General features: G+C 46.3%; 20 protein-coding genes across 20 annotated transcripts in view; 10 read left to right on the forward strand and 10 right to left on the reverse strand.

Annotated features, from left to right (window-relative positions):
* Window positions 1–597: 597 nt before the first annotated feature.
* On the reverse strand, window positions 598–1865 carry GLAREA_08957 (uncharacterized protein; the record flags this gene model as incomplete). Its single annotated transcript, XM_008077918.1, has 3 exons — window positions 598–1254; window positions 1342–1620; window positions 1674–1865. 3 exons carry the CDS (start codon window positions 1863–1865, stop codon window positions 598–600), a joined length of 1128 nt encoding a protein of 375 aa, XP_008076109.1.
* Window positions 1866–2568: 703 nt separating this feature from the next.
* Window positions 2569–5775, reverse strand: GLAREA_08958 (uncharacterized protein; the record flags this gene model as incomplete). The annotated part of the gene is made up of 4 exons (XM_008077919.1): window positions 2569–5221; window positions 5284–5476; window positions 5528–5657; window positions 5719–5775. 4 exons carry the CDS (start codon window positions 5773–5775, stop codon window positions 2569–2571), a joined length of 3033 nt encoding a protein of 1010 aa, XP_008076110.1.
* A 1734-nt stretch (window positions 5776–7509) lies between these two features.
* On the forward strand, window positions 7510–10148 carry GLAREA_08959 (Aconitase iron-sulfur; the record flags this gene model as incomplete). Its single annotated transcript, XM_008077920.1, has 5 exons — window positions 7510–7551; window positions 7603–8163; window positions 8217–8527; window positions 8576–9080; window positions 9138–10148. The coding sequence occupies 5 exons, from the start codon at window positions 7510–7512 to the stop codon at window positions 10146–10148; spliced, it is 2430 nt and encodes an 809-aa protein (XP_008076111.1).
* Window positions 10149–11134: 986 nt separating this feature from the next.
* Window positions 11135–12239, forward strand: GLAREA_08960 (Putative isomerase YbhE; the record flags this gene model as incomplete). Its single annotated transcript, XM_008077921.1, has 3 exons — window positions 11135–11202; window positions 11255–11750; window positions 11799–12239. 3 exons carry the CDS (start codon window positions 11135–11137, stop codon window positions 12237–12239), a joined length of 1005 nt encoding a protein of 334 aa, XP_008076112.1.
* A 386-nt stretch (window positions 12240–12625) lies between these two features.
* GLAREA_08961 (ARM repeat-containing protein) lies at window positions 12626–15359 on the reverse strand (the record flags this gene model as incomplete). Its single annotated transcript, XM_008077922.1, has 7 exons — window positions 12626–13861; window positions 13914–14208; window positions 14255–14628; window positions 14681–14827; window positions 14883–14993; window positions 15044–15181; window positions 15237–15359. 7 exons carry the CDS (start codon window positions 15357–15359, stop codon window positions 12626–12628), a joined length of 2424 nt encoding a protein of 807 aa, XP_008076113.1.
* Window positions 15360–15767: 408 nt separating this feature from the next.
* Window positions 15768–17976, forward strand: GLAREA_08962 (uncharacterized protein; the record flags this gene model as incomplete). The annotated part of the gene is made up of 3 exons (XM_008077923.1): window positions 15768–15866; window positions 16403–16587; window positions 16647–17976. 3 exons carry the CDS (start codon window positions 15768–15770, stop codon window positions 17974–17976), a joined length of 1614 nt encoding a protein of 537 aa, XP_008076114.1.
* Window positions 17977–18723: 747 nt separating this feature from the next.
* On the reverse strand, window positions 18724–20301 carry GLAREA_08963 (uncharacterized protein; the record flags this gene model as incomplete). The annotated part of the gene is made up of 1 exon (XM_008077924.1): window positions 18724–20301. One exon carries the CDS (start codon window positions 20299–20301, stop codon window positions 18724–18726), a length of 1578 nt encoding a protein of 525 aa, XP_008076115.1.
* A 1712-nt stretch (window positions 20302–22013) lies between these two features.
* Window positions 22014–24846, forward strand: GLAREA_08964 (uncharacterized protein; the record flags this gene model as incomplete). The annotated part of the gene is made up of 5 exons (XM_008077925.1): window positions 22014–22111; window positions 22163–22400; window positions 22457–23156; window positions 23202–24429; window positions 24477–24846. The coding sequence occupies 5 exons, from the start codon at window positions 22014–22016 to the stop codon at window positions 24844–24846; spliced, it is 2634 nt and encodes an 877-aa protein (XP_008076116.1).
* Window positions 24847–26714: 1868 nt separating this feature from the next.
* GLAREA_08965 (Carbon-nitrogen hydrolase) lies at window positions 26715–29313 on the forward strand (the record flags this gene model as incomplete). Its single annotated transcript, XM_008077926.1, has 4 exons — window positions 26715–28265; window positions 28559–28965; window positions 29019–29054; window positions 29175–29313. The coding sequence occupies 4 exons, from the start codon at window positions 26715–26717 to the stop codon at window positions 29311–29313; spliced, it is 2133 nt and encodes a 710-aa protein (XP_008076117.1).
* A 3504-nt stretch (window positions 29314–32817) lies between these two features.
* On the reverse strand, window positions 32818–35214 carry GLAREA_08966 (C2H2 and C2HC zinc finger; the record flags this gene model as incomplete). The annotated part of the gene is made up of 3 exons (XM_008077927.1): window positions 32818–33346; window positions 33395–34546; window positions 34691–35214. 3 exons carry the CDS (start codon window positions 35212–35214, stop codon window positions 32818–32820), a joined length of 2205 nt encoding a protein of 734 aa, XP_008076118.1.
* A 10815-nt stretch (window positions 35215–46029) lies between these two features.
* On the forward strand, window positions 46030–47443 carry GLAREA_08967 ((Phosphotyrosine protein) phosphatases II; the record flags this gene model as incomplete). Its single annotated transcript, XM_008077928.1, has 5 exons — window positions 46030–46076; window positions 46235–46459; window positions 46625–46978; window positions 47082–47217; window positions 47324–47443. The coding sequence occupies 5 exons, from the start codon at window positions 46030–46032 to the stop codon at window positions 47441–47443; spliced, it is 882 nt and encodes a 293-aa protein (XP_008076119.1).
* Window positions 47444–51392: 3949 nt separating this feature from the next.
* GLAREA_08968 (uncharacterized protein) lies at window positions 51393–52045 on the reverse strand (the record flags this gene model as incomplete). Its single annotated transcript, XM_008077929.1, has 3 exons — window positions 51393–51566; window positions 51628–51882; window positions 51932–52045. 3 exons carry the CDS (start codon window positions 52043–52045, stop codon window positions 51393–51395), a joined length of 543 nt encoding a protein of 180 aa, XP_008076120.1.
* Window positions 52046–52485: 440 nt separating this feature from the next.
* GLAREA_08969 (L-aspartase-like protein) lies at window positions 52486–54058 on the forward strand (the record flags this gene model as incomplete). The annotated part of the gene is made up of 4 exons (XM_008077930.1): window positions 52486–52558; window positions 52615–53341; window positions 53392–53721; window positions 53770–54058. 4 exons carry the CDS (start codon window positions 52486–52488, stop codon window positions 54056–54058), a joined length of 1419 nt encoding a protein of 472 aa, XP_008076121.1.
* A 1186-nt stretch (window positions 54059–55244) lies between these two features.
* GLAREA_08970 (RING/U-box) lies at window positions 55245–58939 on the reverse strand (the record flags this gene model as incomplete). The annotated part of the gene is made up of 9 exons (XM_008077931.1): window positions 55245–56145; window positions 56198–56324; window positions 56375–56613; window positions 56665–56757; window positions 56806–57011; window positions 57060–57794; window positions 57843–58056; window positions 58106–58812; window positions 58874–58939. 9 exons carry the CDS (start codon window positions 58937–58939, stop codon window positions 55245–55247), a joined length of 3288 nt encoding a protein of 1095 aa, XP_008076122.1.
* A 710-nt stretch (window positions 58940–59649) lies between these two features.
* On the reverse strand, window positions 59650–60754 carry GLAREA_08971 (Chaperone J-domain-containing protein; the record flags this gene model as incomplete). Its single annotated transcript, XM_008077932.1, has 2 exons — window positions 59650–60191; window positions 60247–60754. 2 exons carry the CDS (start codon window positions 60752–60754, stop codon window positions 59650–59652), a joined length of 1050 nt encoding a protein of 349 aa, XP_008076123.1.
* Window positions 60755–61128: 374 nt separating this feature from the next.
* Window positions 61129–61616, forward strand: GLAREA_08972 (uncharacterized protein; the record flags this gene model as incomplete). The annotated part of the gene is made up of 2 exons (XM_008077933.1): window positions 61129–61198; window positions 61264–61616. 2 exons carry the CDS (start codon window positions 61129–61131, stop codon window positions 61614–61616), a joined length of 423 nt encoding a protein of 140 aa, XP_008076124.1.
* Window positions 61617–62150: 534 nt separating this feature from the next.
* Window positions 62151–64338, reverse strand: GLAREA_08973 (uncharacterized protein; the record flags this gene model as incomplete). Its single annotated transcript, XM_008077934.1, has 3 exons — window positions 62151–63284; window positions 63344–64159; window positions 64210–64338. The coding sequence occupies 3 exons, from the start codon at window positions 64336–64338 to the stop codon at window positions 62151–62153; spliced, it is 2079 nt and encodes a 692-aa protein (XP_008076125.1).
* Window positions 64339–65071: 733 nt separating this feature from the next.
* Window positions 65072–65909, forward strand: GLAREA_08974 (uncharacterized protein; the record flags this gene model as incomplete). Its single annotated transcript, XM_008077935.1, has 2 exons — window positions 65072–65137; window positions 65187–65909. The coding sequence occupies 2 exons, from the start codon at window positions 65072–65074 to the stop codon at window positions 65907–65909; spliced, it is 789 nt and encodes a 262-aa protein (XP_008076126.1).
* Window positions 65910–66178: 269 nt separating this feature from the next.
* GLAREA_08975 (uncharacterized protein) lies at window positions 66179–66950 on the reverse strand (the record flags this gene model as incomplete). The annotated part of the gene is made up of 2 exons (XM_008077936.1): window positions 66179–66527; window positions 66580–66950. 2 exons carry the CDS (start codon window positions 66948–66950, stop codon window positions 66179–66181), a joined length of 720 nt encoding a protein of 239 aa, XP_008076127.1.
* Window positions 66951–67427: 477 nt separating this feature from the next.
* Window positions 67428–67996, forward strand: part of GLAREA_08976 (uncharacterized protein) — a gene marked incomplete at both ends in the record, with an annotated part of 1692 nt that continues 1123 nt past the window's right edge. Inside the window, one exon of the mRNA XM_008077937.1 lies at window positions 67428–67996. This exon is cut by the window's right edge and continues 1123 nt beyond it. Within this exon, the coding sequence (XP_008076128.1) occupies window positions 67428–67996 (569 nt within the window).

Consider the following 67996-nt stretch of genomic DNA (forward strand, 5'->3'; position numbering starts at 1 on the left):
ACTATAGCTACGAGCTTCAGTAGCAATGTGTAGACATATTCTTGAGAAGGCTTTAGAAGTTAAGTCTCAATACATAGAAAAGCCCCCTTTCTTGTATCCTGTGAAATGATTTGTGGTCTATAACACTAAAAATAGCACAAGCCTTAAAGAAGTCAATTAAGCAGAATGCACTCTGATTTCGCGCAATATAGTGCATGCGTTCTTTTGTGTACAGGTCATGCTACTCCTTCCTCTGGTCACTGGGCGAAAGATGTAGACCATAACATAGAAAGAGCGAGTGGGGAAAACGAGGAGTGTACAATCCTAGATATGTTCAAGATGGACCTTTTACAACCCGTTTGACGTAGCTGGAGATGCGGTTGTGCTTAGAAACATAAATTCGAGATAGAGAGACAAAAGGCGCCTTACAACAGTGCATCGAAAACTGCGAAAAAGTTCTATTTCTATTTACACATGCAGTCTAAGCCCCCAGTTTACGCCATTCATGCACGAAATGGGACCATTCCGCACTTGGAATATTATGTACAGGTTTCGTTTTCATCAATCATCCACCACTCTTGGGCTATCTGTAATTCAAACTCGTAAGAGAAAAGCACCTCAAGACTGCACCTCAGCTTCAGTCCACCCACCCACTTTTCTTCCACCCTCCTTCCTTTTGACCCTACATCTCATGCCCACCTTATCATCCAAAATGAACCTCCAGATGACACCAATCCAACTTTCATGCCTGGGCAGATCATCATAGAATTCGTGTGCAATGGCATTCAACTTCCTCAACCTCGTCCATGGAACCGCTGGGAAGTCATGATGCTCATTGTGCAGACCAACGTTGTAGGTAAAGAAATTTAGTGAGCCATAATAAGAATATGTTTCGGGGATGAGCGTATTGGTGAGAGGGTCCTTAGCGGTCTCGGGTGGGTCGAAAACGTAGTGTTCAGCGATAAAGTGACCGGCGCAGGGGTGGAGAGAACCGGCGAGGAAGGACGAGAGAATTAGGTAGTAGAGACTGTGCATAGAACAAGTCTTAACCAGGAAGAGGTCGAAGAGAACTTGGATAGCAATATTGATGAAGTGGATCTCGGTGAACGGGACTTTGTAGATGAACATAGGCCGGAGAGCGTAAAAGAGTATTTGAAAGGTGCAGAAGAAGGCTTTTCCAGCGAGAGAATCGAAGAAGACAGCTTCCAGGGCTGTAGGAAGGTCGGTATCAAGACCGTCTACGCCAAGAGACTTGTGGTGTGTTAGGTGGTATGGCTATTTTTGCATTAGCTTATGTTCGCAGACCCATCTTATACCGCGTCTACGGGTGCAAGACCAACACTCGGGAAGATCAAAACGTACCCTGAAGGAAGCACTATATGGGATACCAATTGGCAGGTTTGCAAACACGGCCAAGGCTCTGTTCATCGCCGGACTCCTGAAGGCCAAATTGTGTGAAATCTCGTGAATAGCCAGGAACAAATTCTGGTTTGCCGTGGCACCCACCACGTATGCAGTTAGGAAGAACTTCCATGATAGGAACGGTGTGTTTTCTAGGAGATATGCGCATAGAAGTTGGATAGAGACAACGAGGGCTACGACGTATTTCGTGAGAGGTTCTGGCCCGCAGAGTTTCGTTACCTGGAAGTAAAGGGTCAATTGGAATCTAGAGTAAATGATAAATGAGAGATTACCTCGGGATGTGCCTTAATGATAGCTTGTCGACGTGTACGATGGGGCTCCTCTGTATATGTCCAGAAGAAGTCGTTCTCTTTGACCTCGAGAGGAGGGGCAGTCTCCTTTACTGGCGGTGTTCGTAAACGCTTCGTAGCTTCATCTTTGCTGTCTGGTCGAGACGTAGTGATCGTAGAGGTAGAGGCTGGCATATTGAACGATTGAGATGCCAGAATATTGGAGGTTTTAGGAAGATCGACCAAAGTTATATTATTCGGACTTCAACGTCCATCGCCAGTCAAACTTGCACCTGTTGAAATCAAGTCGGATTTCCAGAAGCTTGGAGCATCTCCCCATAATTATTAAAAGCAGCATGTTGAAAGCAGCATGGCAGGTCACGTACGGTAAACCGCATTCAATCACGTGACTGTTACCTTCCTCTCAACTTGCGGTGGACAACAGAAATGACAGAACCTCCTTACAATTCTGTGGACTTATTATATACTATAGAGTGGGTAAGTATCTTAAATTGGAACTCGTTCAAGACACACTTGAAAAGATCATATTATTTCGTCAATTGGCAAACCACTTATCATGCCCACCTGGAGCCCAGCTACTACTTACGGCGCCGCCTTTGCTGTAGATCTGTAGTGGGTGGCGATGATGAATTTAGGGGTCCCAACGGCGCGAGGGAACAAAGGGCCCCATTCATAAATACTTAGGTCTCACGTGGGTCTGTAAGGTTGCACAAATCTCTGGCCAGAAGCAATCTTTTAGTTGCGGCAAACGATGACCTATTTATCTCTACTTCTTGCAAATGTATAGGACCAACCCCCCTTGAATACCAACCACTTCTTCAAAACACACATCTGTAGTGATCTCAAGCTGAGGAGTGTCACTACCGTATGCGACCATTCAACGAAGCGATAAGCTATGATTGAGACGACTTTGTAAGATACTTTGCATACTGTCATCTTCCGGAAGCTGTGAGACTGGGGCTAGTCTTGACGACTTTTGGAGACTTGGCTGCTGCGAATGACCACGGCTAACATTGATAGCTTTTGAAAATGAGGACAGCGCTTCGATGTCAGAGGACTCGTTTGAGGGTTGGCGAAGGTGGATGTCGGATCGTGGCGGAAAGTTGCCATATGTAATGTTTCCGTCAAAAGTGCTTGCCGGCCGAGATGATCTCGGAATAGCTCTGACACATGTCTGTGAAGTGATGGGCTTGGTAGCCCATCGAGAGGCGCTTAAACCAGGGCCCAAAACTGTAGGCAATGCTACGAGATCTTCATCACTCTCAAGATTCAACTTTCTAAAGGATCTAGCAAGGTTTGAGACCTGTGTGTTTGTCGGAGCTTCAGTTTCTTCTGACACGTGATCAGGTGATATTTCAACAATCTCAACTGTCATTGTCCTGTCGTTTTTGGGAGAATCAGGTGTATCATTGGTAATCAAGTTGCTTCTTTTGGAGAAGGTATTCCAGCCTTGCACAGAGGTGACCGGTTGTTTGGTAGCAAGTGCGCGACTTATGGAGCCGTCGACAGATGGTGTTGAGATCGACTCGTTCACGCTTCTGCTCTCAGCAGTCTGAGCTTGCCCAAACATGTATGGCTGAGTTTTGCTAGCCGTGCTCGTTGCATTTTGGTGTTGGCCATAGTTGCTTTCACTTTGTATGCCTTGTGGTGGGCCTTGAAAGTTTCCAGAAGCTTGATTCGATCTTGGATGTGCCTGTGCTATTGGAACATTTGACCTGGGAATGGGATACCTGTTCGACATATCTTCTCGAGATAGTAACACCTTGTTGATCGTTGCAGCCCGGTTGCGTAGAATAAGGAGCTCGTCAATAGAGTAGGTGATGCGGATAGGTGGTTTCCCCTCTTCTTCTAGGACATTGGCCGTACTCTCTTCGACCCGGTGTTCTTTAACGCTCTTCTCAAGCTCAGTCGCTAGATCATTATCATCTGGGAACGACAGGCTCTGATTCAGGGTACCAATGGGAGGGTTAAGTGGGCTAGCTTGAGCAAAACATGGATCTCCTTCACCCTCTGCTGCTGCTTCAGCAGCCGAATTGTCTCGAAGGAGTAGTGCTTTAGCTAGGAGCTTCCACCCCATAACCTCAAGGTACTTCCGTTCTTCTGCTTCATTAAGCCTCGAGAATGTCTCTGACTGTCTGAAGTATTCACAAACGAGTTCTTCCGATGCTCTGAGATGCTTGTCAGAACGGAGTACCTCCTCTTTCCGGGCATCGCGGGCAATATTAGAGTCTTCGACCCTGTCAAATAAAGTGTCCAGGAAGGGCCCCTCATAGTATTTGGTTATACCTGCAAGTACCGCTAGCACAGTATAATCGTCGTTGAGGAAAGCAAGATCCCCAAGGGCTGATAGTTCCTGAAGATCTTGTGGCGAACTGTCTATGTTTGAATCTTCATCATCGAAGTCGATCAATGTTTCAAGAGATTTAAGCTCTCTGAGAGTCTGACTGCTGATCTTCAGCGGGGAGTAAGACTCAGGCGCTACCCCGGACGTGGAAGTCGAAACCGGCATCAGTCCATCCTGTTCATGCGAAGGAGGTGTGGCTTTGCTCGACAAAGGCGGGACCGTGTTGCTACACTCAGCACGTACCGGCCGGAGAGGATCTCTGGTCAATATACTATAACATGCAACAGCGTATTGTGGAAGTATGAACCTCACCGTCCAAATCAAATCTCTCACGATTGGTGAGACGTTGCAGAATGTTATGACACGAGGGTCATTTTCCATGATCTCTAAGAGCGAGTTCACCGCAATGCTTCCCTCAAATAGAATCTTGTTCTCAGCAGCCTTTTCTTCTATCTCAAGAACAACTGGATGCGATTTTGACAATTGATGAAGTCGGACGTTGACGTTCCAAGTTTTGGTATCATCACCTTTCTGAGCTGTTGCAGCGAATATCCTCAGAGTGTTCTTATCTGTGGTTGCTGGCCTGCAATCTTTGGTAGGAATGTTGTTCAAGATTGAATCCGTTTTAACGGCGGACTGGGTGACTGGAACACAAGCGTTATTCTCACCTTGAAGAATAGATTCTGCCCAGTCCGAAATATTTGTGTCACTTCTCAGGGGCGGCTCAACGGAATTCAGCGCTTCTGCCAGTGACCGAGACGTACTTGCAGCATCTAAGCATGGCTCAGAGGATACGGGTGCCCACTTTGAGGCCTTCAGCCCACCTCTAGTTGGGAGTGTTGAGCTCTGGGCCAATGTATCTGCCAATGTATTTGTTTGTGTAACATCCACTGCCTGCTGGGAAGTAGTATGCTGTGCAGCTGCAAAGAAGGATTCTGGATCAACAAGAGTGACAGGTCGTTGAAAGTTCATACTGGAGCTTTGACTTGCTCTTCCTTGACTTCTAGCTGTCGACCTGTTTGTCTGACGCGGGCTGGCAGTCGTCTGATGGCTACGACCCACAGATTCAGCGGCTACTACTCGGCTAGGCATTTGGCGGAGGCGTGCGACGGTATCCTCCATGCGGTCAGCTGCTCGACCTCTCCTACTATTCCCTCTGGGAGGAGGAGTGCGCATGTTTGAGGCTCTGTGTACCACCGTTAGCATTTAATTTGTGATAAGACGTTTCTAGAGCTGGTTGGATCTCACTCTGACATCCTTGAAGAAGTACCGGTATATCCACCCCGTCCGGCACGGCCAGTCCCTCGACCGCGACCTCCCCCTCTGTTCCCGTTTTGTCCTTGATCGTTTCCTGGTATACTTCTACGCATGCGATACAATTGTCCATCTGCGATGGAGTCTAGTAGATGTTCCTGTTCTGGAACATCATCGAAGACGGCATCTGTGGGACTGGGTTAGTCAATTCGATCATGAAGCTTTATAGAATTCTTACTTAGCCAAGGATTATCAGAAGTAGCTGCAGCTCTTTTTCTTTCCTCGAGAAGACTGCACATTGCTTGGTTGATAGGTCCTCCCCGATCCTCCAGAGGGAGAGTATCTTTCCTCGCAATACCAAGCTCTTCCTGTTTTACTGTCAGTCACAGACAAGAAAAGAAAAAGCGTTATGTGTTTTGGTGAACGAACCATCATCGCTGCCTTCACAGACTCCATCATTTCTTCCTGAGCCCTTTCGTCCGCCATTTTGTGGTATATTCAAGGTGAACTGCTCGGCCCTATCAGCATATATATGACGATACAGGTATCATCGTGCGTTGTTGGTAACAAAATTCCATTTTCCAAAGTGGCAACATAGAAGACGAAATGTGTGTTCTTGGTGACTTGGAGCGACAGAGGATTGATTTTGAACCTTCTGGGAGATGCATTCTTGTAAGAATGAATGACGAGGGTGGATTTTCCGACTTACTTTTGTTGAATCCTTTTTGCGCTCTGGTCGACCCGAGACTTGACGCGTTCGAAACGAAACAGAAGTAAAAACACGATTGACTCAGAATCTTTGAGGAAGCGTTCTTTCCTGTCGATTTCTGTTGCAGGCGCCTGTGCAGATGTGGCAAGTTCTGCTCTGTATCTTGGGTCCACTAGACAAAATAATGTCGTGTTGTTGCCGCTCAGCACGTATTCAACGCTGCAGGTTCTCCTCCCATCGTAAGCGTAAGAATACTCGGAATCCTTTCTTCGATACTTCTGTACTGAGATCTGAGATCCTTGATGGATCTCAATGCTGTCGAGATCGATGTATTCTTGTTATTGTCGACAGATCCCGGAAGTAAGCGATAGTGGGTGGGTCAAAAGTGAAAGAGCGTCCCTGTTGCAGGTTCCCCCAGATTGGGATTGGATAGTGTCGAAATCCGATAACCGAACCAACATACAGTACCTATGTAGGTAGGTATGTATTGACCCTGCGCCAAGATGATGAGACAATGAGCCTCTTCCAAGAAAGATTTCGTGGGGCAAGAGTATGTGACATCTTTGTTTTCAGGTTAGGTAGTATTCATTGTATTATATTGCACCGGATAGCACTCTTCCGAAGCAAACCTTACATGCAGGCGGCTGCTGCTGCTCATTAGGGTGCGACACGGAGGTAAAGTCTATCCATTTGGTCTGTGATAACATTGTATTTAAAGGTTTAGAACACGGCCCGATGTCATTATTGTCCACGTATACAAAAGAGAAAGGACAATAGTAACCGTTTGGGCAAAATCCATTTGAATACGATGATGTTAGATTTCGATTTGAAAATGAATGCTGATAAGCTCGAAAATATGAACCATCTTGCTCTGGATTATACAGTCTGTTCACATCAGTGAATAATGAAAAATCTCAAAGCAATTAGATCAATAGTGATTCTCTTGCTTTGGTTTTTACGACCTCGCCTACGCGAAAACCCGATTGCCCCAATTGCTTCCATTTGATTGAGGCATTATGATTTCTTGGATTATTTTGTGGCCTTTTATTCTGTCCGCTTTCTCCAGACATGAAGTAGTACATCAGATATACCTTAAATAAGAGCGAAGTCATTATGCCTGTGAGAAAATAAGCACATGAGGACTGACTGTGCTAAGTACGCAGTTAGAATTTCGTACAAGGGTACAAATGAGTGTTGAAACGCCTTTCAGATGAGAATACAAACGAGCGTTGAAAAACCCCCTTTAGATGAGAAGACACAATAACTTCTTTGCTTGGATAGAAAGTTCTTATTAAATACTAGGTAAATAACGTATATATAGATTAATACTTAACTTGATTATCATTAGCAAGTTGGAAGGGGATCTCAGGTCGCCTTTGTATGTCGTTCTCCTAACCAATCGGCTTCATTCCATTTCCTGACCAACCGCGGGCCCGATACCGCAAGATGCCCATCGATTTTATTAAATTTCCATGCGCGGTTCAATTGTTCGCAATTACTCAACAGCCACAATGAGGGCCGGGTTTCCGAAGAGTGGCAGGTCTGCTAGAAGGGTAAGTTACACTATGTTACGTTCGACATGATTAATTGACGAACTGTTGCAGAGTTCGCATGTGTTGAACTTGCTCCGTCCACGATGCGCTCGAAACCTTGCGACAATATCACCCACCAAATCCTCCCACGACTACCAGCCAGACATCGCATCGCGGACTCCTCCATATCCCAAGCTTTTAAGGAAACTTCATGAAGTGCGACGTGTTCTAGGGCCCGAGAGGCAGCTGACCTTGGCGGAAAAAATCCTCTATTCTCATTTAGACAATGTGGAAGAATCGTTACTTTCCAATACCGACAATGGGCTCAATATTCGAGGAAATGCAAATCTCAAGCTTAAACCAGACCGGGTGGCGATGCAGGATGCGTCTGCGCAAATGGCGTTGTTGCAGTTTATGACATGCAATCTACCATCGACGGCTGTTCCTGCTAGTATTCACTGTGACCATATGATTGTAGGGGAGAAGGGTGCGGATGTCGATCTTCCCGAATCGATCAAGGGAAATAAAGAGGTGTTCGATTTCTTGGAGTCTGCTGCGAAGAAGTATGGCATCGAATTTTGGCCACCAGGAGCAGGAATCATTCATCAAACAGTGCTGGAAAATTACTCGGCTGTAAGTTCGCTCGACAGTATATGTCAGAGGTAACCTTATTAATGTCCGTAAAGCCAGGTTTAATGATGCTGGGAACGGACAGCCATACCCCTAATGCTGGGGGACTTGGAGCTATCGCCATCGGCGTTGGTGGTGCGGATGCAGTTGATGCTCTGGTCGATGCACCATGGGAATTGAAAGCCCCCAAAGTCCTTGGAGTTCGGCTCGAAGGCGAATTGAGTGGCTGGGCCTCTCCCAAGGACGTTATTCTTCATCTTGCTGGACGTTTGACTGTACGTGGTGGCACTGGATTCATTATTGAGTATCATGGCCCTGGCGTTGACACACTGAGCTGTACTGGAATGGCTACGATATGTAATATGGGGTATGTATTTCTAGGCTTATATCAGGGAAACGCTAATAATTTGAATAGAGCGGAAGTTGGGGCTACGACGTCTCTTTTCCCATTCTCTACACGGCACATTCCATATCTTGAAGCTACAAACCGTTCAGCCATAGCGCTGCAGGCCCAGACAATAGCGTCCATCGAATCATTGCGCAACTTGCTTTGCGCTGATGAAAACGCCCGATATGATGAGGTTATCACAATCGATCTGTCGAAGCTCGAACCCCATATCAATGGACCAAACACACCTGATCTTTCGACGCCACTATCCAAATTTGCCGAAGCCGTAAAAACCAACAATTGGCCGACCACGCTTTCAGCAGGACTGATTGGTAGCTGTACAAATAGTTCTTATCAAGATATGTCTCGCGCTGAAGATCTCGTCAAGCAAGCTGCTGCTGCGGGTCTTTCTCCCTCAAATGACTTCTTCGTCACACCTGGCAGCGAACAGATCAGAGCCACTCTGGAAAAAGACGAAACTCTCAAGACGTTTGAAGACGCTGGAGGTGTTGTTCTTGCAAATGCGTGTGGTGTAAGAAAAATCCTGATCGTAAGCTGACGAGGTGTCAAACGCTAACAATGATTACAGCCTTGTATAGGACAGTGGACCAGAACGGATGGCGTCAAGAAAGGAGATGACAATGCAATCTTCACATCATACAACCGCAACTTCAGAGGCCGCAATGACGGTAACCCCAACACTATGAATTTTCTTGCAAGTCCCGAGTTAGTGACAGCTATGTCCTACGCTGGAACTACCACCTTCAACCCCCTCACGGACAGCCTCACTACTCCTCATGGTGAAACTTTCCGCTTCAATCCTCCATCCGGCGCAGAACTACCAGCCTCCGGCTTCGAAATTGGAAACCCTGATTTCCTCCCCACGTCAGGCGCTCCCTCCCCTTCCACACCGGTCATTGTTTCCCCGACCTCTGATCGTCTCGCCCTTCTAGACCCATTTGCTCCGTTCCCAGAGTCAGACTTGAAAGGCCTTCGAGTTCTATACAAAGTCACCGGGAAATGCACCACAGACACAATTTCTGCTGCCGGACCATGGCTGAAGTACAAAGGCCATCTCCCAAACATATCCGCCAATACGCTCATCACCGCAGTCAACGCTGCTACAGGCGAAGTGAATGTGGCTTACGACGTCGATGGATCTACTTCCTCCATTCCGGAACTAGCGCAGCGATGGAAAGACAAAGGTCTCGAATGGCTGGTAGTAGCAGAACACAACTACGGAGAAGGTTCTGCTCGTGAACATGCTGCTCTCCAACCTCGTTATCTCGGTGGTCGTGTCATTCTTACAAAATCCTTTGCAAGAATCCACGAGACGAACCTTAAGAAGCAGGGAGTGGTACCCTTGACCTTTGCCAACGAATCGGACTATGATCTTGTCGACGCTTGTGATCACGTCGATACTGTCGGATTATATGATGTTCTCACATCTGGTGGAAAAGGCAATGTGGTTCTCAAAGTCACGAAGAAGAGTGGTGAGGTCTTGGAAATTAAGACTAAACATACCATGAGCGAAGACCAGTGCCGTTTCATTCTTGCCGGTAGCGCTTTGAATGTACTTGCTAAGATGGCGAAGAAATGAGTGATTTAGGATGGGGGTCGGCGTTGAGGGTGCAAAATTGTAAATGATAAGGATACGACTGCATATAAGGGTTATACACAAAAAGGCAGTTCTGCGCAGCTCGAATCTCTTCTGATGAGGCTGAACGTTTAACCGAAATATGTTACATGTGACAGCATACCTGGAATAAGGATGTACTTACCATTCGAGCAGCTGCATTAGGAAGAAAGAAATCTATAAGAGCTGAAAAGCCTTCAACTACTTCTGCTTGAGCCTTTCTCTGGGGTTTGAAACTTATTTGGTTCGATGTGAAATGTATACTTTACGATTCCGAGCCTGATAAATGATCACTGATGTGTAACTTGATTTGAGGATTTTCTTTTGGCCAAATCAACTCTTCCTCGTCTATACCGATTAAGCTTCTCTAAAAGGGTCTGAAATACAACACTATAGTTCAAGTCCTTCATGTTAAATACCCTCATTCCTTCTTTTAAATATGACCCATCGCCGCATCGAATTGAGCGTAAACATCAGAGCCGGAGTCCCATTCGGCCTCCACTCTCTGTCCCTCTTTATCGGATATTGGAAAACTAACTTCTCAGGCAACATTTGCGGCGGAACTAGAACGAGGGATCTGCCCCTACGCTTTCAGATCCTTTTGTAACAGCTTTACGCCTTAGGGATTTAAATATACTCCTCCTTTAACGGCTTGACCTAATTGTCCTTTGGCTGGAGGGGTCCTAAGTTTGGGCGCATTACCTAAGCTGGGGTAACACCACTTGCAGGTGGGCTCCCATTGGTCAAAGCGAAGTCTCCCGTCAAGGTCCCGCGATGAGCAACTGCTCTGTCATTCAGCAAACTCCCCTCGCTGTTTTATACAGCACCATATTCTGGTCTGTACCGTGACCCCCGTCGCATATTCATTCACCACAGTAAAAGCACAGTTGAAACTACGAAATGTCTGTGATTCTCTGCACAGGTAAGCTTGCTTCCTCCACACATCAAAAATGCCGCGTCGATTTGCAACTGCTAAAAAATTGACATTTGTTACAGCCGGTTATGACCATACCATACGGTATGTTTTGCGACAGTTGTTGATCGTTGGGACTTTGGCTTATGCTTCCTAGGTTTTGGGAAGCCCTCTCAGGAATTTGCTCAAGAACTATCCAACATTCCGAGTCGCAAGTAAACAGGCTCTGCATATCTCCCGATAAACGTTTCCTCGCCGCAGCTGGCCATCATAATGTCAAGCTCTACGACATCAAGTCGACGAATCCCAATCCTATACTCGCGTTCGAGGGGCACACTGGCAATGTTACAGGTGTCGCATTTCACTGCGAAGGAAAGTGGATGGTCACTAGTTCGGAAGATGGGACGGTGAAGATCTGGGAAACTCGTAGTGGCACCGTGCAAAGAAGTTATACTCATGGGCCTCCTGTTAATGATGTGGTTATACATCCCAATCAGGGCGAAATCATCAGCTGCGACAGAGGGGGGAACGTTCGTGTATGGGACTTGGCAGAAAACAGCTGCTCTCATCAATTGATTCCAGAAGAGGATCAGCCGGTGTCGAGCGTCACCGTAGCAAGTGATGGCTCTACACTGTGTGCAAGCACAAACTCGGTATGTTTTGTGTATACTTTGCTTGTATGATTTTACTGACTCCGAAAGGGAAACGTCTACGTCTGGCACCTCCTTCAACTACGTGAAAAAACCCAACTCATCCCTATTACCCACTTCAAAGCTCACAATTCGACCATAACTCGCGTGCTACTCTCCCCAGACGTCAAGCATCTTGCAACATGTAGCGCCGACTGCACGGCCAAGATCTGGGAAGTCAAGGACTTAGAGTCCATGATTCCCCAGCCTGGCCAGGTAAAGAGCAAGGAAGAAACCGAGAAACCATTCAAGCTCGAAAGTACACTGACCGGACACCAACGCTGGGTGTGGGATTGCGCTTTCAGCGCCGATTCTGCCTACCTCGTGACTGCATGTTCTGACCACTACGCCCGGTTATGGGAACTCCACAGTCAGCAAATTATTAGGCAGTACAATGGTCATCATCGGGGTCTCGTTTGCGTGGCTCTTAATGATTACTCGGAAGCCCGATGAGGAAGTTAAACATTTTCAAAAGTTTCACGTAAGGTTCTGTCGAGGATGCGTAATCTAGCATTGCCCGTTTGGGAGTGTGGACATCTTAGTTGGGTAATTCTGGCGTTCTCGGTGGCATTTGGTCACGCATAGCATGGCGTTGGAAGGATATTGGAGCCATACCCCATCATCTTAATGAAGTAAATTTGTTGGTTGAACATAAACATAATGAAATACTGTGACTTTGCATTCTGTATTGTGTCTCACTAATTCAATGGAGCATGATTGGTTTTGTCGATTTATCTTGTGCTTAAGTAGTTAAGGTATCCAACGCCAACGCTATGCCTCATGAACCAAACCAAACTCCAAATCTTCTGAGCAAATACTTGAAACCCTTTTGTATATCATTACCAGCCATCGCCCCATCCATCATCATCGTCAGCTGCAGGTTTAGGCGTCGGATCAACCTTCTTCGCCACCACAGGTTTAGGTTTTACCGCGGCTGCTTTCTTTGCGCCAACACCACCAATACCCCCAGTCGATGCCGTTCGAGAACCAGTTATGGGTCTTGACGTTGCCGGCTTGGCGAGCCCCTTTGGTAGGGCTTTTGCTCCAGGCTTTTTGCCAGCTTGCGCTGCCATCCAGCCAGCGAAGTCGGGCTCGCCATCGTCTTCAAAGGGGATTGCGGAAGGTTTTGTAACAGGCTTTGGAGTAGCCTTTGTGGTAGGCTTGGGAGTAGGTTTCGTGGTGGTTAATGGAGTTTCACTCGGAGAGTCGAAGAATGTGTCCTCTTCCATGTTACCCCAAGTGTCGTCGAAGTCTCCGTCAGCATTCGCTTCTGGGAAGTAATCATTTGCGTTCGAAGACGTAGAAGTACGAGCCGATGTTGCCGGAGGAGATGTAACTGCTTGACGGTGCAAGCTCGATGCAGATGCTGTCGCTGTCGCTGTCACTGGCACAGTGTTTGCTCGTCGCGAATCAATTACAGGCGAGGAATTGGAACGGGTAGCAGCAGCGGGTGCACCATTTGATGATGCCTGTATTTCACCAGTTGCCGTTGAAACTTTGTTTGTAAAGGATGATATTGCCCACCCAGTCCAGGAAGCTGCTTCGCTGGGCTGAGGTGTACCCATCCGCGGTGCTGAGGCAGTAGGGTTGTCGTTTGAGGTTGGCGGAGGTAGCACGGTATCGGCCATGGTAGAACCAAATTTTCGAATACGCTGAAGAAAGATATCCATGGTCTTGTTTGCCTGATCCCGAACGAGCTTCTCCTTATCAATCAGGCAAGGACAGAGGGCGGGAAGTATCCTATTGGCACAATCATCCTCGCTGAAAGAATCTAGCGTTGCACCCAGAGCCATCAAGGCGGCAGTTCGTGCATGAACAAACGGATCTCTCAGTGAGCGTGTGAAGGCAGCGATGAGGACCTTTGATCTATTGCCAACCCCCAAATTCTTCGCTATCTTCCCAAGACAGATTGTGGTATTGGTTCGGATACCAGGTTGTTCATCGTTTTGGGTTTTGGCCAAATATTTCAATAGTTCACCGTTGACGGTTCTGTCAGAGAGTTTTCCAATGATAGTCAGAACGGCCTTGACGGTCTGTTCTCGGACCATAGGTGCGACATCCGTAAAGCCAGTAACCTGGAAATGGAGTCAGTTCTATGGAATGAATAGTCTATAATTCTATACTAACCATTTGCGGAAAGATCTTGTCATTCACAATCTTCTGTGGTAGCCTATCAATCATAATAGGGAGATTGTCGAGCAGACAGACTCGTATGGCTCTATCAGGGCTTGAGAAAAGGCGTACGACAGAGGGAGTGACCTTGGATTCAAATTCGTCGTCTGTGAGCTTTTTGCTTATCTTCATCACAACCCCGAACACTTTGGGGCCACCGCCACCAAACTCCACGGATTTGAGAAGTTCCGGCAAGATTTTCATCTTGAAGTAATCCTCGGGGAAGTCATCGGATAGTTGGTCAAGTTCACTTTCCAGAATTAGTATTGATGATCCTCATGTTCTTTACAACTTACTTCAAGAATTCTTCCCGTTCTTCCTCACTCTTCATCCCAAGATTATCCATACTATCCGTCAGCTTGATGAGTGGCGTCTCGAAGAACCCCCCATTTCGGCGACCCTGTTCAAGAAAGTTGCCGACACTGGCTCTGGCTTTAGGGTTGGTATTGACTAATTTTCTGTAACTCGCAACCATGGCTGGAGGGACCCCCTTTGTCTGTCCTGCCTGGTCACTGCCCAGGAATTCCCCATTAAAAACCTCGGATATTAAAGTGCCAAAGTTGTAGGCATCGACCGCATGTATAGGATTCTTCTTTATTGTCTCCCACCCAGATTTCGCACACTCTGGTGGTGTGTATCGTCCGGCGTCAGGAACAAGACTTCCGTAATTCTGGGCTCTCGATTAGCGGTGGGAAAATGAAGAACAGTCTAGCCCAGCATACGTATATTATCGCCTCGTCGTCCTTCATGCTGCTTAAAACCTCGAAACCTCCAACCTTCCACTCTCCACTCTCACTTGTGTATAGAGACCCGACGCGCAGAGCGCCGTGTACGGAGGAGGCATCGTCGTTTATGAATTTGATTGTTTGCTTTGAAGTTGTTGTCAACATGAATCCCCTACTACCAGCGAACATGGGCTCCTACAGCAATACCAAACAGGCCCCATTTCAAAGTCTCCGGACTCATGCTCTTCCGTTTTATGTGCCACTTCAGAGGCACGAGTCTTTCTGTAGCGATGTAGATATATGTTTCTGTCTATGCATGCCTTGTTAACAGTGCCAGCTGGAGGCTGAAGTGCGCCATACCTCCACTGTGTCCAACACCTTAATTACCCCTGGGTGTCGTAAAGTTCGAAGCTTTTTGACGGCGTTCCTAGCCATTGGCAGGCGTGATTTATTCGCTGTGACATCGAACGAGAATATGCTGCAGTTGCTTCCATCTTCCTGTTATTACGTTTCAGCGACCTTGCCCAAAACATCTCCATGATGCCACTCATACCCGTTTGGTTCCATTGTGCAAAGCCCAGATGCTTGTGTCTACATCGACTCGATCGCCGAAGGTGTAAGGGAATGGCGGGCCTTTGGAAATTGCTGAGGCAACAGCTGATTTAAAAAACTCCATGCCGCCGGAAATCAAAATAAGCAATACTGAGAATTAAAATGTGGTGTAAACTGCATGTGCATGGCAAAGGTACGAGGGCTGTCGCACCGATATCTGGCCCTTATCGCTGGCCCTAGGAGTCTAGGACCCCTAACCTTATTTACGATGTGAAGGTTCGCCAAGGCTTTTGGAGGGGAAACGCGTCTGGATCTAGACTACGAATGGAGCCGCCTGTACAGTCTTCTGAACTCACATCATTTCATCAACGTGTCTATGTTCCTGGCGCATGGTGTTGCAGAAGCATAGCAGCTTCCAGGGCAACAAGATGCGCTCTACTCACATCTCTTTCTATTTTCGCTTCAATCGCAATTTGCATTGGCTATATTTTGCCCCTTAGGACGCGGTCTACAAACAATCATGGCGTCAAATATGGCTTCCACAAACATCTCTTTGCGCATTTCCCGCTCGCCGCTCACCAGGCACAACAGCAATAGCAATATCGACGATTCCCGCATGCATTCTCCCGCGGTATGTATGTTACTCATATCTCTCAAATGATCCATCATATGTCTGTGATGAACAACTGGTAAAAGGTCTGACTGTTTCAACACGCTGCTGGTTCTGGTGGGGACTTGATCAGTTCTGTAGCTCTGCTGAGGACTCTTGCTTCGCTTTGTCTCTGCACCTTTCGCTAGTAGTCCCTTGAGTCAAGGCAAGACCGATATCACCAAAGTGTTGGTGTATTTCGGTGATCTTTCAGGATAAAACCATGTTGTATCAACAGTTCCGCGATCAGGAGTCATCTGTCGCCATTCTCCAGGACTTATGACCAAAGGCTGCGGAGCAAACCATGAGTCCTTCCCCGGAAGGCAAGTTACGAGGATGTGATGGCGCGAGGCTTTGTGTCGTTAGCTGAGGCAACTATGGGACTTTTTCAGTTCTTTACCGAAACCGCCGTGTGCAGGCTGAAGACTTCTCAAAACTGAAAAGAACTGAGACATATAAATCTTTTTTCTCGCCTTCAAGTAATATCATAGGCATACCCTTGCTGATTAGCCGTACAGTTTGCCAGTGCAGGACTCGACGCGGGAGATGATCGGAGCTCGATGTCGTCTGGACCTATTCTAAACAATTGCGTATTTTGTGCACAGCCTGAATCTTCGACCAGAAAATTCAGTAGATGCGATGGCTGTAAGAGGCCGTATCATAAAACTTGCTTGCAAAAGGCTGGCATCGAAGTAATTCAAAAGTCAGTAGCCTCAACCTGGTGACTTGGAACCTTTCGGGCATTCGCTGACGGACAACAAGCAAGCTGCTGGCCTGTAACAGACCAAAATGTCAATCTAGGGTACAGAAGCAAGAAGCCAGAGATCAAGCATCAAGAAAAGTTCAAGAGCAGCCGCGCTCTGGGTCATCTTTACACACGGTTGTTGCTTCCCAACACCCACACTCTCCAGCGAATCCCTCCTGCGAGATCGACGGCTGTCTTAATCCCCCGCTGAGCAGTGTGGTTCGTGGGCGTATTCTTTGCAAGGCGCACGAAGTGCAAGTTAGGTACGACCAGGCGTCTCTCGCCCGTGCGAATGCTGCTAAACAAGAATCTGTGCGAAAGGCGTTGAGGGTTGATGCTCAATCCAAGCGGAGGCTTGAAGGGAGGCAGCTTCTTCACAGCAAAGGGACACGTCCTCATCAAGTAAAACGGACTTCGTCTTTAAGCACTCGTCCAATAGGCGCAGAGTCCAGCGAGCAAATAATGAATGTTTCACCCCCGTATTACCGCAGACCTGCTGCACGAAAATCTGCCCGAAAAGAGATTGCATCAGAAACCCAGGTGGAAAATATTCAAGACCATAGTATGGCAGGAATAGATATAGCAGGTATAGACGAGACAGACGAGGCGAGAAACGAAGAAGATATGGGAGACGTGAACAGTTTGCCACGGGAACCTCACGACTGCCCATCTGTTCCCGGGAATCCGTCGATACGCACCAAGACACTCGAGTCGCCATCTCTAGTGGGCATAATCCCGCATGCAGCTACTGATGACGGAAGAGAAGAAGACGTCGCTACCGAGGAAATACCAAATCCGATCACTGAAGAGACCTTCCGCCCTCACCCGCTCGAAGATGAAGGAGCTTCCTCCACCAAGACTCAATCACCCATTAGTAATTCCCAAGCATCACCTTCACATCACACGGATGTCACCTCTCCTCACCCCCTTGACGCCTACCTCTACCCCACTTCTCCACCATCACCACGGCCTCAATCCCCATCCTACCTACTCGCAACACAGACCTTCAGTCATACAAACCCCCTCCTCACCTGGCCCGCACCACGCCCTTCTGCCTCCTACATCGCCCAAAAACGAGACGAGTATCTCCGCAACCCCCGTCCAAACCGCAAAGCGAATTTCGGGGTTCATCTTACCGAAGCGACGAAGGCTGAGAGGAGGGCTAAAGGATGGAGTGTTCATCAACGGAAAGAGGTGGTTGATACGGAGCAGACGAGGGAAAGGGATCGGAGGATGGAAGATTGGATTGGTGTTAAGGATGTAGGCGGATTTGAGCTTGGGTGTAGTGAGGGGAAGATGGTTGTTAGAGAGAAGGTCGGGGAGGGGAGAGTTTTTGAAGTGGAGTGAGGAGGTATTAGAGGTGATTCGACGCCTTTGGGAATATGGTGTGAATGGTTGAGCATCTAACGGCCCTTATTACGCGACATATAGCGGGCTGATATATCAGTGTCTAAGGACTAAGCTAGAGGCCAAATTCCTCTAATATAGAATCCATTTGTGTCTGCTATGGAGGCGATTACGTCCATAACAACCAAGTCTATATGTCAAGTCAGTCATAAGCTCTTTTCCTTCACACATAACCTAACTCCATGATTTCCAAGCTTTTCTTTTTCTAGCAATGCCCTTTTCGGCAGTGTTGAAAGCAGTAGCTGTAACTTGGCATAGAAGAATATATGATGAGAAATGTTTGAATAGGGGGGTTCAACAAGTTCACTTCCATGTCAGCATCAACAAATAAAATGTAGTCGGAGAAACGAGCGAGTAGCAGTATATATATATTCATTATCATCCATGATCCATCTTAGTTTTATCCGTGCCAGCAAGCGACCCATATCTTACAGCCCTTAATATCGATATTTACATCTACTGACTGCTGAAAATGCAGCAGAAACCCTCAGAATCTCCCAGCCCGTAAAGAACGCCGTCCATAATCAATACATGTCAAATCCCAAAAACCGCTGTGCGGCCAACATGACTCCAAAAGACCAAAAGTGTCCAAGAAGTCTCCGTGTTCAAAACTTGGCGAAGTGCCAGGATAAAAGAAGGTTACCATTCTCAACAGTGCGTCCATCAGTACTAGTCGTACCATAGTAATCATGAAGTCCAGATCAATTCCAAAACCCCATCTTTCTCAAACATCTTCGGTCCATTCTGTCCATAGATCCATCTGTAATCGTCCGCTTTTCGAATGTACGTTTGCCGTACTGATCCATCCTTCTCGATTTTTGACTCCTTCAATTCCCATGCTACTTTTCGTCCAGTCCAAAGCAGATTCTTCCTTTGCGGGCCCATCATGAAGTCGAGATTCCATCCATAGTCGTTAGGTGCTGGTCCAAATGTGCGTTCGGTCTGGTATAGATTGAAGTCGATGCCCTTAGGATAGTAAGCAACGGAGAAGCCATTGGAAATCACAAAATCGTCGGCCGTCCTGAATCTTTGCAGGAAGCAGTCCTCACCACATGCGTGTGCGACTTGAGCTCCTTCATACACAGATGCCTTGTGCCATATTCCACCCTTGAAATGATGAAGAGACAATGGGCGAAGTCCAGCTTCGTAGAAGCCTGCAGGATCTCCCATAATATCCAACTGATGCAATTCCCGAATCATTGTCAACGTGCTTTCGGTATGCTCGGAGATACACATACGAAGAAGCACATCTCCTTGAGGACCCCACCCAGTATTTGCTTCCTTGATTTTCTGTGGGCTGCTGCACTGCTCGAAATGATTTGCAACTTTGTCTGCAAGTGGAATAGAGAAAAAGACACCAGCGCCGCCAAAAGCTTGCGATCCATGACGTTGAATGTTGTTTATATCTTCTGATAAAGTACCCAGATAAAGATCTGTGGTATGGTCATACTGCGACAAGCGTTCGAGGAGTGCATGCATGGAAGGATAGAAGGTATCGTCGTCGCACATGACAAGAAATTTTCGTTGTTCTCGAGAGCTATCATTGTATAGTTCCGGCAGCAACGAAAGATAACGCTTGGCCATTTCAATACTGCTATCAGCCGCATACACCTTCACGTCGATGCCCATTGACTTCATCTGTTTCGTGGCCTCCTCTAGTTCCCCAGGAGATGCATCGACCAGACGCAGAATCAGCCCTGCCCCGTTAGACTTTCCATGACTGTTTGTCAACCAGTGTGCCCATTCTCTGGTAAGTCGCATTTCCGGGTTTGTCAGTCGCTTGTAAGTGGTCGATATTCCGAATAGCAAACTCGAAGCATCCACGGTACTTGGATACGGTGACCGAGGGACCGTGACGTCGAATGGCTTGAGGCATGTGGTTGTTGAAGGGGGGGTTTTGATGTTAATCTCGTCAAAGCCATTTGGGAATAGTTCGCTGTCCATCTTGGTAACGCTTAATCTGTCGATATCCTGTCGATGGAAGCGAACATAACGACGTCCATATTCAATGTCGTCGCCCAATTTGTATTTTTTTTGTAAGGCCTGCAGACGGTCGGCTTTCAGAGAGCAGTCCCAATGTCGATGAGTTACATTGCTAAGATTGACTTTTGGCTGAAAAGATTCCAAGTTTGCAATTGCTGGGTTTGGCGTATAGACAGTGTACAGAACTAGCACCGAACAGAAGAGCGAAAGCAATATGGCGCGCACAAAAGGATTGCGTGTTTTGAGTCTGGCCATTGTGCCAGCCGCCATTGAAGTACCCATAGCGAGGGAGGGAGGTACTCCTGATATATCTGTAGCCGAGATTACTTTTAAAGAAAGTGTCGCCAAGCGCAATGAGAAGAGTTCATAGAGAGAGAAACGCCGGTGAGATGAGAGTGACGGAGATTTGGAAAAGGAGAAGACAAGGTAACGTTAGAGTGATGGCCTGCAGCAGACTGGGTAAAAGAAACGAGGGGAAGGTGCGAGGTGCGAACGAGTATTTCTGCTTCCTTGCGACATACGACAGGAAGGAAGGGAGCGATCAAGGCGCACAACAATGCAATTGCAGCGCAAATGGCCGAAGGAAGAGCCAACAATTAACGTCATGCTGTCAGAAGGAATAGGCTCAATAGGCTTACGATTAGGTCGTGGGAATTGTTACCCGGCGTCTGCACAACACCTGTCAAGTATTGTTGCTGTATAATTACAGAGATAGATTGGCGACGTCACACTAGATTGTTGTATTTATCCGTGGCATCGATGTCTTTGTTATTGTGCTGATGCGTGTTGTCTTGACACGATTTAGCTGGTAGAGCTGGAGGAAGCCCTCGAGGTCTCAAGTTGAGGCCCTCAACGCGCAAGGCCTCCTTCCAGTAGGTAGAATCTGGAAGGCTATGTGGTAAGGAGAGTTTCTTTTCGATGCTAGCCAGTACCAACCTACGTTCAGGAAACAAGGGCATCCCGTCTTCAGACGTTTTCTTAATTTTCGTTGATGCTTCCGTGATTCCGTGTGCGGGACGAGAGTGGCAGTCACAAGCTCGTTCGGTGGTATCGCATTTCGGACAATCTCATATGATGAATTCCCATGGCGAATAGCAGCTACTTTCGACATAATTTGCTATCTTCTTTGGTTCAACAGGTACCCAAGTACTCATGCAACTTGCCGGCGGCAGGCTGCACGCTTAAAAGTCCTTCAGCCGTGGTGTTATTGCTGGTCGTAGAGTCGTCGAATAGGGAGTATTCGCCCAACATCCTGCGCTGGACTCAGCAACTTATTTATGACAGCGGTTGCGCTTCGGGTCGTCTCAAGTTTGGTTGGAAGCGTGCGATACGCTGTCAGAGCGAAGAAGACCGGTCGTCAACCTGGAAAGCATGAACTATCGCAGCTTGAGCCACAGCAAACCTTGGCGTGGCGGGGGCTTCAGATCCTTTTGATTCGGTAAGCATCCTTCCGACAATAATTTACCTACAATTTCAAAGGTGGTGAGCGCTAGATATTTTCGTTACATATATTTAGACCACTATATGAGTAAGACAGGCGAGAAAAGGATTAGATAGCGGTTGTTCCTTGGTCGCTTGCAATACTCGCACAATATCACTGACATGAGATCTGTTTACTGTGAAATAGTTCCGCCAACTGTTTGCTGATAAGTCTTCAAATCGAAGCCCTGCCCCAGAATATCAAAACTTGTTAGATTGAAAATGGTATGGTTATAGAAGATAAACCTAGACTTGGTAAAAAGTTTGTTTTGTATCTCAGGTTGAACTATTGGATGGATAATTGTCCTGTACACAAATATTGGTCAATTTGATAATGCGTCAAAATTTCTTAATGGCAAACTATCTAGTCTGTTGTGAAGATTTTAAAACAAATTAACACGTCCTTTCTGGACTACTCACCTTCCCTTGACACTTTTCCTGGCCAACAACTCGAGTATTCAGACTCGCTTAATGAGGGGGGGTCGTTGAGGCCTAAGGCACAAACGCAGGCTGCGATGAAGTCATCGTCACTTTGGAACAAAGTCGCGTTAGCCAGCACAAGTGGGCCAAAGTTTGGCGTGAAGACAGGAGCCGTATTACCTGTCATGTCCAAGTGAGTCTGCCGAAGCAAAGTATTCTCAGCATTTGCTAATATGGAGGCCAGCAACATCCTCTTCTTACCGTTCCGCAAGACGAACCCGGTTGCCCTGTCCACTGCGATCAAAGGGTATATTTCAAGCAAATATGATCAGCATCCTGATATGTTCCGGCAGGATCTGGAGGTTATCGATGCGCTGAGGAGAGATGCGGTACATGTCAGAGAACCGCACACAAGTGGAATTAAGAAGATAGCTGCGTATGCGGGGCAGATTTCGTGGATGGGGGCTAAATTTCCCATAGATGTCAGTATTCTTGGAAGGCCAAAATTCTGGAATACCGACTGACTTAACGGTGGCAGATTGGGGTAGAGTTCACTTGGTACCCAGCGTTGGGATACAATACGGAGCGACCAATTTCACAAGATAACTTAAAGTTTGAACTTGCCAATGTCCTGTACAACCTCGCAGCTTTATACTCTCAGCTGGCGACAGCGTCGAATCGTGCCACCACGGAAGGTCTACGAGCAGCATGCAATTACTTCTGTCTCGCTGCGGGAGTTATCTCCCATATCAAGACAGAAGTCATTCCAGAATTACGAACTGCCCCTCCGGAAGACATGGATGATGGGACCCTCGAATCGCTTGAATACCTGATGCTCGCTCAAGCTCAAGAATGTTTCTGGCAAAAAGCTGTAATGGATGGCTATAAGGATGCTTCAATTGCCAAACTTGCTGCAAAAGTCTCTGATTTCTATGGTGCTGCTGGAGACTGGGGTGTTAAGAGTGAGGCAGTTAGTTCAGAGTGGATACATCATACTACAGCTAAACACCACCATTTCGCGGGTGCAGCGCAGTATAGACAGGCGTGTGATTGCTTAGAAAAGAGAAAGTATGGCGAAGAAGTTGCGAGATTAAGGGACAGCATTACGTGTGTAAATGAGGCATTGAAAGAGGCCAGATACTTAAATAAGTCTGTGTTAGGTGACCTGAATGGATTGAAGAATAGGGTCTCGGAAGACCTGAAAAGAGCAGAGAAAGACAATGATCTAATATACTTAAGTAAGTGCTCTGAACACGCGAATAATACAGTTACTAATGAGGCAGACCCTGTTCCACCGAAGTCAGAGCTCAAGACACTAGACCGGGCCAATATGGCTGTCGCAAAAGTTCCCAAAGAAACCTCAGAGCCGCAAAACTTTATCGGAGACTCGAAGGAGTTTGGCCCACCGTTATTCGCAAAATTGGTACCCTTCGCGGTGCACCAAGCTGCCAGTATATATGAAGAAAGACGAGATCGTCTTGTCAACAAAAACATAATTGACGAGCTCGAAATTCTTACCACGCAAATTCACGATACATTGCGCTCACTCAACCTTCCTGGATCCTTGCAAGCTTTGGAAAAACCGCTTGGGTTACCACCGACGCTGACTGCCCATGCTGAAGAGATCAGACAAGCAGATGCCTTGACAAGACTTCAGCGATCATTTTCTGATACTGCTAAATTGAAGGCTTCTGATGATGCTATCTTTGCGGAAGGTCGAGAGCTGCTTCAAGCGGAAGCTGCTGAGAACGAGAGGTTGCTAGCCAAATATGGCACTGACAGATGGCAAAGACCAGACTCACGTACAGTGGCCAGTAAACTTTATACCAGGACTACGGAAGTGGAAGGATACCTAGTTGGTGCTGCAAATAGCGATGAAGTGGTACGCAATAAATTTAGAAACTGCGAAGAAATGCTACGAATTCTTTCTGGATCCGATCGAGATATTGGAAATTTTGTGCCAAGCAGTCGCAGAGCGGCCATTCCACCGAAACTGGAAGGAGAAGTTTCTCGATTGCGAAATAGTCTCAACGAAGTCTCTCGCCTCGAATCGCGTAGACAACGGAAGATTGAAGCTTTGAGGGAGAAATCCAAAAAGGATGACATCAATACTAGTATCCTTGCCGAAGCCGCTCGCCTCGAACGCGAATTACCAAATCAAGCAGTGGTCGCTGCTCATTTCGAGGACTTCTTTGAGCAACAGCTTAAGAAATATGAAGTAGATAAGCAAGCGCTTAAATCGGAGACCGAGGAACAAGAGCGATTACTTTCTCAACTCCAACTTTCCAATGCGCAATTCTTAGCAGCCAGAGCCGGCGATAAATCGTCTCGCGATCGAGAACAGGCTTTACAAAAGCTGGAGAATGCATATTTCGCATACAAAGAAATTGTGAGCAACCTCGAAGTGGCCAGAAAATTCTACAATGATCTAGCAAACATCGTCGGGCGTTTCAGAGACGAATGCAAGGCTTTCGTGTATAATAGGAGGCAAGAAGCCATGGCTTTGGAATCGTAAGTACTTTTACCCTGGAAGCTTACCGTCTCTAACTTCTACCCAGCGAGCTCTCGCTTCCTCCTCTGAATTCGTTGAGCATGCACAACCCAAGCTCTCCAGCACCGGCTCAAATTCCACGCACCTATAACGCTCCTCAGGGGCCAAGTCGAAGAACGTCTCTCTCCGGATCTTCCACATTAGCGAATAATAGTGGACAGGATATTCCTGCTCCCATAGCCACGAGAGCTTCGTTAGGTAGTCCATCTTTGCAGAATAGTGGTCCTGTCGCAGGAGGCACTTGGAATCCTGAAATGGGAATCAAATTCGGAGGACTTGGGAGTCAGGGGGTGCAGCAGCAGCAGCAGCAGCAAGGTGGACAACAACAAGGTTCCAACAAAACTTGGGATCCTAATCGGGGATTTAAATTTGGTTGACGACATGCGGGCTCGAAAGACAATGAAGGGTTCTTCTAGGGGTCTGCAATAAATAGTCGGAGTCAGTACAAGGCGGTTATTGTGCAATTCGTGGGTTGTTTGAAGCGGCATAGTTTGCGAGGTTATGAATGCATGAATTATGAGATGAATGATACATTTACTGGAGTTATGGGAATGCATGCCTTGAGATGAATTCGGTGCCTCCATCTACATTGAAAGTCACCCTCCTGAACTTCTCTTTGGGCGTGGATTAGTTAAACTGGAGTAAAATACCCATGAAACACACAAATGAAAGATTCGGCAAGTCTACTCCTCGTAAGATTTCGATGACTTTTGAGTCGTGTCTGCTCTTCCCTATTTGTGAAGCCAATACACAAATCGTGCCACTACTATTGGACATTGCAATGACCTACTGAGAGTGCAAGTCGGCTGTTATTTTATGAGTTGAGACTCCACCTTAAGTTGTTCGCTAACATGGACCCGAGCCGGCTTATTTCACTCTTACTAAACAACATTTCAACAACCTTGCGAAACATGAGTTGTCGGATGTTTAGCATGCTATGCTCAGTGTCAACAAGGTAGCTACATACTTGAATTAGTCTGGTAGCGAATAGTCACAGTTCAAGTCTAATGGACCTATTTACGTCCGCTTATAACTTTGCAATTTGTTGTAGGTGTAAAACATGGAACATCCTAAAGTACTAATCCGCTGCTAGTCAGTCCTTGTGTCGCTGAAAAGAAGGTTACACAACAGCATGGTTTTATGAATGTTCATAACAGCGTTCTCCTTACAAGTGGTACACCTGAAAGGAGAATGTGACGAGCTCTTTCCAGTTGCATCGCGCATAGGTCATAGTGGCGATCTGACTGAGCCTTGAGCTCGGGAAATAAATCCCAACTAAGAATTAGCCCTCATCAACAAAAATAGAACTGACGTAAAGCTAAGATCTGTTTGAGGAATAACGCGCGAAGAACTAACTAAGGAAAGCACAGCCTTACCAACAACGTGGGTTACAAGCTACATTAGCATATATGGCTCAGGTATGACCTAAGGGGGCATTGGAAATCAGACGAACAAAAAGCGAGCGATCTGGTAGCTTTGGAAGAGACTAGCTAGTAAAGTATGGAAGTTTTTGGTACTGAACCATGGCATTGCAGAACAATTTGACCCAATCTTTACTACTGTAATAAACCCTAAATCTTGTAATCCCGTAGTGAGAACCGCTTGTGTTGGTCTATGGCCAAGTTCCTCGTGTGATGCATTACAAGGTTACTAATGACCTCATTAGCTCAATAATTATCCTTACTGGAAAACCTCGGCCGAAACGGGTGATTGTCCTAACGGCCGGAGTGCCTCGGAGATTCGAAATAAAAATGAAAAAGCCAAGTCTAGAGGTACCGTACGAGGTCTAGACGGGACGGTTGTCCCTAGCTCGGGACATTAGCCACAACTCTATTGTGCTTTTATCAATAATGCTGTCAGGTGTTGGAAAGTATGAACAGTGGAAACCTGTGTTTTATTGCTTGCCCTCTTTACCTTGCTGCATACCTAGGTAGACTTAGGTTTCGACATGTTAGCAGACCATGAATTCACCTGACAGTTACCTGAATATAATGGAGGCGGACTTACCTATAACGGGCTAGTTTCGGAGATAATGGGGTAGTGGGGTAGTGGGGTAATAACGTGTATCAAAACCTCCCTTCGTTCCACGCAGCGTCGGTTTGCATTGGTTCGTGACTTCATCTACTGTTTTTGTCAACACTGAGAGTCTCATAATTCTGCTCGATAGAAAGACTTGGACAAAGTTTCTTTCTCCAAGGTATTTTGATAGGACAGCATATACATTCTTTCAGAAACATAACTCGAGATGGGTCATCTTACGACGCTCGCGACTTGGTACGTATCGTCTGCTGGAGGCACTACTCAATTTAGTAGTAGTGGATTGAAACCTAGATGGGCTAACGTTCTCTCAAGTTCGCTCAACCAATGGGCGATGGCCTTTGATTCCAATCAAAAAAACATCATTGAATCAATTCGACAGGCAAAAGCCAAAGGATGCGCCATGAGAGTCGGACCGGAACTTGAAATCACGGGATATGGCTGTCTCGATCACTTCTTGGAGTCAGATACTCTTCTTCACTCATGGGAAAGCTTGAGTGAGATTCTTGTTCACCCGGAATGCCAAGATATTCTACTCGACATTGGAATGCCCGTTAGACATAAAGATGTTGTTTACAACTGTAGATGCATCTGCTACAATGGAAAAATTCTACTTATTCGACCGAAAATGAGTCTTGCTAATGACAACAATTACTATGAAGCTCGATACTTCGCGCCGTGGAAAGGTGAGCGGATTGTGGAGGACTTTTATCTACCGAGGATGATTGAAAAATTGCACGGGCAGAAGACTTGTAGAATTGGTGATGCAGTAATCAGTACCAGGGATACTTGTATTGGCACAGAGACTTGTGAGGAGCTTTGGACACCAAACAATCCCGGGATCTCTATGGGTCTGGATGGTGTTGAAATTCTCAATAACAGCAGTGGCAGTCATTGGGAATTGCGGAAGCTTCAGACTCGAGTTGATCTTATTCGAGGAGCAACAACGAAGTCTGGTGGAATCTATCTTTATTCGAACCAAATCGGGTGTGATGGCGAGAGAATGTACTATGATGGATGTGCGATGATTATTGTCAACGGCAAGATTCTAGCACAAGGTAGCCAGTTCTCGTTGCAAGACGTCGAGGTAGTTACCGCAACTGTCGATCTTGAAGAAGTCAGAACATACAGAAACTCCAAGTCACGGAACATGCAAGCAATTAAGCAAGAGAAATACGAGCGCATCGAGGCTGATATCTCGCTATCAGACGACTCGGAATTTGCAGATTTTTCACTGGCACCATCAGAGGAGGTGGAACCTCGATTTCTTCTACCAGAACAAGAAATCAGTCTCGGTCCTGCGTGTTGGATGTGGGATTTCCTACGCCGATCACGACAAGGGGGTTTCTTCTTGCCGCTCTCTGGTGGTATCGACTCATGTGCTACTGCCGTGATTGTACACCAAATGACGAGACTTGTGTTTGTCGAGATGCAAAAGGAGAACGCTCAGGTTATTTCGGACATGCTCAGAATTGTTGGAGAGCCGTCAGCAAGCGAGTGGCGCCCAAAATGCCCACAAGATATTGCGACTCGGATGTTCCATACTACATATATGGGCATGAAAGAGAATAGTAGTCAGGATACAAGAAAGAGAGCTGAGGACTTAGCAGTAGCTGTTGGGGCTTACCATCTTGATTTCGACATTGATACGGTCTATCATGCTCTTGTTTCTCTTTTTACTACCGTTACCAAATTCGTACCAAAGTATCAGATGTATGGCGGCACACCGGCGACAAATCTAGCCTTGCAAAATATTCAGGTATGCCCAGTTCAAACAACACAATCCGCACCTCTAGACTCACGATACGTCAGGCCCGTTTGAGAATGGTCATTGCATATATGCTGGCGTAAGTATATCACATTCCTGGTTATATGAGCGGCATTGGAAGTCTAATCATACCAATTTAGACAACTACTTCCAACGATCCGACAACGCAACGCAAATAACCCTGAGAATCCAAATCCAGGTTCATTACTTGTTGTATGTATGCTCTTGACGGAGCCTGTTCCCTTCCGTTTCTGTTATATGTGATCTTCGCTAATAGCCCTTAGCTTGGTTCTGCTAATGTAGACGAGTCCCTTCGTGGTTATCTGACCAAGTATGATTGCTCATCCGCTGATATCAATCCTATTGGAGGAGTCAGTAAGACGGACTTGAAGCGGTTTATTCTCTGGGCAAATACAGAATTCGATTTGCCATTGCTGGACAAGTTCATCTCTGCACCACCGACAGCGGAACTTCTACCCATCACTTCGGAGTACGTCCAAGATGATGAAACTGATATGGGAATCACTTATAATGAATTATCCATATTCGGGACATTGCGTCGTGTTGAACGTCTTGGTCCATTTGGAGTTTGGTCGAAGCTGCTGCACGTTTGGCAGGATAAATTCTCCCCTCAAGAAATCTATAAAAAGACAAGATTCTTTTTCTACAACTATGGAATCAATAGACATAAGTACATATTTTCAACATCTGAACGTCGAAGCTGTGCTAACACAAGGGTGCCAGGATGACGACCTTGACGCCAAGTGTTCATGCTGTTGCGTAAGTCTTTGTTCATGTTCCTTGTTGCAAATTGCAATATTCGTATCCGCAAAGGCCACGTTCGATAGTCGATTTTTAATTTCTGTTTGAACACATGAAAACTGACTCTCATGATAACAGATACGGAGTAGACGACAATCGATTCGACATGAGGCCGTTCCTGTATCCTAGCATGGACTGGGCGTATCGGAAGATAGAAGGCCGGCTCAAGATAATGGGTCAAAGAGCAAGCCAAACCGTGGAGAAGAAAAATGTTTGAGAAGGAGAATAACTCATTTTTACGTCACTGGTGCACGTCTGGCATGCAGCCCTACAAACTTGGCGTCTACAAGTAGTAATACTTCGTAAATAAGATCTGCATTGAATTGCGTTTATGGCTGGGTCGCTCCAGGTCACTGAAGAAAATGGCATCGAAAACCGAAGTCAAAGTTTTAATTTGGAATTTTTTAAACTTTAAATATGACCATGGCACAGCACAGTCTGCTTTTCACTAGATATGCACCATCGAAGGGATCAAGTCCCCTATTTTAGCGAGCGCCTTGCCAAGGCGACTAAAAATCAATGCCACGTAAGGCGCGGAGGTAATTTTCTCACGCTACGGGAGGATATGTGGTGTTGAGGAGTGGGTCTTCAATCCGTCCAAAACCTTGTTTGGCAGTGGTGATGTGATGTTGTCAAAGAGAGCATCAGAAATATAATATACGTTAACTGGTTGAATTGTATGTGGACCACGTCGATTTGATAATATGGATGGCTATATCAGTTGCCGCTCCATTAGAAGTACTGGCTGCTCAGGGCTACGAAATAGATAATGTCGTACATTAGCAACATACGTGAAAACGCAAATATGAACTGTCCGAAAATGCCGCTCGTCTCGACTTCTACATCTAGTAACTTCTTCATAATGGCACAATTTTATACTCGTCAGACAGGGCACGTAAAGAATTGACATGGTAAACCCGGACTTATAAAGAACCCTACCTTTCCCTTCTAGGACTGGAATATAGACATCCTTGATTCATTGTTGACCCTGCAGCACATAGACCTAACAAGTTTGCTTATGGAATCCTTCCCCCCCCCGGATAGAGAAACCCACAGACAAGAGCACAGTTTAGATAATGAACAAAGCTCAACCACACCTCCCGATAAAGCCTCAATTTCAAAGTAAAAGTAGTTGCTCCTTCGAATAGCCGATACCTCGATACCTCGGGCCCATCAAAACCACATTAGAAAAGATTCCTCGCATGAAGCAAAGGAAGTCCCCGAAAAGTTGAGCCTTAAATCTCAAAATTCAAAATAGTGAAGCTCAGCAAAGTAACCAGCGATCTTTAAAGCAGTTCTACTATTTACGTACAAGCGTCTAAAACGAATGAGGCTCAAACCACACATCGCCGTTTCATCTCCACTCCCCCAACTGCAAAAGAACAAAACACACTTCTTCCGAATAGAAGATCATAGAACACATCTCCGCGCCCCTTCCTACGAAGCAAGCCCGTAAATGCAAGCCACAACCTTACCCGCCCGAAAATCGTGTTCCCGACTGTCACCCAAGATGCTTTGTATGCGAAGTCCCGCTCGCCTCAGATCAAATTGTTCTCCTTTCAACTCGGCAGGATCTTACAAACCCCCACTGAGAAGGTAGCCAGGAACGAGTCGGCCAAAATTTCTCAAAAGAACCACGCGGCACTCCCGGTAGGAATCTCTATCCTCTGGGTCCTTCCTCAAGCAAGCCCTCAAAATTCAAAGTCCCTGTGCCGCACATCTACATAAACGACTTGTTAAACCCACCTCAGCAGAATAGTGCAAGCCCCACAGTAAAACACATCGTTTTGACGTGAGCAACTTAAATTTACTGCAGGCAGTACAGATGACCCTAGACCTAGGAATATTTTTGGGCCAAAAGCCTTTAATGATCCTTCGGGCCCTCCCTTTTCCCCATATAATAGAGAGTGATCGCCTAGGTCCGTGGTGGGCAGGCGAGGTGGCCAGTCAGGAACGCAGGATAGGGCAACGCGCCTTTCGTCTCGTAGGATTCTAACGGTGCCGTGCCCTATGGTACGGAGTTCACGACGTATCTGACTAGCATCCCTCGGTTGCTTGACGATTGCAGATCCGAGATATTTTGGAATTGAACCGTTTTGGAATCAAGACTCATCAGATGTAAGCAGGAGGTTGGCAGTTTTTGGGGTAAGAGGTAAGATTATATCAGACTTATCGCTTGTGGTACTACCTAAGGGAGTAAGAATGATGTGGAATTTAGATGACTATGAGGGCGAGTCGCTTACATATTATGAAAATGGGGTGTGGTGAGCAGTTTTGAGAGGCGCGGTCGCTGGGGTGGTCTTTTGGTATGTGGTGCTGTGGCACAGTGTTATCTTCCATGGGCTTGAACTCTAGCGCTCCGCTAGGATGATGAAGCATTGAAAAGTTTATGGCTTTAGTAAGTATGGACAGTGCCCGTATTTCTGTTACAACCCAGTCAAATTTCAGAGCGCCATGCGAGGAAGGAAGGGAAAACATTGGATATACATAGAGATTAACCATACCGACTTCAGGGTCAAGTGGTTGTGAACAGTGGTTGCAATGTTTGGTGACAGAGGAGCTGCGAGGAAGGGTAAGGAACTGACTAAGATACGTCAAACCCAGATGCTAAAATAGACACTCTACCTTTTCGTAAGAAATAAATATATTGATTTTTAAAATTAGGGAGAGGTTTGGATATCCGGATATAAAAAACTCCTTACTCAGGAGATTGTCAGCAGACAATTGGACTTAAACAACCTATTAACATTTCGCAACAAAGCACCTGAGGCACAAATGTAAGAAAGGGCGGCGAGCCTTTGTACACAAGTTTGGTTTATGAGCCTCAAATTTACAGAGCGTCATACTTCGATGGCGCCGTAGATATCACCAATCAAGTGTCACACCTACAGTTGCCATTAATTATAGCACAACAAGTATGGTTTCTGACTAAAAGGTTCGCAAATTGGATTGAGGCAAACTTGTGTCTCAAGATCTAAAATAAGACGTTGTGTTGTTGTCAAATTATGTTGCAGAGATGAAAGCTTGCCCCAAGTGTCTCGCAAGGGAATCGTGTATCTGTAAAGTATGTATCAATGATGAGTTCATTCTTAGGCAACCATCATGGGGTTCCAAGTGCTGTTGCAGAATGAATGGATACTCCACATTACCCGTACCAAACAGCCTGACGCATTACAGCCCTAGATCTTGCACCACCAAACCAAAAAATGGATTTTCCAAATAAAACCTAGCATTAACTAGGTAACCAATATTGCGCCTGGCCAAAAATCTGCGCGACGAATTTCCTACTTCCATGTTGACTAAGAACCCAAAGCTATTTCCTTTGCAGACCGCCAAACCCTATGCATACAAGAAGTTTCCAACGAACAATTGATTTGTGCCAGAAATAGATTCTGGTAAGAATACCATCTGAAAGTAATTTGTGTAACACCTGGCGCCATGCGTACTTTAATGCCAAGCTCATCGCCCTAAATGAAATTATGTAGAAATTTTGTGGTCGTGTGTTATTCACGCCTCCAAGAAACCCTCCGAAGATAATGTTGTTATGCAAGCAATGCTTCGAATAAAAGACAGCGAACCGGGTATCTCGTATACGGCCGTAAAATTTTGTGTCGTTGATTTTCTTGATAGTCTCGTGATTGATTCCGTTCTCTTATGCATTCTCTGTTCCTCCTTCTCACTTGAGAGTTGAGAGGGACCCCTAGCACCACACCACGTGCTTCTATTCATATAGTTCTTCTTCCTCGTTAATCCTTGATACTCTCCCACCACCAGTGGCTCCAGGGCCACGGATGGGCTCAGGAAGAGGCTCATCCTTCATACATGAATTTTCCAACATGTTTGTCCATTTCCCGCTCGTACCTGCATGACTATGCTTTAAATGTTGCCTGAAATGATCGGCTCTGAAGAACTTTTTCGCATGATTACACTCTCCGAATTTGTGCATCTCTTGCAGATGACCTATCCGGACATCCCAATCTCGGTCCGTGGGAATAGGAACCTGGGGCCCAGCCGGCGAAGTCGAGGATAGGCCAGACCGCGGGAAATCCTCACCACAATAGCCACAAGTGTCGGCTTCACCTGGCCGTGCTGAAGATTCATGAAACGCTGCTGAATAACCAGAAAGTGCAGCACAGGACCAGGAATGGCGACGCAGATGCAAAGAATTTTGATGCCGCTCGGCTTCATTTTTATTCTTGAAACGATTATTGCAGTATGCACATTGGTATTGCTTTTCTTGCTCGTGTGCGCTGCGTTGAAATTAGCGACTATTAAGTTTGACTGGTTTGGGAACCTACTCTAAGTCTTCTTGACAGTCAAATTTCTTTGGTTTTTTCGGACAGCACTCGCACATGTAAATACCTTGAATTTTTGGTGCGCCGTGAGCTTTTGATGTGGCTAGGCTGTCAGATGGTTTGTGCGAAGACAACAGAGGTCTTCCCTCTGTCGAAGGATGGCGCTGATGACCAACTCTCGGGCCACAACTTCGAGGACTCGGGTTTAAGGATGGAACATATGAAGAATCGGACGAATCCAACCCTCCGGGTGACAACCCACCTGGAGATCTTGCATATGAACTTAGACTCGACACACTGCTCGTGGTGATGGATAACGTCGATGAAGCATATGAGTTCGCTCTGGGTGCCGAAGCAGCAGATGAGACCGATCCAGCGGCCGAATGTAGGCGTGGGGTAGGAGAGCGCCGTGATGCAGATTCTCTACGTCTAAACAAATCACTCGCACTTCCGACTGTATGCAGCGAAGGACCGTCTTCCGCGGGTGGCGAGGAAGCCCGTCGCTTTTGTCCTGCTGTGCTGCTTGGAGAGTACGGTTCTTGTCGACCAGAATACTCATCAATGCGAAGCCTCCTAAGCCCGGTCTCCTCCATTTGAAATTGTGCGTCATGATCCGGTGAAATTCGAGGATCATAGCTATCTCTAGAGCGACTGGTGAAACTTGAAGCATCGTCGCCAAAGCTCATGGCAGAACTACTCCCCGATCCCCTGACATACGGATGTGGGGAACGGTCGGAATCAGCATCACTATGGGATCTGGGTTCAAATTGGGTTTGCAAAGCGAACCGAGGGAAATGGGGTTCAGTCGATTTCGCAAATGACAATGGATTTTCCCCATGTCTCCCCAACGCCACTGGACTCTCTACAAACCCTAGACCTGGACGACCCGACAAAATTGGGAGGGACAAAGGTTTTAGTTGGCTCGGATGCCTGTGGTCGGCGTTGATCCTTGACGTTGGTGATGCATCGCTTGCAGAAGAGCTGAAAGCTGACATTTTGGAATAGTTTCGTGGAGGGGTTTTTTTATCAACCGGTCCTCGGGCGTCCAATTTTTGCAACAACGACTTATCGTATGCCTGGGCGTCTGTCTGAAAGGTATCGTGAACCGAGCTTTGGAAGGATCTCCCGCCAGAAAAATCTGGATAAAAATTGCTGCTGTAATAAAATCGGGTCAGTGTCTCGATTTGAGAATAACAACAGGAATTCGTGCGGCTGAATAAGCTCGGACTTGTAGACCTTCAGCACCAGAAGCAGCACATAGCTTCTCATGGAGTAATATGGAACGAAAAGCAGACTGACCGGTAAGACCCTTTGCCCGTGGAATAGCTGGAGTACCCTTCATCCCTGGGAGAGCCATGTTCGCCCGCAGCTGGCTGCATTGATTTTATCGTTGTTGACGAGCTTGTACTTCGCGAATAATTTGGACGGTCGCTTTCCTTTGCATTTTTTGTATAGGTTGGACGGTCAATCTCCTCGTTGTTCTTGCCCATTCTACTGTCTCCATAGAGACTCGACCCTGGTGCGACTGAGGAGCCTAGACCGCCGGAATCCCTATGTGAATTCGCAAAACGCCACGCTAGATCTTGCCCGTTATTTCCTCCTGTCCTTATATCTGCCAGGTCTTTCGGAGGAGGTAATGGCGGTGGTACGGGTTCTCTCGAACCTTTTATGGACATAGGAATGGCATGCGAGGAAGTAGAAGAAGACGAATTGTAGGAACTCGACCTGCTCGACGTTCGATATCGGTCTTGCTCCGAGTCGTTAAAGACAATCGAAGGCAATGCCAACGACGGCCTCGCGCCTAGACGACTGGGTATGTCCATGATTGCGCTTGCCACCAGTCGAGCGACGTAATGTCAAGTTCGGTGACCCTATGCTATCGACCTGCGAGGAAGGTGATTTGTTGGTGGCAAGTGTGGTACGCGGGGAGGCCGGCTGAGACTGAGAATAACTGGCGAAACATAGATATTATTGAAGCGACGCAACAAACATGTACAATAAAAAAGAAGCCCTCCAAGTGAAATCGTGGGGTCTTATGTCATCGAGAGCGTTGACAGGACGAAGGAAGGAGGTGTGGTCTTTCTGAGCCGGGCACAGCAGTGAGGCGGCGATGTACAGAAGAGACTGCGAAGATCTAGCTCAGGGAGATGGAGATGTAGGTGGAGGGGGGGAGGAGAGAGGAGGGAGGAGGGAGGAGGAAGTCGTTCGTTCTCGGAATAGGCGCAGGATGTGGGCAGTTCAGGCGATGGCTTGTAAACGGTGATCGGTAGAGACGTAGGGGGTCGGTCGTTCGGGGGGTGGGAGAGAACGGATGCGGCCTGCCAATTAATGGTGGGAAGAGGAAAAGATATGAATCTTGCATGTACAGAGCACGACAGGGGAAGCTGATAATAGAGTACCTGGCCAAACGTGCGAAGACGCCTGGTAAGGCGAGCGGGCGGGAACCCAGGAGTACCTAGGTATTTCGACTTTGTAAAATACCGTAAGTCCGGCTGGTAATTATTATATAGATATTTACCTGTATTTACCTGTCGGAGCGTGTAAGCGCTGCCAATGAACCGCGTGCGTACCGGTATTCGCTAAGGGGTCCACTTAAACCAAGGGCACTCAAGATGCGCCCGACTGCTAGATGCCCCAGCTGAGTCGTGATATCCAAACGCAAAGATGATTGGCAAGCCCGTGTGAAGCGCTCCAGCCCAGGGTCTCTAGCCCGGTCTGGGCTTGGATCAGGGCTCAACAAATAAGGAGACCTCAGACCCTCGGTCGGTAAATAGTCAGTTCGGTTGTGGGGCACTGGGGAGGTCTTTGGAACTCTTTGAAGTCACTAAGTGGATATGGAGCAGCCCTAACCGATCTTCATCTGACCAGTAAGTAGCCCCGTACTCGTAGAGGCACTTACTTCGAAGTACACCAGCTCCATCGGGCTTTGCACTAGTCTCCATGTCCGGGCTATTCTGTATCTGTCTTCCGACTGTCCAGATGTTCTCATCATCATGATTTAAGGCTTCGAGATGGAACCTCTTCTGACATCGATGACTGCAGAACTCGGAGAACCATGATTCTAGAAGCCTTGGTCTTCTCAACAATGCTTGAAATTTCCTGGAAGCCTTACCGCAAGGCCAGACTGAGACAAATACCCATGTGGAAAGACCAATCCATAGAGGATGGCTGACAAGTCCTCTTACGAAGTATTTGTTCTAAAAGCCGATGGTTATTCTCATAGGCGGACGTAACGGCGTAGGTAGCTGGTGAGAATCTAAATGGAACCGGTGAGTCGCAGTCAGAAAGGCTATGATTATTCTTATGTCCTCCTTTTCCGCTCGGTGTGTTTTGAAACCTACCGACATGTTGACCTCATGTCATGTTCGACTTTTGGCAGGAGCTGTATTTTTCATGTGCCATAACGGCCCAAGTGGAACGAACCCTCAAAAGAGTGGTCAAATTCGAGCCGGAGACAATATTAATGGCTTCTTCGCTCGTGAGACCCATGGCTGGCGAATGCAAATCTGACCGATGCACCTCTGATTTATTAAGCAAGTTATCTTAACAAGAAGGCTGCTTCACCGTCCTACGATGGAATGCATATGGAGTCATTCCCTATCATCATAGGACGGTTCGTGTGGTCCCTGCCCACCGCCTGTTGTGCTCACAAGGCCCCAAGAGCAATCCCAGAACACAAAAGCCAAATCCAACGAACAGACGCCGTAGACGTCTGCTCGTCTACACGGTGCATTGTAAATGTCTTGCTATCAGCCTCACTATTGGCAGTTCTACAGTTGTTTTGGATCCAAAAACGTGGGGTCCACTGAGAATACCGAGGAACGTCAACGCTGCTTGAGCATCGGCTGCAAGTCCCTCCGTACTCGTAACAATGACAATCTGCCCCTCTCCACAGCCTTTGCGGGGCCTGCAAGGCAAAGCAATACTGTCAGGGGCTACGGTAAAAGGTGAGTATACAGGGATTTACGCTGCCCTAGCATCATTTGTGCTGCATCGACCGGGTGCTTGAGTGGCTCATGAAATCAGCCCTATCTCCCTAGCCGTGGGAAAAAGCATGCTCAAAGCGTGCCAACCCAAGACATCGTCGTGGCTTCAACTGTTCAGAGCGTCACACCAGCGCTGCTGTGCTCGCACGGAGTACTTTGGCCGCTGGGTCTGGGTACGCTCCGCTTCGTAAAGTATGGGGGTTGAGTCCTTTGTGTAATAATTCTTTAGATTGAAAAAAATTCAAAATCGTTCAAGGATAACTGGAATAGCTGATGAGGACAAATTGCAAGCACGCTGCTGTACTCGAACCAAAGTCACTGCATGCGTCGTGGCTGGCGGGATGACATCTTTCTCAAGACAGACATGATGCTAGACATCGATATCCAGATGCAACTGATTCAGTTCGCAGATCGCGCTTGCAGACCTGTCGAAGAAGATACGAGTGGTAGAAGGATCAATTGAGTTGGCCTATCCTTCCGATTACCCCTCTACCCCTCAACGCCTCCTTGAGTTTGACATTGTAGAAAAACTGCTCGATGAGAGTACTCGAGTCCGGAGCGAACGCGGACATAATAATTGCCTCACAACGCAATAATCGCAATGAACAGTGGCAATTGGAAGGACAGGTGCATATGTGATCCAGCCGTGCATGCTTGATACGAGTAATCTTTGTGAAGTCAGCTGCACATCGCGCTCTCTGCAGCGAACAAATACTTGGTACCGTACCCACGACTCGCTGCTCAATAGTAGAAGTGCCTATGCACCGCTGAACATCTCTCACTGCGCCACCAATCGCCTAGGGGTTCAAGGCAGTAGATAGCTTTCTGAAACCTGTCATGAAAACCGAATTACTTACCCTGAACCTTGCACTTTCCACAGCGAGCGGTCTAGAACTCAAAACTCTACCATTCACATTTTCGAAAGTATAATAATAACGATCTTCTGGCGTTGTGACTTCAAAGCGAGAAGTGACCGCGTCCAACATCTCGGACTGGCTCTCAATCAGGTGTAGTTTCGAAGGTTTCCAATAGAAACAGGTATATCGCTAAGTGGGGAAGGCGAGCCTTATAGGACATGGCGTAAAACTACTGTAGCGCTGCTCAGTTTCCTAAGCTCGAATGCAAGCTGGTCCAGATTGGGGAATTCCTCCACAAACAGTCGTTCTTCCGGCTGTCGAAACTCAAGAGGAGGATATGTAACTGTCGGTACTTGGATCCGTTCGGCGTCCTACATCACATCATGTGTGCAATTGAAGTTCCGACGTTAAATATGACCGAAAGAAGGAGAGCAAGTGCTTCAATGAAAGAAATACTCGGACAATGATTGTGAGGTTATGAGGAGCCTCATAATTCGGGTGCCTGGCGATTCCAGCGACGCACCTGAGCGATTAACCTGACGCTAGTACGAAGTAAACAGGATCTTGACTTTCGGGCAACTTTCATCGACACGTACGCAATATAGTGCAGCCCCACAAGTCTATCCGAGACTTTCATTATTGTTTCCCTTCTTATTTATTGTTTATCGTCTCGCTTAGTATGCAACGACTTTGTAGGCAGATGTTGCTCCAGTAGTATGCTGTGTTGACTCCTTGGGACAGCGGTCGAGTTTGAAACACGAATCTACAACCCATCAAAGACCCCGATCTTCGGCGATAATGATAATCCCAGAATCTCGGTCAGATCAATCGCCTTAAGGCTCAAGTAGAGACAGTATTAGTGAACCCCAGCTACCATATTGGGAATGGCTTGCGAATCTCCCTCGCGCGTCCATCACCTAGTTTTCAATAATTAGTCATAATAAATAATGTCATCCACATTATTACTGTCGGCTATTTGTGCTTTAGTGCTAACTCCCATAAGGCTCTAGGTACCAATCAACTGCCTCGGCAAAGAGATTGGGCCATCTAGTCCAGCTTATTACGCAGGTGGTCATTTGGTACCAGCAGGGCTTTCGCTTCTTATATGGCGCTTCTTCCTTCGGATTCATTAACCTTATCACCGAAAGGCGAAGGATTATCGCTCTCAAATACTACTGTCAAGCTTGCATTAATTGTTCCGGCCATTGATACACACACCCGTCCTTCGGAGATGCATCTAGAACGATAAAAACTATTGTTCAGTATTTGTTGTTCGCTTTGCGTATACGGAGGAAGCTCCAGCGCCGCAATAATTATGAACTTCCTCTTTTCTCAAGACCAGCAATTGAAGTCTGAAGGATGCGGAATACAACTTTTCATCATGGTAGTTCAAACAACCCTTCTGAGATAAGGCAGTTCTGCATGCAAGTTCAAGCATGCCTACTGAGAAGTTTCTTTTATACTTTGTACATCCGAATTGGAATATTCCCCGGCAGAACCCTGTGCGCAATGAGTTGGCCGTGAGCACACAATTGGGCGTGGCCTCATAATACTTTCCTGCCTAAGCCGAGAACCCAATTGCAGTGCATATTGTAGGAGCTTCCTTACCCGCTGCAGAACATATTGTTTAACGTGAAGCGTTCGCATTAACATGCGGGATGGTCCCATTGGCTCGCTGGCCTCGATTTCCTTTTGCACCATCATCTAGATCCTGACAAACATGATCAGTGCAATGTAAGACACCCAGTGGGACGAGTCAATAGAGTTTCCTAAACAGTCGACCCTTCGTCGCTTTCGTACTTCAGGCTCGTCGTTTGATCTTTTCCGTCCTGGCGCTTTTGGAACCGATCTCTCAAGAAGCCACGCGGAAATCTCTGCCCTACGAAGCTTTATTGTAACCACACCTCCAAAACGGTTATTCTTTACGCAGGCAAGTATGCATGGGTGTGAGGGTTGGTTCATTAAAATGAACAGGGTCAGTAGTCACCGCCCTTGTGGAACACTTTTGCCTTGCTGTATATTTATCAAAACCGCTGCATCGATCCAATCAACTCTGCCACGAGTCACGAGTTGTCGAACACAGCAGATCAGCAGTGTCTTCTGCTGCAGGAGGCAAATGTTAACAGTCACCCCCGTCGCACCTTCTAATTTGCAACCGGCCAAGCCCCAAGGTTTTTGGACATGGAGCCATGTAAATTTAGAAGGGCATTGAAAGCCATTCAAACAGTAACAATTACTAGTCTTCTAGAAGGGTGCCCCTTTTGACTACACCTGGCAATTTGGATAATCAATAAATTGAGCGCCACAGCCAAGCACAGCGCTCAGCTGCTAGATTAGCGTTGGAATAGGAGACCGACCAGGCGGTTCTTCGAAACTTGACACAGAAAAAAGCAGCTTGCGCGATCTGGGCCTAGGACGTAGACTGAGGCAAAATGATATACATGATCGTTCGTTTCCTTGGACAAAAAGCCGGTAACCCTGCCCAGCTGTCGGTATATATCAGTCTGTCCAACAATCTCTAAGGTATGCCATTTTGTCATATTTGGACTGTCCGAGGCTAACAAATCATGACCGTTTAGGATAGCTCTGCCTTACCCGAATTCAATATCCGGCAAACGAAAGAGATTGCACTAGTTGGTCGATTCGCGGGTGACGAACCCTTTGTAACCCTCCGACCGGAACGGCCAAGCATTCAATCATCGAGCCATTACCAATGGTCCAAGTATTCTGCGGTCTCCTGGGCAGGGATTTCTGAGATTCTTGTTGGGGGTACTGTAGGGGGGTAACAAATTAAGGTTATGCTTTTACAAGGCGTCCAGCGGAGCAAGCGATCAATTGACAAAACTGCCGAGGCACGAGACGAGGCAAACGAGTCAACCCCACCACGAACAAACCTGGAAGCAGAAACAGAAGCAGGCAAGGTGGTAGGAGCAGAGAAATTGACCACTACTTCACTGCCTGTTTGGCTGTTTCGATGGCTGCAAGTTTCTCAAGATGTCGGACATATTATTCCCGCTGCGTATGGGCAATCCGGCGCAATGTTACCGCTGAGTCGGTTAACACGCCGTGAATGCCACCGAATCGTCACGTATGAGGCAGGTCAACCCTCCTCCCGCTTCCCTCCCGTCCATACAGTCGAATGCTAGGTGTTGATCGACTTTCAGTTAGCAGCCCTGCGGGAAAGCACCCCTCGACGGGTTTCGTAATGATTCCACAATTAAATGCAGCAAACGTCCGACCTGTCATTCACTTACACAAGTCTGTCCGAGAAAGTGGCCATCTGGGGTCCATAATGCCGGCCAGCTGTCGGCTCTGGTTTATTATTACGGTCTCTTCACCGGCAGAGAGGCAAATGATTAATTGGCAGCTGAGCAACCCGTCGACTGGTCAAGATTAGGCGATTAATTCCAACACCCCGCAAATCCCGAACATTGTTCATCCTCATAGGGCTGGTCTCGGCAGGGGTCTCGGCCTTACGCGTGTGGGTGTATTCGTGTTTCCAAGTGGCTCTCACAGAGAACGCCTCTCAACAAGCTTTGGGCCACATTACTTTCCTTTCCTAGGAAAGATATCCTGCAACACTGACTCTACCTTGAGGCTCATGACCGCTGCCGAGAAAAAAATGTTGTAGCACTCGTCATCCTGCATTAACTTCACAAAACTTGAACACTGGCATCAAGAAAGTGCTGTTGAAATAAGGTTGGGGGCGCTCGTATATCAGAGAATGCTGATTGGGAGTGACACCAATAAGTTTCGGTAAGACTTTTTCATCACAACTTCCACAGCTCAGCATCTCCTATTTCTCGCATGATACCACTAAGGTCGATATGGAAGGTAGTCTCATCTGGTACATGATTGCCTCGTTCGTTGGAGACATTTCAGTCAAGAAAACAAAGCCACGATCTCGTGGCTGAACTTTTCTCGCTTACGGCCCCTATTCAGCTTGAAGAGTCTCCGGAGCGCCCTCCACGTAACCTTCGGTCATCTCATCAATTGCACAGTCATCCATTTCAGAAATCCCCCAGCCTATCAAGTAGCTACCAGAGTACCATCCATGCTTAGTGATAATTGCTATCCCGATCACGAGAAATGGGGCCGCAATTGGGAAAAGCATGCGGGTTCAAGGAGCCAAAGAAGGCCTAGTAAATACGAGCCGTGGTTCTAGAAGCTTATTGATTTGCTGCATGGACGCACACGTTTCTCCTCTCCGGGATTTGACGCAGTGTTTCTAATGCGTGAAATTGTCTCAAAGGGAGGGTTCAATTGACATTCATGTCTCGTTTCGTATCGCTAGGGTACGGTGGCTTATGATGATTCGGTGAGCAGTAACTTATTTCAAGCACGGTTTACAATACTCCTCTTGACTCTTGAAATATCTTGCAAGGTTGATGACGCTAATCTGAGAAAATAATTACATCCCAGGAGGGCTCTATAAGCGACCTTCAATACGAGACAAATAGCCATTTTGTAGGCCTTAATGGCAATAATCATCATGAGAGCGACATGGTTCATTCCGTTGTGAATCTCGAGGTAAGTAGAAAAAACGAAGTTGGTCAGCCATACGTGTTTTACCACCGAACCATGCCCTGATGGTCTTTCCTGTGAAAATTCATGATACTACCGCAAACAACATTGCTTTGCCGCTGTAAATGCATCCAAACCTCAAAGTTTCCATGAAATTTGTTTACGAAATGCAGTCTATCGGAATTGAAGATGTGAAAAGATGAACTTCAATGCCCAGTTGTCCCAAGTTGTACAAGCTACGGCTCGAAACAATAGTGAAGCGTCACTGTGGATCGCGAGTCCCTGTAAGATTTCTGTGAACACAGTATTACGGCATATGGCCAATGATTATAGAACTATTTAGCTTCATTTAACTCGCCTCTTTGCCTTGTCAAAGTTTTTTAAGGAGGAACGAAAATGCATTCGACTTCAAATCTAGAGGCGGACCTGAGTTTCCTCTAAAAACCCTTTCTGCATTCAGTTTTCTACCCGCGACCACATCTATGGAAGCACTACATACCTTGAATATGGGATTACTAGTACAGTTTTCTGCGAAGCGTATGGCAAGTTTCAGAGCGAATCGCTTTCCCCTGTTTGCCTTGAAATAGGAGACTGCTTCTCCTTCATTATTGTTTAAATAACATCTCGTAATTAAATGAGCTCTGTCACACATCTGGACCACTGTTTAACTGTTAGATTTGAATGTCTACATCTATACATTTACAGGCGCAATAGCAACCCTGACGCTAAGTGGCAGCTCTCTACTCATTTTGAAATGTGTAAATTAGAATAATCCCTCTTGTGGAGGATAATCAACTCTTCTCAAACGAAACGTATCCTCGTAAATGAATCAGATTACTACACAAAATTTTGATAGACCTTTGTCGACTTTTGTTCGAACACGAATGCAAGTGATTATGATTAGTTTTAATCGGAAGTCATTTGCAACTTAACACTTTCTACAAGCAGTGCCTAATTACCTTCATAACAAATTCGTTAGTTTGTTCCTTATATTCACATCAATCATGTGTTTTCTTCTATATCCGACTCCATGGTCCGTTACATGTGATCCACACAATCAGAGATAATCCCTCGTTAGATCACCTTTTGGGAAAACAAAACGCCTTCCACACCAATTTTATGTAATATATCGATAGTTGCCACTCACTTGATTAATAAACACATCAAACCCATAAGTAATTATTCTTGTTTCTCTGATTATTCTCAGACTGAACTATAACCGAGATCTCACCTACTTACCCGACCCCACGCCTTTCAAGCCTCATCTCCCAATATCTTACTTAGGTGACACAACCTGATACAAACACATATCCGAGAGCGATAGACGAGTATCTGGTGGTCACCCTGGAGACCGCTTTGTTTTGATTGGTAAGGAAAGTTGGCGCGAGGGAAGCGCCGAGTTCAACCTTGATGAAGACGTGGAAGTCTGTTCTAATCCAAAGAACATTAATTGAGTAGCTCAAATTAAAATTAGGTTTTTTATTTCTGTCTTGTATCGCTGCGTAGTCTTGACCGTTAGAGAGGCGCTTCGGAACAAATTCTGCAGGGTTGAGAAAATATTGCCCACCCTCCCAGCAAATCAAAACATGACTATGATTTAGCTAGAAAGGGAAATATAGCGATAAAACATAGGTTCGTGGTGATACGCAGGATCTCACCTTGAGGTAATGTCTAGAGTTGGTGGAGGTAATTGAAATCTGAATAGTCTTGTCTGTGTTGCAAAAGCAGAAATCGGTAATAATTTGATGGAATGACACAACTTGAGGGCATTTTTTCCTGGTAGTATCATTAGGGACATCGAGATGATGTGTATAGAGATGATGTTTGAGACACATTTGAGAATAAAGAGAGTCGATGTTGATACGTTTGTCACATAGATATTTGAGCAAGCCGGAAACATAAAACGCCAGTGGTTGTCGTGTTCAGAGTTCCAGGTAGGTCATTGACTTGCCGAAAGGACTTTCAAACATTAATTGCAATGTCTCAATTTTTCAATCTATTGTGAGCTTACCTCTGCTTCGAAATGTAGATGCGTCAACGTAGAAGGTCAAAGATATATTAGTGCTTAGACGATTTCACAGATCCATTTCCCAAGCCCCAGCTAGGACTAGAGAGGAAGGCTCAGTGGACTGATCCTGTATAATGCAACCCGGCTTATGAGCGATGACTTCTAGCATTCCTCCAGAGGATTGTACTGTATAGTTTTTCAGCTCGCCGGTGGACTTGGTGAAGTCCGATAACAGTTCGACTTTAATTTGAAAAAGAGAAAAATACAGGTCTCTCCAATAATCTAGAAGGCCAAAATGTGACTTCAATTCAACTACTCGGGCCTATTCTCCAGCTTTGAACTTAAATTCGACATAGACAAAGTGTTGTAACTGTTGTTCGTGATGCAATTTCGCGTACATGACGATATGACCGGTATTACGTGACCAAGTAGTTGTAGATCTCCTAGCCTAGAGTAGATTAGAGTAGGTTAGCTATTGACCTGATAATTAATGTACTTGAAGGATTTTGAATCGATTTGAATGAACGTTACGACTCCAGAATGTTCACTCGGCCTAAACAACAACCTTTGGCACGTTGCGGAGTATTTGATGATGAATGCTGTAAAACCAATTTTGTAGCCAGCAGTAGTTACAAGACCTATTATCTAGGTCAAGAGGAAGGTGAATTTTCTTGACAGTAACAACACAAGTGGCTCATAGTGTATAAGATACGTGAGACTATCCTGGCTACTTTAAATTAAACTCCTACGTAAGCAAGCCTATTTCACTACCTTTCGATGATATTCGGATATATCTGGTATAACTTAATCAACAGACGAAATTTACGGTATTTAATCAACGTAATCGAATGAATATCGTGTTTGGACACTTACTTACTTATGCCGATTTATTCCCGATTGATTCCAGCCGGCGAACCAATCGGGAATGAATCGGCAGTCGGAATTAAACCGGCACCGTCAAGACTAGACGATGTCAACTTTACCACAATTTACCTAGTTTCGGTGATAATGCTCTCTAACTTCTCCTTGACCTAAACACAAGAAACTCACAGTATATCGAAACTGTTTAAGCACTTACAAACGACACTGAGCAGTCACGCGACACGCAAAAAGCGCTCAATCCTTTGCACTATTCCAGCTGAAGTTGAGGGAGCGACTGTGATCTGTGGACAAAGGACGTCGAAACCAATCTTGATAGATCTGCAAGAGGGAGCATATTCCTCAGACTCCGAAAAACTGGATTACCGACCAAGTCTGTCAGACATGGCTCTGTCTAGAGTTGAAGGCGATGATGAGATATATGTCAGTGGGTACGCAGTTTAAAATTCTTCTTGTCTTGAGAGTTCACTTGCATTTGGTGGCGGGGTGTGGCACGTGATGTGCACTCGCTTCCCCCTTTCTGTTTTGGTGGTGCTCTTGGCCCTTTCCATTCATTGTATTATTGTTTCAAAGGTCTAACAATATATAGAATATTCACGTTGAAACTCAAATCTAAGCTCCAGAAAGCGGGTATAACACATATACTTTCTACCCTGGTCTATGACTTCAGCAAGTATGAAGATTGGGATCAATATGAACATCTTCAAATAGAAGCATTGGATGTTGATGATGAGAATCTTTTGGGAGAATTTGAGAAGACCGGAAGTTGGATCGAAAACGCTTTGCGAGGAGGTGGAAGAGTGCTTATTCATTGGTGAGTTTTGCCTCCATCTACCGGAGTAAAACTTCGTTCCAAAATTTCTAGATGGGTTCTTCTGGAAAATTGCTGTCATATATGAGCTGCTCCTTCCACTCTCCACTTACACAGAATTCTTGCGCACTTCGTTATTCTGCTAGAACCTAAGCTAATTGAAAAAAGTGCAATGGGAAAATCACGCTCAGTCACTGTAACAATAGCTTTCCTTTTACGGAAATATCCACATCTCACAGTCAATTCAGCTTTAGAGCTTATCCGCAAATCTCGGCCCATGGCTGAGCCGAACGACGGTTTCATGGCTCAGCTAGAATTGTACAAAGAGATGGGGTGTCCAAAAGACATTGAAGCGCAGCCGAGATATCAGAGGTGGATTTATCAGCGAGAAGTCGACGAAGCACTAGCATGTAATATGGCACCTGACAGAGTTCGGTTCGAAGATGAAGAGAAGCAGGAGGAGTCTAGAATAAAGCAGATTGCGGAAGAAGGCGAGAAGGAATTACGGTGTAAGAGATGTCGGTAAGTACATTATACCAACCATCCTTGAGGTATATCGCGACACGTTCTAAACTGGCCGCTAGGAAAACTTTAGCGAATTCTCCTTATTTGATAACACACGAAGCCTCCTCTACATTAAAATCGGCATGTACCCACCACTTTCTTCATCCACTCTCTTGGATGCGGCCCACGCTATCGGAATCTCTCTTGGCTGGTCGCCTGGAATGTCCAAATCCAAAGTGCGAGGCTCAGGTCGGCAGGTATGCATGGCAGGGTATGAGGTGTAGCTGCGGTGTCTGGGTATGCCCGGCTTTCTCGCTACAAAAGGGTCGAGTTGACGAAGTGGTGACTGCTAAACCTATCGAGGTTAGAGGCGTGAAAGACGGAGGCAGTGATAAGGATGTTGTTGAGAAAATGAAAGGCCTAGGGATTAGGCTACCACCGGGTATGAAAGGGGTAGAGAAGGAAGTCAAGGAAAATCTTTAGAGTGGATCTTCTCTTCATTTGGATAGTAGAAGACCAGCGCTCGTGTGCCCTAAGGCTTCAACCGTAAAAAAATTATGTTGGATATATACTCAGCGAAGGCTCCGGCCATCAGGGTATTACCGCGCTGAGCTTTTCGAATGACAACTTTGGTATGTATAATACGATCTAGGAACCTATATATGCTCCATGCTCCGGCTAAGAAACTTCGGCTCTCACTTAATGTTCACATGGCCCCTCATAGGCACATGAAGTAAAATTCAGGTTACAATTCACATTCCAAATATTCTTAATCATTAGGGAGGAAATGGAAGCTGTGATTTGTCATAGTGCACGCTTTGTATGGAATGAAACTCGCCGCACCGCCGTACGTCTTCCTTGCTACTCACCAGAACCTATTTGGGCACTTGACAGAACATATCAGCGGAAGGGCGTGCACAACGCGTTTGTTTCCACCCGTTCGAAGGTAAAACGTCAGTGGTATGGAATTCTTGATGGTATCTTCCAGCCTAAGCGGTATTCGGGAAACTTTGAAGTTTGAAGACCAGCGATAAACCTGAACGTTACATTGCTAAGTGCGCTCGGCGGAAAAAGCTGACGATAGAGACGAATGCAACGGATCTCGGTTAGACCCATAATGGTTCGGAAGTAAGACAAAAGATATCCGATTTCTTGTTGACCAGAAGAGTGCAGTTCGCCGTGGTTGCTGGCGACAAGGAAAATCCGATCGGCTCCCACTCCCTGCAACCGTTTCTTAGCCATAGCTATCGGAGATAAACCACAGTGAAGTTACCGTCAATGCAATTGACCGTACGCATTGATAATTGAGAGAAGAGCAACGAATGGATTTCAAGATCCGAGTTCTCGCGTGGCTCCGCAGTTATTTTGGGATATTGCGTGATGCTTCCAATCTGAAATCAGGTAACCCCTACTGACAACATCTCCAGGGCCTTGTAGGCTCTGTGCGATGAACAGAAAGTTATCATATTAAGAAATTGGGTTAAGTAGCGTCCTGACTAAGGTCCCTTAATACACTGATCAGGCGAGAATTAAGTTGATGTTTCCAGTGCTGCATGCTCAGAAACCCGCGATGACCGAACAGCTTGGTGCTCAGGACAACGGTAAGGTCATGTATATGTTAGGGTTGCCAACTCCTTTAGAATGCCAGAGGGCCGTTCATGGTGCGCAACAGAACCCCGTTGATTCCTCTTGAGAGTATTTGGTCCGAATTTCTGAATTGATCCCCCGAAACATGTCGCTATTCGACTGTGGAGACTTCGCATCCTGACCTCAGTCAAGACTGCTTATCGATTGTTTTGAAGAAATCAACTTTTGATCGTTGTTTTTCGCTTCTATCGCTCCGCTCGTTACGAGGCTTTTGATTGCTTACCTCATTACGAGTATGGTCAAAGGCCTGGGGAGAGGAAAAGCTTCTCGAAGAGCGGGAAGAATCCTTTAGCTCAAAACCCATGCCGTATATACCAACCCTTGTCATACCGCCGAAAACTATGATTGTCCCGTATGTGCTGGAAAGATGAAGCGTCGCTGAGCAATAGAGAAGTTTCAAAGGTACAAGGTATGATAAATGAACATTGATATTTTGAAAACCATACCAAAGGGACTGCTTGTTGGGAAACTTTTAATCTTGAGGTCCATGACTGCGGTGATATGCCACAGAGACATTGTGGCAGTCCAGATAGTTACCAAAGTACCTCTTCCTCGCTACCTTGTAATATATACCAATAAGGCTGAGCTGAAAGTCATCCTTGTCAAATCTTCTTCGCAGAATTTGTTCTTCTCAGACGCTTCACTCCCTGTAGACTTTTTGCATTTAGGAAAAGGTCACATCGGTCTAGAGGTAATCCACCGGTGTGCAGACCCAGACGTCGACTTATGAGGGGGCCTGTTGCATGTTTCGCTATACGTCTTCTTCCGAAGTAGTTGGATGTAAGCAAAAGTCGTTGCTCGGTAAGCCCCGCATGTAAGATTTCACGTCAGAGGCCATACAGCAGCTTAGAAGTTGCGATCCATTTGCCATGTTAGGAAAGTGTACCGAAAGCATTATGACAGGCACATTACGCGCTTCTGCCGACGTTTTAGTTGAGAACAGTCCGAAGAGAAAGGATACTTGAGCCTCGAGATCAACCTTGAAAGCCCGCGACAGGGCGGCATTTATGTCCCACTTTGGAGATGGCGGGTAAGGCAAACCATTAGGCAATCTGATCATCAGGGCTCGTGCCAGCCTTGTAGGGTGAATCGGCCGGCCACTATCGGTATCGCATTTTCTAATTTGAACCTCTCTTTCATTGGAGCATGATCGCTAGTGATGTCCTCTTCTTTCTGCGTCCGCATGGGTTTCATTCTCCCTGCTTGAGCTGGGGAAGGATACTGTCGTCAGTCTCACTATTGAGGAAGCAGAACCGACATGCGAAGTTCACTTCAGCGGTAGGACAGGCATCGTACGAGGAAACCACGGCATTGCTGTGAATATAGAAGCTTGTCAGCAACCAACCTGTCGGTATTCCTGATGTAAAACTGCCAAAAGTCGAGCCAACCAGATTAAGAAACGGCTATAAAAGGTAGAAGATCTCCAGATCCCATGGAGGTTGGCTTTGGTTTCGGCGGTTAAACCCGATTCATGGCTAGCTGCAGTGTCTCCGCTGAAGAACATCTGCTTTTGAGGATTTAGACTGGTGGATCTTGGTTGTCGCTGACGTATAAGGAGCCAAGTCGAGAATGACAGGTAGGCAATCAATAGACAGCACCACCGATATGATGATTTCGACAAGAACATGTGCCACTAGAACTGCTTCTCAACCTATCATTTTTGCCGGACTTGTACTTCATCAGGTATGACTGCAGCCCATATGAAGGCACTCTTGCGGGGTAGAAGAAGAGCCCAAAGCTCTGTCACTGATGGAAAGATCATGTTCATGATAGTCTAATGTCTTTACAGAAGATGATTTTGGATGTAGATCATCGTTCGCTTTGCAATTAGATGTTGTAGAACCCAATAAGCAAAGTTCATTCTCCAGTCGGATTTCGGGAACGATTTGAGTGCGCTGGATGAGTTTGGCCCTACGATTACTTGTTCCGGAGAAACAAGCGAACCCGCTGACCGCAGGGGGCATAAGCACGGTGTTGCGTGCTCAAAGGTTGCCAGTTACTGATGCGGAAGAACTCCCGGGGTGTAGTAGTGGAGCGTAAGCACTAAATAACGGAAGCGAGGTGTCGGCCGTACGGTAAGACAGGCTGTAAGGCTGGATAGATGATCAAAGGATAGTTATATGATAGGCCATAAGGAACGAAGGCGCACGTACGGCTGATGCATATAAAGTAAGACTGACTGTAGTGTTGTATTACCTCCGGTTGCTTTCGGGTGTCTGTATTTGCCTTCAAATGGGTGATCCAAAAATGTCAAAGAGTCAAGAGCCTAGGCTCGTCGAGATACTTGAATCGGTGATCTTGTGCGAGCATAAGTTGATCTGCATATCGAATAAGGGGCCAATGATACCAAGATATCGCTGTCAATCTCAAGGAAGCTCGCATAAGCGAACGGTAAGTCGATCATCAAGGGTATATGCCGTCATCATCAAACTACGAACGAATTCTGTTGCAAGTGACGTGTTCTGGCCGGCCAGTATAGTAGGGGATGATAAGGACGTATGGCGGCGGGAATACGAATAGCGGTGGGATCCAGCTTGTTGATATACACGGAAGGGCTTTTTGCTTGCCCCCAGCTGATTGCATCTTGCAAGAGCGGCAGTTGAAGAATCCGTGAAAGGGAATCCAAGGTTTTTGATGATAGCTTCAATAGCAGACCTTTCAAGACCTCCCTAATACCCATTTTTGCGGACTAAAACTTCATGCGAACTCCTTCGTTATAGCCTTGTCTTAACCATAGTACTCTATGGAGTCGAAGTTGCTCTTACAGATGTGAACATTACTTCTTTCACGGGAAGTTTTTGGGCACCTGTGGAAAGAGGTTTGGATTTTGTAGACGTTCGCGATTTCGTTTGGCGATTTCTGCGTTTCTCTTTTTGTCGATTCTTTGTTGATAGAACATCTTCGCCAAAGCAAATACCCGAGGCTCCTCCTCTGGTATGGATGTTTCGTCCGTTTGTTTCTAACGGCGAATAGGTAAGTTAAAATTGTTGGGCATTATAGTTGGGATGGAATGGTTCTACCTGCTTCTCAGTTTCACCGTCCTCCTCCTTGGCCTTGTCCTTCTTTTCTTCGCTTTCCTTGTCCTTATCTTTCTCCTTGTCTTTCTCCTTTTCCTTTTCCTTCTTCTTTTTCTGTCTTTCTTCAAACTCCTTCTTAACTTTCTCTACCTCGGCTTCCATTTCCTTCTTCTTCTTAGCAGCCACAGCAGCCTCATCAATGATAGGAGTACAAAACTTTCTGTCTTTGATGTGACCAGGACAAACGTAGAAGAAGTCCTGTTATGAGTTAGGTGATGTATTACGAGACCCGAAAGACGGCAGCTACCTTGTTCTCCGAGGCGACTAGGACACTTGCAGTCGGTTTATAACAGATCTCACATGGCTTGGAAGCAGTGTCAGCAACCTTCCGGTGAGTGTAGACATTCTGAAAAGAAGCCATAGATGATGATCCGCTACCCAAAACGCTCTTAAATGTTCGGAGGCAGACTAAACAGAACAACGGCAGTCAGGTGTCACGCAATCCTTGATGGACGTTGATTGTGGTGGACGTGTTGTTCTACAGGGTCAGGTGATGTGTAACAGAAAATGGTTCACCAACCTATTTAGGACTAGCACTTTGACGACAGGTGGAATCTGGAGCGGGCTTTGACACGTGATCTGATCCGCCTCCTAGCTGTTGGACCCCTGCAAAAAAGTTCTCGAGATGCAGCCTGCAGTGGGGAAATTTTGATATCAGTCGCCTTATCGACTTTGTATGCTTCGCGCTCCGTGCCAGGAGCTTGGGCTGTAACATTAACAAATCGTCAACCACTGAAGCAAATTTACTACGATTTTCACCTTTCCTTTTCCAATTAGGTACAAACCGAATTGACAATAATCATGGCTTCGAAACAACTTAGAGCACCTGGTAGCAAGCCAGGAGAGAACATGCTATGGGGTGGACGCTTCACCGGTTTGACTCACTCTTTCAGAAACTTCTCTTTTGTTTTTATACTAAGGCATTCTTAGGTGGTCTTGACCCATTGATGGTGTCCTACAATGAGTCTATTTACTTCGACTGCAAATTGTATGCACAAGATATTGATGGCAGTGTGGCTTGGGCTCGCGCCAACCATAATGTTGGTATTCTGACCGCCGATGAGTTCTCTGCAATTGAGTCCGGCTTCAAGAAGGTCAAGGAAGAATGGGAGTCTGGAACGTTCAAAATAGTTCCTGGAGTTGACGAAGATATCCATACCGCCAACGAGCGTCGATTGGGAGAAATCATTGGTAAAGACATTGGTGGTAAACTGCACACCGGCCGAAGTCGAAACGAACAAGTCGCAACAGATATGCGATTATGGTTGAGAGATGAATTGAGAAAGATTGAGGGGTACTTGGTAGATTTTTTGAAAGTCACAGCTGCTAGAGCTGAAAAGGAGATTGATCACATTATGCCTGGATATACGCACTTGCAACGCGCACAACCTATCCGATGGAGTCACTGGATGTTGTCGTATGGAACAGCTTTTGCTTCAGATCTTGAGCGGCTACGAGAGGTCATCGCAAGAGTCAACCAGAGCCCCCTCGGTGCTGGAGCTCTAGCAGGCAACTGCTTCGGCTTAGACCGACAAGCAATGGCTGAAGAACTCGGCTTTGATGGTTTGCTATGGAATAGTATGGCAGCAGTTTCAAGTCGTGACTTTGTCGTCGAAGCTATGCAGTGGGGAAGTATGTTGATGTTGCACATGTCTCGGTGAGTCTCTTGCCTTGCAAATGAAACTACTGCTAATTATGTATTATTAGCTGGGCTGAAGACTTGATCATCTACTCAACTGGTGAGTTTGCATATGTCAGACTGGCAGATGCATACTCGACTGGAAGCTCCCTGATGCCCCAGAAGAAGAATCCCGACTCCCTCGAGCTCCTACGAGGAAAGGCTGGACGTGCTTTCGGTCAGGTATCGGGCCTAATGATGACCGTCAAAGGTCTGCCCAGCACATACAATAAAGATCTTCAAGAATCCCTTGAGCCAATGCTGGATCACGTTAAGACTGTTGCCGACAGCATTCGTATCGCCACCGGCGTTCTTAGCACCCTCGCCATCAATCCCGCTATGATGAAGGCTTCCCTCGAGTAAGTGTTCTCCCTCGCACCTCCAATTTTACGTCACTAATAACTTAGTCCATTCATGCTCGCCACCGACCTAGCAGACTATCTCGTCAAGAAGGGAGTTCCATTCCGCGAAACCCATCACATCTCCGGCCAGTGTGTCGCCTTTTCAGAAAAGACCGGGAAACCAATGAACGAAATGACCCACGAAGATTTCCAAGGAATTGACACCCGCTTTGGAAAAGATGTATTGAAATGTTTTGACTACGAGGTTAGCGTTGAGCAGCATAGTGCGCAGGGTGGAACTGCCAGAAAGAGTGTGTTAGAACAGGTTGAAGTTATGAAGAAGATACTCGGATAGGAAAAGTATTTTGGTCGGTTGAGCGGTAAAAGTTTAATGTATTTTGATGAGATGAATGAAGTTATGGCTATAGTCATGATAAGCAGGAGAAAAGATACTAGTAGTATGCTGTGAGTAACTGGGCTCTCTTGGTTTTCTTGACGGATATCGTTTAGATGCATCAACTTTGTCGACAGGAGAACAACGTAGTCATCGTTGCAACACATCTGATCACTTCATGGCGAGGAAAGAAAGGTTAGATCACGCTGAAGCCTTGAATTGGCTCTCCAGATATTCCACGAGAGTGGCAACAAGATTCTCCCCTAGGCCAGTTTCAAATTTTAATATTCGGATGGAAATACGAGGAGGATTCTGACGGCATAACAGTCTGAACTCTTTATCCACGTGGGAGACACTTTGTTGAAATATAAATACCAGAAGCATTAACCACGCGATCAACTCTCCAATTGCACAGCAGGAGAAAGATACCCCCTATTCTCTCTATTGTTGTACATTTCTACTCAATAGTACATGATTGGCTTGGTTTATATACCTTAAACAATTCCACCGCTGTTGTGTAAAAAGAATATACAAAGAGATAAGTTACCTACCTGTCTTTGACCGAAGCGAGATGAATTGCCCAGATTTTACATTACTCACGACTTCTACGTTCTACCATTTTTACTTAGTTTGCGTAGGGCAGACATATTTGTATAATTTGTTAATCTGCATCGCCAGAAAAAGAAGGGACGAGACGGGCGTTTGTAAACGCAGAGTCATACACTTTCGACCCATTGGTTATTAAAACAAGGTTGTTTTTTTTTTTAGCTAGGTGGAAATTTGAAATCCGCATCAGACCATAGAGCGGTAACTTGTCCGACAGTAGCACGAAGATTTGCACCTCCAAAGCATACCGTATGTCTAATGGTTTGAGGTTAGTTTTGGGCCTCGACACAGACTTTTAAGGCTTTTAAAGAGGTACTGCTTAAATAGGTATGGATCTGTAGTCGACACGTTATAGGTGGGCTTCCAATATTGAACATGAGAGTGATATCACACAACTCTGATTTATCTTTTCTTTGCGAACCTAAGTGTGGTTATGACCTAAATTTACCCCACACATCCCTGTTGGGAACCCAAGACAGAAGCCTCCAGCGCCAGAACAAATCCCAAGTGATACGAAATCGCATGCAAGTTTGAAACGCCTTTATCCTTCAGTAACATCCATCTTTTCAGCGGTTGCTGTGGCTCTAGCGTTCTTTGCCTGTTCCCTCTTCTCGGCCTTCCATTTTATAATGCGTTCTTTCAGATCTGTATTCGGTATCACATCCTCAATTTTCAAATCTGTCCGATTGAACGGATCGTGCGGATCACTAAGTAAGTGACTGCGGATTGTACTTCGATCAACGGTTTGTTGGGATATAGGTAAAATGACAGGGTCTTCCATGAGTGTAGCAAGAATCGGATCTTCAAATTCATCTGGAATCTCGCCCAAGTCACCTTCATCTTGATCATCGATCTCTTTCGCGATCTTGAACCGCTCTTTGAGAGCCTCAAAAGCGGCAAGGTCTTCGTTAGAGCGAATGCTGAAACGACTTAGGATACGGGATGCGTTGTTGAAGTTTTCCGGCTTGTAAGAGCGACCGTCTCGGGCGACGGCTTCGATGAAGCGCTCAGAAACGCCGAGGTTGAGGTAAATGTCGATGAACTCACTCAGGAGCGTCTTCGGCTCGAAAGCATATTTCTTAGGGTCCTTGACCTTAAGATTTTTAGACTTTGGCCCAACAATTGTGTCCAGAGTATAGTCCACCATAGCTGCCACTCGGTCAACGATTTCAGGCATGGTAAATGAAGAGCTGAGAGTTTTCGTGAAGAGCTTCATCATGGAGACGGTCTCATTCGTTAGCTGCATATATGACTGAGCTTGCGACTCAGCAGATTGCAGTTCCTCCTCCTTCGTGGCTCGTTCTTCGGCGCCCAAAGAAGGATCATCCAACTGTTCTTGCAGATCATGAATCTTTGGAAATTTGGTTAGAGCCTCATCAAGTACATATGTTGCGTCATTGAGTAATAAATTAACAAATCTCAAGAAAAATTCCGTATTTGTCCTAATATTCCATTAGCGGGGAAACATTCGTCCTAGGGAAAAGATTCCCATACTTGCTTTCTTGGGCCAATCTCTGTTTGTACGTATCATTGGACCAAATACATTTGATAACTTGGAAAATCTCATAACGAATATTGAATTTGTCATAAAATTGTGTGTGGGCCCCTGTCACCTCGACCTCTGGTGGTGTCAGTTAGCAATTGTTTTTGAAAGAATTGGCTAGAACATACCGATGTAAAATTTCATCAAAGCATGCAATAAATGGTCAGTCGCGAATTTCAGTGCAATAAGGTTATCCCCGAGGACACCCTTTTTGAGATGGTAAACAGGCCACGTGCCATGGAAGAGCAGAGAGACCAGCTTTGCTTTGAGATAAGGATTCTTGATGTAGTCGGAATTGGTGAGGAACGTAATGCAAAGCGCAATAATCTCATCGCCAACGGCTGATATCATTACTTCCGGGATGTAGCTATGTCTCTAATTAGAAAATACCCGTTTGGGGGCAGGCAACTGAAATTACCGAAGAATGAAATTGAAATTTGAGACGATGTCTTCTAAAACATATTCAGGTAAGTACTTGAAGTTATCGGGCTGCTGGTCCGGCAGTGGAAGCCTAGCTACATGTTAGCAATTTGCAGGATTGATCGAGGACTAGCATTACTTCAAAGTCTTGTCTGGGGTGTAGTCTGTTGCAGAGGCTATTCTCAGCAACCACACAGTAACATAGCGCATGAACAACAAGGATTTTGTTTGCATTGCCTTGTCTGAAAGAACGCCCTCAATCGCCATCTTTGTTTGCATTGATTTTTCGAGCACATCGTTATACCTCTTCAAATCCGCATCGAATCTTAGCAATTGGGCAGGGCTCTACAATCGTCAGCGACCATGCATTGACTCTTTGTTGGTAAAACTAACAGCTAAGTACTTATTTCTTTCCTTCTCAAACTCCTCAATCTTTCCGGCAATGAACTTGATGTCTTTATCAAGATTGCTGAGCGAGGAATTGGTAGCTTCGGTACCGTAATGATGCGATGCGAGGGTCAAGAAGAAGATTTCGGATATGAAGTTAGATGTCCCTGATGCTTCATTTTTATAGAATTCCTCTGATGCATTCTCATCCGCGTTGAGTTTGGTCTCATCAGATATGTCGACACGAGGTTTTCGCTTGAAATAGTCAATTTCAATTCTTGACACTTTCGAAAAGGTAGCGTCCATGAATGGTTCGCAGAGACCGTCTAAGACAACCGTAACATTCAGTAGGAACCCATCTGACGAGAGTTTAGATGCGTCTGGACGCAAAGCCCGCCGCTTATGATTCTGATTAACGATGTATGCGAACCAATCCAAGGTCTTATTCTTTGCTTGTGGGCTAGCACGGACAAACAGGTTGATGATGTCTAGCAAATCCCTCTGATGCTGCTGTAAAGCTGCACGTAAGCCGTCCTGTGCGTTCCGGATATGGCTTTTGCCCATTGACTTCGGTGAAGCGAAGTACTGGCTGCTAACTTGTGGTTGTAATGGCGATATTCTGAAGAATGGGCCAAGAAGTGTATGTCGCTCGATACCTTCTGGCGACACGGCCATCTGGAATAATGGCGACTCGGCAATCGCAGTAACCAGAGGTGGGAACTGACACATGTGTTTGAGAGCCTGGAATTGGTCAGCAAGTAAGTAGGGTTGAACATTGTCTTTACTCACATTGACATATGGCTGATAGTTATCCTTCATTGTTAGCTGAGAAAGTTGTGCACTCAAGCCAGCCACAGATTTCGCCAGCAGGGTTTTGACAGATTCATCCTCTTCAAACCGGGAGACAGCTTCTGCTAGAAAGTCTGGACATATACCCCTGTCTTCTCCTGCGTCTAGGAGTAGATGAGGAACCAAAGAATCCGTCTCGTAGTTTGGCTCACGACTAAGGTTTGGTCAGTACCTTAGCACTAATTCGGCCGGATATTGCTAACCCATAGAGTTCCGGCATTTCCAAAGCAAATATACAATTGCTCATACAGAGTCGTTTGGCCTCCTTCAAGATTTCGTCTTTGCCAGCAACGGAACCTCGTAAACCCCTGGTCGCTCTCATCGTTCTTTTCCAACATGGTAACAAATAATCTAATACTGAGCTTTTGTAAGGAATGCTCGAGCACGCTTCGAGGATCGCTGAGTCCAATCTATCCTTAGTGAACCTAATGGACGCATTATCCTCTTCCAACTCGGACCTTAGATTTGGCAGATATATCAATCTATGTCCAGACGTGTCTACCTTCTGGTCGGGATCTAAGGTAATTCGAAAAATATGTGATAATATACGGTCCTCGTATTCGGGCAGCTCTTCCATCGCCGGTGCGACTGTGGTTCTTTTCGCGGGTGGCGCTCCCTGTGTGTTTGCCTGTATTTCACCATTTTCAGCCCGCGAACGTTTCACTGAGTTCATCTCTCCTGTTCTTACGGATTTGGTGTTTATAGTTGCCTTTGATGTTAGCTCCGCGAACGGGTTTTCGGCGGCCGACGTGGGGGGTGCTTTATTGATATTAATCTTTGGCTTTTGCACCCGGTCATTATCCTCAGAGATCTTTGGCGAGTTATTGGCTTGTTTGGTTTCCCCTCCCTCAGTATTCTCGGATTTGGGGGTCGCAGTTCCTGCCAATTTCTCCATTCGCCTTTTCCGGATCTGTAGGGTAACTTCATTAGCAACTAACAAGGCGAGGCAGAGGGGCCTTTTCAGATCTGACCTGCTCCATCTTCTCCTTGTCTGGAGCCTCCGGCGGAGGAGGAGGCCCTTGCTCGTTGTTATCCATGATGGCGATAGAGGGATGTTTTGTGGCCGTGAAGAGGACGGAAGACCGAAGTCAAAAGAATTCGATGTTGCTTGCTGGCTCTCGTCACAGCCTTGCGGCTGGGGTGTCTTAAGGTGCCTGGTGACGTTTGGCGGGTTTAGCGATAAAGCTTGCTAATCGCTTATCTTAGGGGACGATAAGGTTCAAAAAGAATCTCGTCGACAAGCCTACAGTATGCTTACTTTAGTTTAGCTACTAGTATCGGGAGGCTTGTGTAGTTTTTAAATCGACCTTTCTGTTTTATTATGCGCAAGTAGAGCTACTAAGATGGCTACAATTCTAGCGAACAGGGTTTAATAGACATATTCACTTGCAATAAGAATCTATTAGGTTATTGCTGATGGCAATTCGAACTATGTGAAGTTTAGTCCTAACCCATATTTTACAGATAGACAGACAGAATGTCGTCTTATTACGTGAGGAGATGACGATTCAAGACTAACTCTGGAAACTGATCACAGCCTCGTCGGCACTGCTTCTCCTCCTAAGATAGAGGTAAATAATGTTGATGTATATAGCGGCGCACCGGTTGTACCAAAATCTTCGTCTATTATGTAGTATGCCCTGGAATCCATGAACTCGCAGTCCCAATGCTAACCCAAACGCCTTGCTTCTCAACCGTTATAGACTCCAAATTCATACACAAGCAGCCGAGACATTCCACATTCCCTTCACATACGCTTCCTCTGGCCAAGGTCTCCCAAAGTCTTGCAGTTCGTCATAGGTAGTTGAGATGCTTTCTGCAGTTTTTCCATATCAGGGAAAAACCAACCTTGAGCATCGTTTATCATGTTCTGTTTCCGATCTTGCTCAAGAGTGCACTTGTACTGCAGTTCCTTCACATACAAGACGTCTGCATTGGAATCCAGGGTTGAAAACATCTTTGTCGAGTAGCTTTGCACCTCGTTCGGATTGATCCAGTATTCTTTCTGGTAGTTTTTGGAGTGCCGAGACATGCTTTGTGGAGGTTGCGCGTGATCGAATCGCATTTGGGGACCGGAGGAGCCTGACTCCCCACCTAAAAGGTTCGAGAGTAGAGGAAGACCGACAAAGAATATAAGCAGGGGCAGAAGTCCCATAAAGACGCTTGAAGCGGATGGCGCTGGCTCGGGGGGCGCATTGGGATCTCTCGGTCTCCTTCGCGGGGCCGCTCCACCAAACTGATGAACTCTCACACCGGGACCTCCTCCCATATTGAAGACAAACCCAGGGCCTAACGTGGACAGATATTAGCATGTTTCTGCATGACTTTGGACTTGAAGACCTACCTCCACCCCCAAACCCCCCAAACGGCCCACCGGCACCAGTACCACCTCCAAAGAATCGAGCAAACATCTCTTCAGGGCTGATTTCCTCTTCCCACATACTACCCCCCGCCTGCTGCTGTCCTCTACTTGTTCTCTGTCCGAACCCCCCAGCAAAAGGATTGCTCTGCGGCGCACTTCCAGTTCCAAACCTTGAGTCCGGGTCACCCCCATATTTGTCATACTTCTGTTTCTTTTCCTTATCACCAAGCACTCCAAAAGCCCTGCTGACCATTTTAAACGCCTCGTCCGCATGTTCATGGCCATTCTTATCCGGGTGAGTTAACAGACTCAATTTCCTGTAGGCCTTTTTAATTTCGGACTCCGTCACAGTAGTCTTGACATCTTCTAATCCGAGAATTTCATAAAATGCCGTCGGTGAACATCGTCGAACTCGAAGGACGGCGGTCTTTTGCTCGAGCGTATATTTGCGATCTTGGTTTCCTTGATTGTGACTTCTCGCATCTGCCATTGCGCTTACTCCGTTTGCTCGGCGCAGAAGCCCAGAATGCGCGCTGTTGGAATCAAACAAATTGCTAGGTCAATGGAAACGCTGCAAGGCGGTAATAATGCTGGGGAGAAGGAGCTGCAGTTGATGGTCTGGTTCGGTTTGGACACGACGCGCGAAGGTGCCTCTAAAATCGACCGCTCTCTTCCGCCCACTTTCACCACAGGGATTCAGAGTGCCGACACGTGATGCGCCTGTCTCCGTCATCGAAGGTCTCTACTAAATCGATCGCATTGTATCCGCCAGCACAAGGGGACTTCGTTAATTGAAGAACCGCAAACTGCAGTGTGGTAACTTCGTGCGCCAATTGAGGTGATAAAACGATCCCAGACGCGAAAATGGCGGGACAAGATCCAAAAGTTGAAGATGTGAAAAGATCAGGAATTTCCATGGCGATGGACTGGGGCAGTAAGCCGACCACCAACTCCACTTCAGTGCAATCTTGTAGTATCAATACTAATTTTTATTTCTAGAGTCTCCTCTTCCCCCGACCATTTTAGCTACTCTTTTAACCGCCCTCCACGCTCGACCATTCCAACCTCTTCCTATGCTCTTCCCTCCAGTTCTTCTCTTCAGCACTTATCTCAATCTCAACGCCTACCCTGTCGACTCTGCGGGTCTTACAGCGGCATGGTCTGGTCTATACCTTCTACTTGCGAACCGGAGAAGAGTCAAGGGGAATAGCTTGGGTCAGAGAATTGGGAGTAAATTTGGCGCGAGGGGATTGACTAGGGGCAGTGCGATGGTGCTTGCAGGCGTCAATGTTGTGGGCTGCGGACTTGCATATGGATTCGGAAAAAGAGAGAATTCGGAGAAGAAAATTTGAGTTTTTGGGACATCCTTGTACGATATGGGAGCTACTCTGTAATTCTGTCTTGCGGTAGGGTTGATCTCAGCTGTACAATGATGATGCGACGTATGTGGACCGAGAGATGTATAGATCGGCGAGTAATCATGATGAACATAGCTGGAAAAGACATATAGATTATCTGAATGTAGCAATACGATAACCTGCCCTGATGGGGCAAAAAACTTAGACCGCTAGGATGGAATCATGAAATTTGTTCATGCACCCGACGATAATGTTGGAAACGCAGCGTCAATACTTTGAGATTCAGTAGTGGCTAATACGATCAGAAAATAGGTAAGAATCTGAGAACTTCGTGGCAGTTCCGTCTGTATTCATGATGTGGTATCTACATTACAGTCCGACGAGTAGCCCATCTACAGGTGACAAGAAATTTACAAACGCCACAACAGCCTCAATATCCAAGGTTATTCCCACCAAAACTCCATCGCCATGCGGTTAACAACATCTCCAAAACAACGAGAGCGAATGAACCTATTGTTCTGTGACTTTTCAATGGCCGAATAGGGCAAGCCAGAACTGGTGCAAGCATAGAGCGGCGACCAGCCAATGGCCATGAGACGCCAGATTCGTGCAGGAGCTGTTTTCGTACCAGATATTCACAATCGTGAGTCCTGCGCCGATCAATGCTGAGGTGCCAATAATAATTCCCACGATCTGACTCATGTGTGATCCGGTTGATCTTTTAATGTTTGTGTGGTTGTCTCGTATAATTTCTTCGCCTACATAGAAGGCTGAAATCATTACAACAGTCATGTACTGTCTGGAATATGTCGATGGAAACTTTTCTGAATAATGCCAAAGGACAAACCCACAAATGAGAAGCAAAGCGTGAAGTCCGTTACGGCTGCGAGACCCATGTCTCCTCACTAGCTCTGGTATCTTTTTCTCCTCTTCTGATAATGTCCAAGAATTTGTGAATAATTGAATGAGCTCGTCTGTTTCCTTACAAGGAGACGTCGGAGGAAAGAATTTGGGTTGTGCGAACTCGAAATCATCCACCGAGTTGATGTTATCACCCATATTGAGTCCTGAGACCCCAAAATTCGAATCTCTAACACGCCGATTCATTGAATTAAAAAAGTTCTCTTTCGTTTCCTGAGGGGTGACTTGTAAGCGCGCTTTGTTCGGAGGATTGTAACGCCGCTGGGCTGGTGTTGTTGGGGCTGGTGGTACTTTGTACCAGAAGGCGGAGTTTTGCCCATTGACGGGAGAGTCGCCGAATAATTTTGAGTTTAGATCCCGACTGGAGGGGAGAAAGGCCCGATGCTGAGATACTTGTGAAATCGAAGGGGACCAGTCCATGGGTTCGCCTTCTATGGTCTGTTCGTTTACCAAGCTTCCCGTGAACATTTGGCTGGTTGACATAGAACTGAGAAGTGGAGGGTTTTGTCCGGCCGGCATGTCATCGTAGTTAACGTTTAATTGCTTTGGATATGGAGACGGAGATGAGACAGGCCCGTATTTGTTGACTGGTTGGCCAAATATGTTCTTCATTTGGTTATTCACATCGTCCATATCTGAAGGAGATCCAGGTCTGGCGGCTACATATTTGAAACTAGTGGGGGTCGAACCCCAGAGAGGTTTGACCTCGATGCTCAGAGAGACGTAGGCTGCCCGAGCCAACTGCTTGATCGTCAGCGACATATCAGGGTGGTTGGGTGATCCAAAAAAAAAGAACTTACAAAGAGGTTGACAATAACTAATGATAAGTGAGCGCATATCGTCGCTGGATGGTTTGACTGAGCAGCAACACCGGTTCCCATAAGCCACCAAGCCACAGAGCGCGCAGCAATGGTAAAGATCTGGAATCTGTACCAATTCCTAAGCCCATTGATATTGTCCCTATATACCGTGCTCGACTTGCTTATGTACGGATTCCACCAGCACGAGGACACAGTACAAAGGAGAGATACTAGTATCCATTTCTCGGAAGCTCCAACACGCACCGAGGGTTGGACCAGGTGCATTATTGTCGAAACAAAAGAAAGAGGAGACCCTTCGAGCACGTTGAAATCAAATGCGGTAGACATGGAAGAGAGGCTCCACAGGACGTGACCCCATAAACCTGCGTACCAGAGTAGACGTCCTAAATCAGAAATGCTATAACTCCTCGACTTCTTTATCATTCCATCACGCGTCTTTGCGAGTCTTCTGCCAAGATCGTCACCCTTTGCCCACTTGAGTGAGGCTCTTATTCCTTCCAGAACTCCAGCCTGGCAGTCTTCACACACTTGAGGATACCTCTTTTCGATCCTCTCCTTTGCCGCTTCGTAGAGAGCCTTCTCTTCTCTGCCAAATCCTGGGCGTGACAAATCCAGGTCAATATCAAGCTGTCGCATAGATGCATTGTTCAAATGTTGATTCTTCAGACAATTCTCGCAGAACCTAGAGCTCCGTCGGGGTAGATAGGACGCATCTCTAGCTACAGCATATGACCTGTCGATATTTGCCGTATCCTGTGAAAAAGTTTCAGCTGGAGGATCTGTAATGTCTCCATTCTGTTGAATCGATTAGCAAGTTGCGCCGAAAGACAAGTAGAATGACTTACTTCATCAAGGAAGTTTGGACTATCGCAAAGGGTACAGTCCCAGCGTCGGATTAATCCATCGTATTTGATGCCAGATTTCTTTCCGCAGCCAAAGCATACGAGTATTTTCTTGCGGCGTAAAGGTGCCATGAGGCCATGTTTGTTGTTGGCGAGATGTGAGATCGGTGGTGACGCGAGCGACGAAATAATTGTTCCCCCGGGTTGGTTTCGCAGGGGTGTTGTCAACATGGCTGTCGATCTTGCGTCCAAACCCTTGTCAGGCGGGTTGGTATCGATATGCGTGAGAAGGAGCTTTCGAGACAATTTCAAGTGGCACAGCTATTCGAACTCGAGGACATAGTATTTCTGAAAACAGTATAGGATGTGAAAGAGCGCGAAAGACATAACCAATTGCTAAAAATGCATGTTGACCAAGTCGATGGCTGTCATTAAACATCGATTAACGAGACTTTTGAAGTAGCAATCAGATCAGTGCAATAGAGCAAAATTTGTGAATTAAGTCGTTTCGCGAAGGAAGTCGTCAACAAAGATTCACGTCGCGAGACGCCAATATCGCGTCTACCTACATACTGGCACGGGAGGTCGAGAATCGACATTTCGCCTTCGCGTAGGGTGATAAAAGTCAGGAGTATTTATGAATCTGCCCAATTCGACAAACAACCTCCGGCTCCCGATTCAACACCACCACGCAGTACTCCGTTCAGTCACCTCAGTGTGACAAATCGACCAAAGCATATATACCATTGCGAACAACAAAATGTATCCACAATCTGACTAGGACGAGTGTACTAAAGTCTGATTACCACTTCACTCGATTTGATTCTTGCGACTTTTAAGAGTCGTGTCCTCCATGCCAATCAAGATGGCCCATATTGCAGTCCTACAATTGATCATTGCAGGGTCTTTGATGATTTTGACCACACTTACTGTAAGTACTCCACTAAAAAAGAATAGAGTACTGCTAAGACTTAGGACAGTTGCGAGTTTTATATGTCCTGCGACATATTCGACGCTCAAATGTGACCCAGCTCAAAGGGAAGCCCGCTTCGCCATTTCATATGGTCATTGTACTTGGTTCAGGTGGTCACACCGCTGAGATGATGTCTCTTATCAGAGACATAGATCCCAAACGATGCAAGCATAGAACCTACATCGTCTCGTCTGGTGATAACTTCTCGTCGGGCAAAGCCTTGGAGATCGAGAAGCGAATTCAATCCAATTGTAGTTCTACAAACACGTCGCTTGTCACTCTTGAGGGTCAAGATGATGCAAGTTTTGGTATGTGGGATATAAAAATAGTCCCTCGTGCGAGGAAAATCCATCAATCTCTCATCACCGCCCCCGCCTCTTCTCTCTGGTGCTTACTTGGATGCTTGAAAGCTCTCTATACGACCGCAAGGGATTCGAAGGTCTCACCAGGCGAGTTTCCAGATATCATAGTAACTAATGGCCCCGCAACGGCTGTTATATTCATCTTCGCGGCTATTCTCTTGAAGATTCTCGGGCTAGTACCGGTTTCGAAATTGAGGATTATTTACGTCGAGAGCTGGGCCCGGGTGGTTACCCTGAGCCTGAGTGGGAAGATACTACTGAAGCTTGGGATATGTGAAAAGTTCATAGTACAGTGGGAAGTACTAGCCAAATCAATCAACGGGTCAGGGAGGAACAGAGTGGAATGGCCAGGATTTCTAGTTGAATAGTGAGAGGATTATTGATGTGCGAGAAATGTATAACAAGCATATATGCTCCAACGAGATGCAATGGCTATTTCATGGCGGCCTCCAGCAGTGCTTTGCCGCCGTTGCAAGCATCCAAAACTATAGATTTCGTTCGTTGTGATCGTTCTCTGCTGTTGGATCGCGTTTTCGTTGGAGGGGCACACTCGTTGATATCCCCCAATGACAAGTCTAGAAGCGTATTATGAGTACAATTTTTTTTACAATCCTGTGGCCGCCGAATAGAAAAATTTTCAAGCGGCAGCTGGGAGTTCTGTTTGTTCCTCCCCATCCAGACCTAAATCGATCTCAGCTGCTTCTGGAATACTCGTATAGGCAGCCTCTCGGGTCATGGCTTGGTCCGCGACGTTGGTTTTTGCCCACTCCAGCCATTCGTCATATGTCTTGTCTTCCAATCCCATTCCAACATCCAATGCACCCTTTCCAAAATGAGCCCCTGTCCACAAAGCTTCCTCCTTTGCGACTCGTCGCTCCACCTCTTCCTCGTGTCGCAAAGCATAGAACTCTTTCCGGGCAATGTCGTATGCTTCGTCTTTCTGCCTCTGTCCTTCATTCATAAGCCAAAGTTGCCTTTGCACAACACTAAGAGTAATCAGTCTTGCGAACCCTAGTGTCACAGTCATAACAGTCCTACCTTTCACCATTGAGTGGTCTCCCCGGCTGCCTTATGTTCGCCCAATTGCAATTCTGTCCGTCTCTTCCGTCATTCTCTAGAAGAATCCTCGGCCTCGCCAGTTCCCAAGGATGATCATTATAGAATTGTTTTCTCAACAAATCCTCCTCATAGACTATCTGTTGTGGTCGGAAAGACTTGCTGGGTTTCCGGACCTTTTTACTCAGTCGTATTTCTCTATGCTGCGGAGCTTGGGACCGTGTCAAAATTTCACCCGGTGGAATCGCTCCTATCGTTTGGTACCAAACTGGTGGTTGTGGTATGCTATTTGAAGCTAATAATGCCGAAGCTGTCTGGTAGACCCTCGAGGGTTTTAGATTCCGCCCGCGCATGGTGACTATAATACAGATATCAGCTTGCTTTACTAACAAAAGTTCGCATTCCTACCACAAAATTTGATGTTGCTTTGCGATGAGGTCTTTGGGAGGTCGTCCGTTGCCAAAACATTTTGACAGGGGTCTCTTCTAACGGATGCATTAACTTTGATCCGTTAGACACCTTGGCGACAGGTACTGGAGAATTTCAAGACAACTCAATTGCACCTTGTTATCAGCATCTCCCTATTGCGCAGTTATCGCGGGCCAGGACAGTTGGAAGGGTCCTCACAAATGTGTCTGCGGGGACAGTGACCAGGATTTCACAATGTTAGGCGGCTCATGTCCTTCTTTTGCAGCTTCCCCCCCTCGACGGCCGGAACTCTCGTCTCGAAGATAGCACATCGACAGGTGCTCTTATTCTTATACCCTTCTGAGTCTACTTCGAAGCTGACCTTTGTACGCTCTGGTTATACAACGCCAACTCATATGAAAATGGTTTCGACTTCGACACCTTCGCTAGAACAATGGTTTATCAAGTCTCTTGCGACCGCGGGTCTTTGTAATAAACACAACACAAAGTCTCAGGCCCCGAACAATCCCTTTTCCTGTCGTCGATTACATATTTCAGCTAGGAAAGCCCATTTAAACCCCCTTACCTTTCGACGACAGCATTCAACACAAGTGGTGGTGAAGCAGAGCAATTATGATAATGACGAAGATTATTGGGACAGCCAGTCAACCCGGACAAAGGAAGAGCTTTTGCAGTTGGTAGACCAGTACGCAGGAAATTCACATGCGATCGAATTGCCTTTGGTTGAGCTTCCAGTCCTAGACCAGTCACAACAAACAGCAACTTCAACGACAGCTGGTCAGGTGGAGGATGAATGGCCGCCCCCGAATTACGTTCGGCCAACCAAGTCCACACACACGACCAAACTTAAGGAGTTACAGTCGCTGATTCGCAATAAGGAGTCAGATCCTGACTTGATATATCAAAAATATAGAGAGCTTCCAGGCCAAAGAGCTACTTATCTAGCTCCAAAGCTGAGACATGAATTTCT

Source organism: Glarea lozoyensis (assembly GCF_000409485.1).
Source record: "Glarea lozoyensis ATCC 20868 chromosome Unknown GLAREA1, whole genome shotgun sequence".
In the NCBI taxonomy this organism is placed as follows: domain Eukaryota; kingdom Fungi; phylum Ascomycota; class Leotiomycetes; order Helotiales; family Helotiaceae; genus Glarea; species Glarea lozoyensis.